Below are 72089 nucleotides of genomic sequence, written 5' to 3' on the forward strand. Positions count from 1 at the left end.
TCTTCCCAAACCTAGCTATCAAAGCTAGTTTCACACATTCATAGTCCTTCTTATCCTCCTCCCCCATCTCCATTACCACATCAGTTGCAACAGGGGGAAGCCTAGAGAACAACCAGGTGAGTAAGTCATTTCCTGTGATGTTCTGGAGCCCATGATTATATTCAAACAGAGACAACCAATCCAACACATCCAACTTAGGCTCATACATACCAACCAATTCTTTAGGCATCCGGGGTCTTTTAGGACTGGAACTTCTAGAGGAGCCAGAGAGAGAAGCATTCTCAACAGATAATTTCTTCATTTCTAGCTCATACTTGAGCTCCATTTCCCTTAGCCTTAGTTCCTTGTCAGTTTGAGCATTCAGTTTCTTATACTCCAATTCTAGTTTCATTTTCTCCAGTTCAAAGTACTGAGGACTAAATGTGGGACCTGGTAAAGGCCCAGTAGGTACAGCAGGTAGAGCAGGCAGAGGCCTAGGGGGGACAGTCACAACAGCCTCACCCTCCTCTTCTGACTCTTCCTCAGAATCATCAACATTTTGCTCCATGTTAATTTCAATACTGTCATCTACAGTTGCTGGAGTGGTAGGTTCCTCTGAACCCTCACCCAGACTTTGGTTGGCTACCAATCTTTCAATCAGCTCCATTTTCTTGCCCTTAGTCAGGAGGTCCTTATGTTTACAGAGCACTCTTAAACAATCAGCAGTTTTGGCTGCAAGGGACTCTTGACTATAGCTTTCTATAACTGACATGTTAGAGGTTTACTTTTATAGTGCTAAGCTTTGTGGTTAGTTGCACTAAGGTATCTAAAGCACACTAAAATGTATACTTAATACAAATCCCACCGCTGTACACCAGTGTTAGGCAGAAACCTGTGCAGTTCCCTTGGGGACCACTGCAAAAGATTTAAGACTACAGGTATAGCAGTAAACCCACTTGGTAGCAGTCTGCACCACCCAGATTTACCTGGTAGCTGTGGCTTAGCAGTCAGACTTCCCTCAAGAAGAGTTAGGCAGTATGCAAAGTATACACAATATGTACTCAGGCACAATAGCACAAGCAAACACTGACCAGAGCTTGGTTCCAAAAGTATATAGTTATTTATTTATCAAACACACATAAGTTGAAATCACTCTAGCAAAATATAGTAAAAACACTTCAAACACAGTTATAATGAAAGCAGATTCAACCCTTACTCCTATCTAGACAACTCTAGGTTAACACCACATAATTAAAACAGAGGTGAGCGCTTAACGTTAGATGACACTCTAGTAGGTTAAAGAAGGGAGGGAAAAAGAGCAGAATTAGGATAAACACACCACTCTAAGGTCAAGAACACTTTTGGTAAGCTCAAAGAAGCACAAAGTCACAGGTGAGCAAAAGTCACTAAGCAGGGCCCCCTCTTAGAGCAGACAGAGCAAAAACGTGCCCAAGATCACACAGTTGGTAGGGATTCAGAGTCTTGCAAAAGAGTTCGGAAAAGAGTTAGAGAGGCTCAGAAAGTTTAGCCAAAGTGTCCCAGGCAATCCCAGGATCGAAAGCCGAGGGCTAAAACTACCTCGTACAGTCGGTGGCAAGGGAAGCCAGGCGGAACACGGTACCTTAAGCGGAAAGGATCCTCCAGCGGTGGCAGTTGTTCCAGGCAGTGGCAGCAAGGCTCGACGTCGGTCAGGGGAGAAGAAGATCTCGCTGAAGAGCAGAAGAAGAAGGTCGTTGCACTGCCCGGGAAGAAACCAGCCACGGAGTCCTCCGGTTAAAGGGTTGTACCGACTTTCGCGGTTGGGGTAAAAGTGGTGGGGTTCCGGTTGCCGGGGTGCTTGGCACTGGCAAGGCGGCCACGGGATACCTCGAAGAACGGAAAGAAGGTGAAAACTGGTTGTCCCCACCAGTCAAGGGAAGGAGCCACTCCGTTAAGAGTTCTCCTCGGTCGTTGGAAAAAGTGGTGAGACGGTTCAGCAGGGCTCCACCGGGTGGTGTCGTCGAAGCAGGTCGGCTCAGCTCTTCCCTCGTCGGATTCTTGGTCCTGTGGCGACTTCTGAAGTTCCAGTCCCCAAAGCCCTGCTTTTATGCAGCAAACCCCCATTCACCCAGCCTAGCTGTCACTCAAACATGCTAAGTGGTGAGCCAGCCGGCTCACCACTTGGGCCAATCAGGACGGAGTGCGACTTGAGTTACCAAGGTAACTCAGTCCAGGGTGCCTAAATCCCCCTCCACCCCTCCTAAGTACCCCAGACAGAGTGGCACCACTTTGGAGGGCTTCTGTGGAGAAGCCCGCCAAAAGTGGAACAAAGGGCTCCACTTTGGGTCAGAGTTACAGAGGCGAACGCCAACGCCATTTTAGAATCAAGTTTTGGCAAAAAGTCCCAACCGGAGTTATAATAATAAATATATAAACCGGCGGTATGTTTAAGGCTACCGTAAATAAATAATTAAATGTGTTAGCCTAAAACAATGGGAAATCCCATAGGGAAATATTCGCGGTCGAATATAAAAAGTAGTTTCCACTGCCACCAGCCAAAACTCGATCAGGGGGGACGGAGACGTGCCCCCTCGACTAACAGACCCTGGGGCAATCGAATTGCCCCAGCCAGTACGTCCACAATATGATGGTTTGTACTGGTTCTGTTCAGGATTCAAGACTAGCAAAGTCTTTGGTGACTTTACATGCCCTGGGAGACAGTAGTCAGTCCCAGGGTATGGAGTCTATGTTGGGGAGTCCCTAGGACACCCCTGGGTCACGGCACAGAGGGTGCTGTGTAACCCACATCACAAAAATACATGAGGCCCTATGGAGTAAAAGACCCCATAGCCCATTCAACACAAGGTTTAACCAAGAAAACACACTTCAACATGCCCAAGAGTGAGGGTAAAAGGAGTCTCACTCTTGGCAGGAGAAAAAAAGAAACCCCAGAAATCCAGCAAAGCTGCTGGGGGACTCACTAGGTAGGGAAATTCAGCCTAAACAGAGAATTCTCCCTAACAACCATCAACGTCCCTGTGGTTCAGAAGTAATCGTCAATCAGTGATTGGCGTACAGCACGGCCATCTTGTGCATCACAAACTGCCAGGGGTGCTGCTTCTCTTCCATCATCATCCTGATCATCCTCACACAGTGCATGCATGTCAATATCTGGTGGCAGTGGTACGTTTCTCCGGATGCACATGTTGTGCAGCATGACACAGACCATGGTGATCTTTGCCACCTTCTCAGGCCCATAAAGGAATGTTCCACCAGACCTGCTTAGGCACCACAACACGGGTACGGGTATGAACCCGATTCTTCTTCTCTTCATGCCTGTTCTGCGGGTTCCGAACAGGGGTAAGTAGCCACGGCTTCAAGGGATAGCCACCATCACCTGCATGGGAGCCCAAAGAGGTATATGTGAGTCAATATCTAACCTGACACCTTTAGGATTCAAAGCCATGGCTTCAGCTATTTGGTGTTGACATACACATGTCCAATTGATGCCTTGTGTACTGTACTATGGTCTGCTTGTGTGGATTGTGCTGTACAGATGATGCAGGGTGTTCACTTGCATGCTGATGCGGATGTACTGTGGATGTGGAACGATGTCTTGCCACCCATAATTGCGGTGTATGGTACTCTGTACCTATTCACACTAGCCGCATTGCCACATGTGTAATCATGTTTAGTCATCCACCGCTTGACATACCCATGGTGGCCTGCTTGTGCGTCTGGCATGTTGTCATTGATATGCAGCATTGGTCTTATGTAGGCCACTGATGTGTCATGTTCAGGTTGGGATGTTCAGGGTAACAGTGTTTAGATGTAAGTGTATTGTTCACTCACCGCCCAATACCACCCAGGTGGAGTATGCATCCCCCCCAATCCCACCCAGGTGGAGTATGCATCCCCCCCTAATCCCACCGAGGTGGTGTATGCACCCCCCCATCTCACAACTCCACTGCACTGCCATGGCCCAGTCAGGCAAATTACCAAGCAGCCAGGCACGTCGTCCAGCATGTCGCTCCATGTAGCAGGGTAGTGTGGAGTTACGCAGCACCACGGCATCATGTGTAGATCCGGGATATCGGGCGCAACAATGTGTGATGATCTTGCTGGAGTCAAATATCATCTGCACATTGATGGAGTGGAATTGCTTGCGATTGCGGTACACCGCCTCATTGGCATGTGGGCCACCAATTCTACATGGGTGCAGTCGAGGGCACCGACGCAATTGGGCATGCCTGCCAGTGCATGGAAGCCTACTTTTGTGTCAGCGAGCTCCTGGCCAGTCCGCGGCAGGGAAATGTGGATGCTTGCATGCTTCAGGAGGGCATCAAGCACTTGGGTCAGCATGCGAGAAAAGAGTGGTTGTGATATGCCATGCAGCTGGCCCACTGTGTGCTGGTAGGTGCCTGTGGCCAGGAAGTGGAGCACAGACACCACCTTTAGTAGAAGGGGGATGGCAGTGCGGATTTCTATCAGGCTGACGATGTTGTCGTGTATCATGTCCACTATGGTGGTGATGGTGTCCCGGTCCAACCGGTACAGGGTGTGGATCTGCTCAGGGGTTAGATTGAACAGACTGGGTCTGATGCAAGGAATTAGTGGCTGCCTACGTGGTACCATTGGCTGCACTGGTGGGACTTGCTGGGCCTGTCTCACCCTCCTTCTCCTCCTGCGTCTCCTCTGTGCTGCCTGTTGGTGTAGTTGTTGTTGTTGCTGGTGTAGCAGTACAGGCATGTCCTCCAGCCCCAGGATTGCAATAGCTAGTGGGATCATTTTGGTGTAGGAAGGGGTGTGGTGTAGTTGCCAACACTGCAGGTTGCTATTTACGGGTGGTCCGCGATGCCTGTATTGCCGCCATCGTGCAGGACCTAATTACCGCCTTCGGGATGCCGGTAAGTGCTTGCCCGCGTAACTTGTGATGTCCTCCTATTTGCGGCATCCCGGTATTTACACCGTGAAGGGGCGCGTGTGCGCGTATGCCGGTAAGAAGGGGCGCGGTATGGGCGGTGGCGGTATTGCCGGGTTGTTGGCTCGTAATGGCCCAGACCTGTTAACGATGCCAGTAATACCATCTCGCCTTCCTTTTGTCATTACCTCCATGCTCGTAATGAGGCCCTTTGTTTTTCCTGTATGACCCCTGTCTGTTTTGGAAATAAAGGACAGTTCTAACTTGCCCTTGGTTGTGTCCTCCATCATTGCCAGAGGGAGGGTTAGTTGGTCCATGGGCACTCTGACGAATTGTGACTTTGTAGCACAAACCCTGGTCCTCTGGCATACCCGTTACAGATTGTTTTTCAGTTCTTAAAAATGATGTTGCTTTTTTGTCTGTTTCAGTTAAGGCATTTACCACTAATTTAAATGTAGTCGTATGTCTACTCAGGGACCATCATCAGATGTTTGGCTCTCACATAAAGGAAAACTTTCCCAATCCTGCTGGCTCTACTGATAGCAGCGCTAGCATGCGTTGCACCGTATCAGTGTTGCCCAAAGCATCCCATGGTATTCCTGCTCTGTTACCAACACCAAATCATACTCCTTTAGGCACGCAGGCAGTAAGAGACCATATACCCTTGTATGATTCACAACTATTTTCCCCACCTTTATGGTGGGCTGATAACCAAAAGGGGAGGTAATCATGAGCCAGTTAACCAGCCTCATGACATCTCGGGCTCCTGTACTGAAAGTACCAGGCCAGCCGATTTTATTTTTGACCTGACCCATGTACCCAAACTCTCTTCACTGAACCAAGAAAATAGTGCCACTCTTAAGAAAGACATACTGATGTTCGGAGACACCCTGACAAAATAGATCCTGCATGTGATTTTATCAAAATAACTGCTAATATGCAAGAGGTTATCTGAGGGCCTATTGTTTATAGAATTACGTTGTTTACACTCTGGGGGTGCAAATATTTAAATTCTAGAATATCCTCCTACTATTAACCCCCTGCATAGGGAGGTTGCTGAGGCAATCTCTCCATTCTATCTATAGAGTGTTGGAACATACGACCAGCTAATATCCAACCTTTACCTCAGTAGGTGGGTAGGGAAACCATTTGACAACAGCTGCCCTTACCTGTCCATGATTTGGTTACCATGCCAGCTGGTATCCTCCTGCCAGTAAAAATGGTACACATGCAGCCCGCAAATAACGCTCTCTTGTGTTCATGGAATTTTCAAGGCAGTCATAAGAAATTGGGCGATCCAGAGTGCATTGAGTTTCTATGTTACCACAATATCATTGGTTTACAGGAAACTTGCGCCCCAAATGAGGCAATTGTCCCTGGTTTTGACACCTATGGCATCACAGCAACTAAGGGCACCAGTGGTGGGCTTGATATCTGGGTTAATCACTCTTTAAAAGCGAAATGCCGAAGTTCACAATAGCTAACCCCGATATGCAGGCTCTGAGGATCACTCTTCCTGGTAAATTGACACTGTTTTTTATTAATATTTATCTCCGCCCTGACCGTCTTACAATTGCATGCCTAGAGAGTGATTTTCACTGATTGACAACATGACCAAGACCAGTATTCCTGTCTGCCACAACCTGAATTACAGTCAGCACCAGAAGTTATCATTTAGTCTGTTGGGTAATAAGATTGAGACGGTAGAAACGTCTGATTACGTGGGTGTAAGTTGCCCGCGTATCCGATAGAGGACAAGCAGTGTGTACATTCTCAAAAAACTGTGAGGATAGGTTCATATCTAGTGCTCTCAGGGTTCATAATATGCAAGCTGTTTCAGCGGTGACATATGGCTGGGAGCTCCGGGGTACGTTGACACTTCCCAAAATCAAACTATGGAGAATACAATTGTCAAACGTGTATTGTTGTATAGTGCCCAGTCAATTCCGACTTTGCTTGAAGTAGTCCTAAGGATCATTCCTTATCAAATTAAACTAAGGCCTTTGCTATATTCGGGAGAAATTATGTACACATTTTTTACTTAAAGATTATCTGATGTTTTTATCCGATCTCCTAAACCATTCAGATTCATCCATGTTACTGTGGTTACAATATGTGAAAGGTATGTTTTACAAATGATGTATTCTGGATTTCTGGTCCCACCCGCAAAATTTGGGCCTCACAATCGGTTTTAATTAAGGTGTTTGAGCTCTGGGTCACCAGTGAGACTTGTTATTAGCGGCCATGAGTAGTTTGGCCAGGGATTATTTATGGATGAAAGAATCTATTGGTTTTGAGCTTTACCTTGATATGTGGGATGCCAGGAATCGTATGTTCCTTTTGAAATTACGATCGGGCATCCTTACCGGTTGAGCGCTTTTCTTCCAAATGGAGACAAAATACTGCTAAACTCTGTCATTTTTGCAAAAATGGCTGACAAACTGTTCAAACCTTCCTTTTTGTCTGCCCTTTATATGCAAACCTTAGGGCCCACTGGTTGAAGCCAATATTGATACAGGAAGGTGTACGGAACGTTAATCGTGCATTAGAGTAAGGCAGGCAACTGAATGATCATTTCAAAGAAAGTCAGTTTCTCACCTATATGGGAGGTGCATGGAAAAAGCGAACTGCATATATGTTGGCCAATGTGTAATACACCATCTTTTAGTCCGCTAATTGTATATTTTATCTGCAGGGTTATTGAAATTGGCTGTTTGCAGTCCTATTGTGACCCTAGTGGAATTGAATTCCGCCAAGTCACTGTTGCTTATGTTCCTGTCACAGACATTTTTGTGAATAGGTGATGTACACGGAGAATGGCCCTCTGGCGTGATATTCGTATGTTTTGCTCTGCATTTAATGTTTTTGCTTTTTTAATGTCAATTAGATTGATGCCTGAATCTGAGAACCTTTGAGCACTATGCACTTTATTGTAATACATGTTTTCACATGTTTTACATAGCTGCTCAATATTTTAGGGTGTGCTCTATCCCAATTGGACTGATGCTGGAATTTCACAATTCCTGACTCTTATGCACACGCACTTTAATGTATTACTCAATCTTCGAGATGTGTGGCACTTTAATGGTTCTAATGTTTTAAGTGAATTGATTGTTAATTGCATATTCCTACAGTTATTGAAATGTCTTGTAGGTTTTAGGACAAGAGTCGAAATGCACTTTAATGATGTTATTAAAGTAATGATAGCAGAATTTCTAGGGTTTAAATAAAGCTTTTTTTACTTAAACTTTTTTTATTGCAGAATCCAGCTAAATGGAAAACCTTTGCTTTTCTTGAATGGTGCTTTTCGCCTTATTGAGAGAAAACGTTTTGAAGTTGTTGTTTTTTTTTTTTTATCAGCAGCAAATTGGACAGTTTGTGTGGGTGGACTGGTGTCCTCTATTATTTGGGTGGAATGAACTGTCACCAGCATTTCACAAAAAGATGTGTCTGCAGCGGGTACATTAAGACTTATTGTGCCCTTGGGAATCTGGATGCTTCTGTCAGTGCATTCGTTTATCACATGCTTCTCTTTAATTATTTGCGTTGCATTTCCTGTTTGTTGGTTCATTCTAACAATGGAGCTGCCCATTACTGCCCGTGTGCTTGGTCATTTCAATTCATGCCAAAGTACTCACATCCAGCCATTAGTGTTCACGGTCCCACTGGAACTGGCTGGGCCGGGGTATCTGCAGTGCAAAGCTTTGACCTGGGAAGACACAGGTACGAGGGGCATCGCCGAGCTTCCAGTGGGGCGCCTCAGCCTGTTTACTCTGCCAAGTAAGAGGTGACCGTTGGACGATAGGCAGGGAATGCTTTGTTATTAATTGAAAAATGATGTGTTATTTATAAAGCACTTTCCTCAAAGCTTTACATAGAACATTTTACATGCAATTATCAAGCAACCGATATTAAAATAGCAATTAGGGCCTATTTTTAAATCTGTCCAGAGCCGTAAATACGGCATACAAAACATGCGTGAAACGGTTATGCCTGGTTTAACGCCTTCTCCACCACGCCAGTGCACATTTGTTGCATTTGTCGTGGGAATTATACAGCCCTGCCACCACTGTCCTCCCTGCTTCACAAATAAGGGAATATATAGTCTGCCCGATATATAGTCTGCCCTTTTGGTGCCGCCAGAGATGCCCTGGATTTCTGTGGATGGCAGCCTTCACAGTAAGTAATGCACATGCCTCCCACCATGCGCGCACATGCGGGAGGAATTTACGACTGCTTGTATTAGGAGGTGTAAAAATGTCCGAAAACATGCAACCCCCAGGAGCTTCTTGCATTGCTCAAACCTCATATTGCATACAATCAAAAATGGCGCGCAGAGGACTGCGTGCACGGAAACACGCACTTTTGTAGCCCCTAGTGAGCAGTGTGCAGGGACTTTAAAAATCAGCCCCTTGTGCTCTGATAGTGCCTAGTTAGAGCTCGTCCGTGAGGTGTAGACGTACGTAACAAGCTGTGCTAACATAAGGCAAAGTAAGTAACACTCTTGCCAACAGGCGGAAAGGCTTCAAAGAAATGGGATCCGAGGACAGGCACATTCATATAAATTCGCAGCCTGCAAACATGTGTCTAGTCCTACTAGCTTCATTTCATGTCTGTGGGCTATATACGCCGTTGAACTCTTACTGTCCCTTTCCAGATGGCAGTAGCAACTACATTTTGTCTTCTCTTTTCAAGTTCATGTGCTGCGAAAACAGAAGATCTATTTTTACTCTTGATCCGGTGACGCCGATTAACCATGTCCTCTCATCCAACAGCTTTGCAACATTTTTTTTTCCTTGAATGCTCTTTTCTTTTCCCGACGGTTAATGCAAACATTGACGACTGTTATTAAAAAAAAAAAAAAAATCTACTGCACATCATTCCTTTTGTTAAGGCAGGAAGGATCGTTTGATTTAGCAGTGACCCCACTAGTCCTAATATTATACAAAGGGAAGCAGCCATTACTTTGTACTCCGTTCAATCAATAACACCTAATACATTCAGGCGAGTTACTGCACATCTTTCCTGGTAAACAATAAAGAAAATACATTTTATTTTATTACTGGCGAGCTAAGTCTTGGTGGATGAGGAAAGAAAAGAAAACATGGTAACATTTATATATGGAGTTGTTATCCAAGCTAACAAACTTTTTTTTTGACACAAGACGGTGGAGGTCTGCCCAGACTTTATCCCGAGACTATTTTATTTTTCACAAAATAAACACTACTCCTACTCATTTGAAGGAAGAGGAGACCAACTGTTGGACCTTCAAACTCTATCAATGTTTCATGTTCTTCACTGTAGAGTGGAGTTAATAGTAGGCACACCTTTGTCATTAAACCTTACAAAGGTGTTTGCAAACTCCAGTCATGCCTTCTCGTTTTCACAACAAAAACCTGTCAAGCCCCCCCCCCCCAAACCCTCTAACCCTGTGCCCACGTTTTCTACAGCTTCTCACCAGCCACGGGCGCACTTTATAAATCCATACACATGCATAAAGTCAGACTTTGCTCCTGGTAGCCTCTTAGCTAATTGGCACGTGTCTTGAAATGTACAGTATGAGTGGCAAGGTGTCTGTGCACACATGAGCAGAGACTTTTTCCTCCCATCAGTAAGTCTTCCAAACGCTGCCATTGTTGATGGATTACGAAACATGCACATTACAAACTATGCCATTTTTGTGCACAGAGCAGGCTGGCTGAGAGTTAGAAAAGCCTCCCCCCCCCGCCGCCGTCTCCCCATCTGCTCTGTGAACAAGATGCCCATACATCTCGGTCTGCAATGTTTTTCAGGTGGAGAAGCTTGAATTGTAATGGGATTCTGGGAAGAGCCCATTGAGATGTATGATTGTTTTCACTTTTTTAGAAAATATCGCCATAGAATCCTAGGTCCCAACATTTTTTTTGTAAATGAATAAATGGCAGGTGCCAAATATTTCCTAACACATTATACAAAACATCTGTGCCAATTTGAGGCAGCAGCTCACCGCCCAGTGCTACTACTATCAACTCGATCAACATATTTAGTGTTGTAGTTGCAACGCCAACTGGCAAATTCTATGTCAAGACCGGAGGGGAGCATTATGTTTAACTTCTTTAATAATGCTTCCAACAGCTTTTTAAATCTTAACTTTTCCATTTTCTTTTATTTTTTATCAGCTTGAGGCTGTGAAACAAAGAAAACAGTATATAAACAAATAGTAAAGGAGAGAAAACCACACATCCAGTGAGACTTTTCTGAATGACAGTCCTGAGCCTCTGCTTCAATACCACAATCAGGGCTCGATACTCTCTACAAATCCCTTCAACCACACGTCCTTTACTCTTCGTTTTGCCGCTGTTCCGACAAGTGAGATTTCTATTAATCGGCATTAGGCTTTCTGGCATTGCGTACATGTAATTTCAAGTGATTATTAATGTAAAAGGTAGTGGGTTTACCTTTAATAATGTTGCGCTGTATCCCTCAGCAGAGTTTATCCCTCAATTGCGCACAATCGTCAAACAAAGTTGTTTTTCCTGAGAGGCAGACTGGGCCCACGGGCTAACTCGCTCGCTTCAGGGCTCCGGTCTGCATTTCCGCTGCAAGCCACTTTCGGTTTATGTATTTAGAGCCCGCCTTCCCTATCATCTTTCGATTATAACGAGCCGTATGTGGGGACATCACATGATCGCGGGAGCGTGTTCTCGCGAGATCTCGCGAAACGGGATCTCGCGAGCCCACGCTCCGCGGGAAAACGTTCCCGCTTCAGAGTTGGCGCTCGGCCAGCTGAAGCAGTCACACAGGAGCGCTGCTCCTGATTACAGGGTAAGAGACAGTGAGTGAAAGAACTCACACCACAGCTTCTAGGGCGTAACACCACAGCCACAGGAGGCTTCATGGGGGCCCTAGAAGTCTACAGCGTGCCACCGGTGAGCACGACCTTTCCACAGTGAATCAACTGGGAAAGCACAGGACTTGATCGCAATGAACTGTAAGTAAGCCCCCTGAATCACCAGGCCACCTTAGAGCCTTTCTCCCTGTTGTCAGTCAATAAAGACTGTTAGAAACCCTACAGCGTCCTGTCATCTATTTAGGCCACAACACAACTGGTGACGAGGATACCAGAAGTCCCACGGACCCACCATGCAAGGCGCCACACCACCCCCTGCATTTCTCCCCTTGCCAGGGACACCGGCAATTCCTTGGATGCAATGGGAACCCCTTTTTTCCACCTACTTGGAAGCAGTGGGCGGCACGCGATATGCCCCCATCAGGAAGAGGGCGATGCTGTTAAATGCGTTAGGGGTTGAAGGTCAGCGCATCTTTGCCGGCCTTAAAGAAATACCTGCGGCCGACGATGACGTCGAAGACGACGATGTTTACAAAAAAGCGACTCGTCGCATCATGAAGAGATTCACTAATAAGGAGAACATTGTACTGCACAGGCTGAGATTCTACACTCGCAAACAGGAAGGGAGCGAACCCGTGGATGACTACATCACCAGGATGAGGGAACTCGCTTCTCTTTGCGCCTTTGGAGAAAATGCAGAACAGGTTATCTGCAACATGCTCGTTGTCCACACCAACTCTAGGAAAGTACAAGACAAACTCATCCAAGAAAAGGAGGTCACCCTCGATAATGCCATCCAGATTGCCAGGGTAGAGGAAGAAACCTCCAGCAGACGCAAGGAGGCGGGAAGTCACCTGCCTGTGCCCGAAATGGCGGCGCTACAATGGAGAGGTCGCAGAGACAAGCATTCCCGCGACGGCCCCAAAGACAAAAGTCCCAGGAAAAAGGAGGCACCAAAATGTTACAGATGCGCCAGCTCCAAGCACATGGTGAACGACCGCGACTGCCCCGCCAGGAATAAGGAGTGCTCCATGTGCGGACGCATTGGCCACGTGGCTCCGGCATGCATGTGGCGGGAGAAAACTGTTTCCCGTGTTGACGGTGACTGCACCTCAACTGACGATGATGAACTACAGGACAGACCCATGGTTTTCATGGTCAATGCCCCCCATGCCAAAAGAGAAAAGCCCCACTGCACCATTAAAGTGGACGGAATGGAAACGCGCGTCATGGCTGATTCGGGATCTGACCTCACCATTCTGCCCATCAACACGTACAAGGAGATGATGGGACAAGAAAAAGTGGAGATTAGATCAACCAAGCAAAAACCAACCGTGTTTGGAGGGGCAACGGTCGACCTGTTGGGCTACATCAAGGCCTGGATCGATTTTAAAGGAGGTCTACCACCACCAAAGTGTATTTTTCACCCAAAGGTCCAGCCGTGCTGGGTGGGATGACCAACACAAACTCAGCATGAAACTAGTTCCCAGCACTCCGGAACAGGTGCTCATGATCTCATCAGGAGCAGCGCAAAACTACAAGGAGATCTTTCCAAACCTGTTTTCCGAGAATCCGGGAAAAGTCAAAAACTTTGTCCACAAGATTCGGCTGAAACCCAACGCCACCCCAGTCAAGCACAAAGTAAGGGCAGTACCTGCCACCGCAAGACCAGCTTTGGACGCCCACCTGAGGAAGATGGTCAAAGAAGGAACCATTGAAACCGTAGAATCCTCAGAGTGGCTGAGTCCGGTAGTATTAGTAAAGAAAAAGTCCAGCAACGACCTCAGGATCTGCATCGACCTGAGAAGCCTGAACTTGGAGGTGATCCCGGATAGCTTCCCACTCCCCAGCATCAATGAGATTGTCCTCATGATGAAGGAGGCGGCCATTTTCTCGAAGCTGGACATGCGTGATGCCTATCACCAGATTCCTCTACACAAGTCCTCCCGCACCCTGACGGCGTTCATCACTCTTTTTGGCACCTTCCAATACACCCGCATGCCTTTCGGGTTATCGTCCGCAGCATCCGCATTCCAGAGGATGATGAACTCCCTGCTTAAAGGCCTCACCAATGTCTCATTCTTCCAGGATGACATCCTGGTGTACGCCAAAGACAATGAGACCCATGACAAGGCACTCAAGTCAGTCCTGAGCAGACTTCAGGAGGAAGGCATTCACCTACGCCTTGAAAAGTGTGTCTTTGGGGTGAACAAGGTAGAATATCTTGGGTACTGCATCTCGAGTGATGGGGTAAGCCCCAAGAAGAATCTCATGGAGGCCATTACAGAAGCACTGGCACCGATGTCCAAAGAGGAACTACGCTCATTCTTGGGCCTAGCCGAGTACTATGCCAAATTCGTCCCCAGGTTCTCTGAGACCACGTCTCCCATGAGGGAGCTCCTGAAGAAGGGGGCAGCGTACTCTTGGGGCCCAGAACAGGATGAGGCTTTCGGCAAAATCAAGAAAAGGATTCTAAACGCGCCGTGTCTTAAACCATACAACCCTGAATGGGACACCTACATCACCACTGACGCCAGTGCATTCCTGCCTAGGGGCCACCTTGACCCAGAAGAAGGGCGACACTGAGAACATTGTGGCGTTTGCATCCAAGGCACTATCCTCATCCGAGAAGAATTACTCCACGGTAGAGAAAGAGATGTTGGCATGCGCCTGGGCCGTCGACTATTTCAGATCATACGTATGGGGGACAAGATTCAAGTTGATCACTGATCACAAACCCCTAATTCACATGTTGAGCCAGGGCGGCACCAAGACGGCCACCCCCAGACTGGCCAGGATCGCCGCAAAGCTCCAAGAGTACACATATGAGATACAACACATTGCGGGCTGGAAAAACGCACAAGCGGACTGCATGTCCAGGCTCCTGAACCAAAGCGCCCCCGGCACCACATTCCTGGAAGACGAATGTGTCGTTGCTTCCATCGGCGACTTGAGGAACGTCGAGTACATGGAAATGAGCGAGCGCCACTGGCAGGAAGAGTTCGAGCAGGACTACGCCCTAAGGCACGTAAACACCTGGGTTCGAAATGGATGGCCCAACGAGAGAGCGATCCCCGAAGGCCTTCGTCCCTACTGGAAGGTGAACGAGGAAATCACCGCCATGAACGGTCTCATTCTCAGAGGTGATCAAGTCATCCCACCCAGCGGAATCCGCAAAGTCATACTGTGCAGAGCACACTCGGGCCATTTAGGGTGCAACATGACCAGACGAAGGATACGCGACGCATACTGGTGGCCAGGCATGGACCAGGACGTACGGCAGATGGTCGATAGGTGCCATGAATGCTCAAACAGCGACAAGCGCCTAGCCGTGAGGCAAGCCCCCATGCTGCCCACCGAAGTCCCCAAAGGGGTGTGGCGAAAACTGGGGCTGGATTTCATAGGGCCGCTGGACAACATGCCCCCAGAGCACAGGTACGGGATAGTCATGGTCGACTATTTTTCCAAATGGGTGGAAGCTGACTTCACCCCAGACATCACACAGGAACAGTCATTGAAACACTCACCGCCATATTCCAGCGGGAGGGCCTACCCGAAGAACTCGTCACGGACAACAGAGTCCAGCTAGTCTCCAGAGAAATGGAAAAATTTCTCAAGCTCAACAACATCAAACAGCGAAAAGCAAGTCTATACCACCCACAGGCAAATGGCCTAGTCGAGCGGGCAAACCGCTTCATCAAGGGGGCGCTACAACTGGCTCACGCCTCGGGCCTGGACCCATACAAGACAGTCAAAGAAGCCGTAGCGGCCCACCGTCTCACCCCCAACGCTGTCACAGGTGTTTCACCTTTCCATCTGCTGAGGGGGAGAAGGGCAGCATCCTCACTGGTACCACCATGGCTCCAGCAAGTGAGGGCCGACGAAGACGTTGACATGGATGACATAACGTGCCGCATGCAGCGCAACAAAGAAGCAATGAAAGCACAGGGGGATTTGCGCCGAGCCGCTCGACACACACAAGTCAACAAAGGGGATCTGGTGAAGATATGACTTCCCCACAAGGACACCTCCACTGGTTCCAGATACAGCAGTCCCATACAAGTCATGGAGAGAGGGGCAAACCACATCTGCACCAGCGATGGCAGGAGATGGAATCTAGAAAGGGTAGCCATGTACCGCAGGAAAGAAGACACTGTACACTCGCAAGGAGATACTGGAGGAGATCAAGTCTGCCAAGAGTCATACGAGAACCATCACCTCCTGAGTAGAGATACCATAGAGCCGCACCATCACAACGACTTCGCAAGCCCCATTCCCCCAACAACACCCAGGGAATCACAGCAAAGAGCTGGACAAAGAGAACCTGAATCACCAGCATCCTCCCAAAGACACTTCATCGATCCAGCCCCATACCCCGATCCTGGCAGGCCCCAGAGAGAGAGAAGGAAACCCAGGAAATATGCGGACTTCATCATGGAGTGACCACCCATCCTTTTTCCCAGCAAAGGAGGTGTGTGGGGACATCACATGATCGCAGGAGTGTGTTCTCGCGAGATCTCGCGAGACGGGATCTCACGAGCCCACGCTCCGCGGGAAAACGTTCCCGCTTCAGAGTTGGCGCTCGGCCAGCTGAAGCGGTCACACAGGAGCGCTGCTCCTGATTACAGGGTAAGAGGCAGTGAGTGACAGAACTCACACCACAGCTTCTAGGGCGTAACACCACAGCCACAGGAGGCTTCATGGGGGCCCTAGAAGTCTACAGCGTGCCACTGGTGAGCACAACCTTTCCACAGTGAATCAACTGGGAAAGCACAGGACTTGATCGCAATGAACTGTAAGCGCCCTGAAACACCAGGCCACCTTAGAGCCTTTCTCCCTGTTGTCAGTCAATATAGACTGTTAAAAACCCTACAGCGTCCTGTCATCTATTTAGGCCACAACACCGTATTACAGCCACGTTCCAGCCTTTTCTCTCACGTGAATTGTGCATGACTCGCTATGAGCTCAATGTGCATGCACGCTCTTTCGCATTGGAAAAATTGATGAAAAACGAACGTTTCAATCCGGTCTCCCGCCTGACAAGCACTTTCCTATAAAGCTGGTAGCGCATTCGCACAGCGGTGGGACAGGTGCCTGGGGGTTGATTATTCACTAAATAAAAAAGAAAAAGAAGTGAAAGCTTTATATCCCGTTCCTGTGACACAGGGTACAAGCAGGGATACCTTAAAGAGAAAGACTCTCCTTTATTGGTCACGGCCTGCAATACATTGCCAAGCAGGTAAAGATGGCATGTGATACAGGGGATTACGCCTGGAGTGAAGAGAGTGAGCAGGACATGGCAGAGAAGGAGGCAGACCTCTCCCAGACCTTCGAGAAAGTATTAGTAGACTCATCAGTGAGAGCAGTCACCCAGGGATTGAAGCCTGTGCAGGAATGACTATAGGTCCTGGAAGACATGTTGGGCAAGAGAGCTGGGGACCTAGAAGATCCAGGTGAGGGAACCTCCACAGAGCAGCCGCTAAGAGAGGGCGAAAAGGGGAGCAAGACAGCCTGGAAGAGAAAAGCCTCTTCTACTGACCCCGGGCACGTTGATGGGGATGAAAAGGAAGCCCCAGGAAGCGGCGGAACCCTTTAATAGGCTGAAGAATGCATTTCTATCGAAATCATCCATGCCCAGCCTCCCATCCCCTAACCCAAGGGGTGAAAAATACAGGGGAAGCTCAGTCATCGGCAGATGAGTGCGATCAGTTCGAAGAGGAAGAGGATGACAATATGAGCATTGACAGGCAGAGCAGACCTATCTGCGAGCCAGATGACAGCACAGTGGAGGATGTAACTCAAGAGGAGGATGACATATCTGACATGTTTGAACCTGACTTTATCAGACATCCCAGGTCTACTGACTGGGTCCCGTCACAGAGAGTGGCACTGTATATGGCACAGAAGATGCGCAAGCCGCTAGAGAAGGAAACCAGGTTTCGCTTAAAGGCAGAATGTCCAAGACCAGAGCTCGAAGGAAAGGTGGCAGACACGCCTGAGCTTGACCCAAAAATGCTCACCTTTGTGACCAAAGTGGGTAAGGATGCCAGAAAAAGGCATGGATCGAGCTGTAGATCTTGCCAGGACAAGCTCCTGGATCTAGCCGGACTGATAGCAAAGATTAGGGATCTTGCTGAGAGGGCAAAGGATACAGGTGAACCAGTCGATCCACAAGTCCTAGCAGGTTGGGCGCATTGAGCACTATGTTTGCTAGGAAACACAAAATAGGCAGTATCCTTCAAGAGACGCAGAACCATGCCACTGAAGATAGATTATATATTGGGAGATATAGCCTCGTATGAGGCAGGAGAAGGAGCCCGGGGATTACTCTTTGGCAAGGCCTTTGTAAAAGAAATGAATACATTTGTGGGGACCCTCACAGCTTTGGAGAAAACGCAAGCCTCTATCCAGAAAGTTTTTCCCGTGAGAGTTTTTGCAGGTACTGGCGGACACAGGTTCTGTTCAACTGGCCACTTCAATTTGCAAAGAAGGCCCCAAGGTCCTAGAGCCCAGTATTGGGAGTCGAGGCAGCAAGATGCCTTCTTCCCCAACAGAGGTCGAGGTTATAGAGGCCGCAGAGGCAGAGGAAATATCAGACAGCAAGGAAGTACCAAAGGTGAGAGCATGCAGCACACAATACCTCCCCAGTGGGAGGGAGAACACTGCGTTTTGTACACAATTGGCTCAAGCTGTCTTTCGACGCGTTGGTCTTGCAGGCTGTAGAGGGGTTCAGAATAGACTTTCTGGAGGTTTCCAAACAATCTTGTCCTCCCCAGCGCTTGCAGATCTCGCAAGTACAGAGCGTGCTATTAGACATAGAGATGCAGCTGCTAGTAAAGAAAGAGGCTATAGAAAGGGCGGACTCACGCTCAACGCTTTTCCTCAGCAACATGTTCTTGGTTCACCAGAAAAGGCAAAGTGCTCCCAGTAATACATTTGAAAGAGCTGAACAGTTGGCTAGTGTACAGACATTTCAATATGGAAGCGATCCATCTGTTAGGGGACATGCTCAGGAGAGACGACTGATTAACCCGTCTAGACCTGAAAGATACGTACCTTACAATACCCATAGCAGCAGAGCACCGTCCTTATTCGAGGTTCCATTGGAGGAGGCAGACTTGGCAATTCAAGAGTCTTCCATTCGGGCTAACCTCAGCCCCCTGGGCCTTTACCAAACTAATGAGGCCGATAGCGGCAGCCTTTTAGAGAGCAAGGTATAAGGATGAACATCTACTTAGACGACATCCTTTTCGTGGCAAGCGGCAGAGAGAGGTTCATCAAGCAGGTGCAGTGGGCAATATCGAGGATAGCGGAGCTAGGCTTCCTGATAAACAAAGAGAAATTACTCTAACACCAAGCAGGAGAACATAATTATTAGGTTTCACGATAGACACCCAAAAGGCGACCTTGGAACTACCCACGCCAAAGATGAGGGCGATAAAGAAAGATCTGACAGTAGCTCTCAGGAATCAGGTTATATCGCTTCAGAATCTAGCCAGAGTAGTGGGCCTACTTGCGGCATCTATTCAAGTTATCTTTCCCAGACCGCTTCACTATCGAGCCCTTCAGAGTTTGAAGATCAGGTATCTTCAGAAGGGTTTGCGGCATCATAAGTTGGTACTGCTGGACGAGGACAGCAAGGTCAAACTACGCTGCCGGCTTCACAATATGGAAGTGTGGAACGGCAGGGCCATTTTCAGAGACGTTCCTGAACTCATCATATAGTCCGACAACAGTAAGGTCAGGCTGGGGCACCAGGTGTGGTCAGAGAGAGACAGGAGGAACATGGTCACAAGAAGAACTCCCTGGAGCTGCTAGCAGGCTCTTTTGCAGTGAAAGCTTTTACCAAAGACAAAGCGCAGTGTTCTATAAATCTGCGGATGCACAACATCTCAGCAGTGAGGTACATAAATAAGCTGGGAGGAACAAAATCGAAGATGTTAGCAGAACTAGGAAAGGATTTCTGGCATTTTTGCCTGGAGAAGAAAGTATCAGTCACAGTGGCGTATCTACCAGGAGTTCAGAACACAATCACAGACTGGAACTCCTGATATCTCCTAGACTGAAGTGACTGGAAGCTTCACAGGTCCGTCTTCGAGAGGCTTCAACAAATGTGCGGTCTGTTTTATTCGGATCTTTTCGCTTCGAGGCTCAACACCCAGCTGATGAAATATTTCAGTTGGAGACTAGATCCGGACGCCCTGGGGATGGATGCCTTCCTACACAATTGGAAGGGGCAGATCTATTATGCATTTCCCTCATTCATGATGCTTGCGAGGGTACTAGCAAAGGTGTGCCGGGACAGAGCAGAATTAGTAATAGTGGCACCACAATGGAAATAGCAAGCCTGGTTTCCAGTTCTGATGGAACTTTCTCTGGATTTCCCTCAGAGGATTCTGCAGAGAGCGAATCACCTAACAGATCCATTGGGGGCTCAGCACCCGCTATTTCAGATCAGACACTAACCTTATTGGCATGCAGAATTTCAGGCGTAGATAGCCAGGTCTTTCAGAGGAGGCTACAGAGCTCATGGGAGTATCATGGGCACCTTCCAGCATTCGGAGCTATAGTTCCGTTTGGCAGGCCTGGGAGTTATGGTGCAGGGGGAGGGCTGTTTCTTCCATTTCAGCCCCTATAGTACAGATGATACATTTCCTAGCGAGCCTACCCAGACAAGGAAGAGCTTTTCGAACCATAGGAGTATATAGGTCTGCCATCGTGGTCAGACGTTAGTTTATAGATGGAGCGCCAGTGAGTGAGCACCCAGCAGTAGCCAGATTATTAAAAGGAGTTAAAGTGAGCAAACCTTCACAGCCGAAATATTCAACCTTGTGGGTTGTAAACAGGGTACTGAATTTATTGGAAACAATGGCCAGAGAACAGATCTCTGTCAGGGAAGCAGCTACCAGGGAAGCTAGCCATGTTTCTTTGCCTAGTGGCCTGTAGAAGGGTTTCAAATGTAAGGGCATTGGAGAGAGATAGAAAGGTTTTTTTTATCCTGAAGTGGCTTTTAATCCTGCGCAGCATAAAACGTGGCCTCCTCAGTAATTTCATACCCATACTTTTCTGATAATAGCAAATTATGTGTAGCACAATGCTGCGACAGCGCCAATAAGGCCGCAGAATGTTAAGCAGTTATTGATAGCGCTTGGGAAACCTTATCATGCAGTGGCTTCGGCTACTATAGCAAGATCGGTGAAGGAAATAATGTAATTCGCAGGAATTGATATTTCTTTGTTTGGAGTGCATTCAGCCAGGCTTTTGCAACAGGAGTGTCGCTGCAAGACATCATGAAGACAGCGGATTGATCTAGTGACTCTGTGTTAAGAACATTCTACTTCAAGCTGGTTTCCGACATTGCCACGGCTGTTGTAGAGAGCTTTGAACAAGCATAATGCTTGCCTCCAGTCTTGACATAGTATGAAGATTGCCCAAGCGCTCAGCGCAGGTAGTCTTGATTCTATTAAAGACACAAAGGTGAGCATTATCCCTCCCAACGAATACGCTTTATTATGATTTCACTGCACATGGGATTGTGATGGCAGTTGCACCATATTCCCCTCTCTAACAGCATTGTCTCTATTTTCATGCAGGAGAGGATCAGAAGAACATTTGAGATTAAGCACCCGCAGGTTCTGCAGGGAGGATAAGCAGTTGTCAGCTACTACAAAGTGGTAAGGAGCAGAGTTTTTCCAGGAGACTCAGAGGAGGTTATAGGTTCTTGTTTTCTAGACTTTTATGCACAGTTTCAGTGGAAGGACCTAAAAAGAAGAGGAAAGGACCTGGGGTTGCAGAGATTTGGCGAGAGTGTTGAGCCCTGATTGGTGGATTGAAGCAGAGGCTCAGGACCGTCATTCAGAGAAGACTCATGGGATTTGTGGTTTTCTATCCTTTATTGTTTGTTTACATACTGTTCTTCTTTGTTCACAGCCTCAAAGCTGATAAAAAAAGAAAAGAAAGGAAAAGTTAAGATTTAAAAAGCTGTTGGAAGTAGCATTAAAGAAGTTAAAGCATAATGCTCGCCTCCATGTCTTTAATAGAATCAAGATTACCTGCGCTAAGTGCTTGGGCAGTCTTCATTGTGGGTGATGATGGACTACCCATGGCAGATCTGCAAGTTACTAATACCAACGAACATAGCATAAAATAACACAGGTTACTGCATCTTTAAACACATCATCCCCCTTATTTTATTCTGCTCCTATAGGTAGCAAGTGGAACATGTTGACTTTATAGCCACAGAAAATAGAGTGAAATCAACACTGAACTGATGCACTTGCCTGTCAAACAATACAGAAAAATCTTCATGGTTAGTACTGTATTCAGCCCGGAGGGATTTCAGTGGCTTTTTCCCTGGCCTGCCCTTGTTGTTGTGCTCCTGACATATGACTGTCCTGTTACCCTGTGTGCAAGGTGCCTCTTGTAATAGTGCAAGATCCTTGAGGCAGCAGGTGCAGTTTAAACAAGTTCCTTTATTAGGCTTCATCATGCTACTTCAATTCAGGATAGGAACAGGACAGGAGCTGGAGGGGAGCCCGCTGGCTCCCACCACCCACGCTACATAACTCCAACTGCCTGGGCTGGAACACACACTCAGACACTAACATTCCAGACACTCACCCAACTGTCTGTTCTCTCCATGACATCACCCAGTCCATGCAGGCAGAAAGGCATGTTACAACACACTTCCTCTCCCTTAACATTCACAAAGGCAACACATGCACCAGCACCATACAGCACCACTGTTCCCCGTTAATTGCTCTGGCAACTGTGCAGAAACGACCACAGTGAAGTGTTAGGTGTTTTTAAGACTCGGTGAGTCAATGGCTTTGAAATCGCCTGTGTTTTTCGGCACCCACTTGCTGACTGCTTAGCAGAAGACAAAGGAGCAGTGCCCAGCTTGACAAGACACTGCACATACAATCTGAATGTCCCTGCCTGCGGAGGCAGAGCTAGAAGTGTGCGTGCTATGCATCAACCACTCAACTAACACTGGCACATATGTATGTGCATGACCTACTGACTGGAGAACTAGTTTGTTGTCTCCTGTAGAGCCGCTAAGCTTTCCCAGCACCACATGCACAAGCCACCCACCCTGCTGTAGCAGTGATGCTGTTTATTACAGTATCAGCAGGGCACCAATATTATCCAGGCTGCGTGGCATAGAGTGTGTGTATTGCCAGTGCAAGCACCCAGCACTGTCACTGATTGGTTCAATGTTAGTTATGAAAATGAATGACTTGCACAGTAGTGCTGGAGTGGCTTATCTGGCTCATGAATTGCAAGGAGCCGGCCAGGGACACAGAGACAGGTTGCTTGTGCACATTGTTGCTGCATGTTGTGTTACTACGACTGACAGTGAAAATCAAGTTATCAAAGCATGACATCATAATCCAACTAAGTCTGAGACCATAAGTGTCAGTGTTCAGAAATAATTACTGGGGCTCAGCCTGGAAACCAACCCCACAAACTGCTGGGTGCAGCTTGATCTTTGTGCTGGATTAAAACCCACGCATAATACAAATCAGAATTGCTCAGAGAGGACTGATTACATGAATCGGTCCTCTGTGTGTGTCTCTGTGCAATTTATTCTTTTTATTATCATTGTTGTTAAAATTACAGTTTTTCTTTGCAGAGTCCACAAGGTCATTAATAGCCGCACAAACAAGACACTGGTGAACCTGTAACATATATAACTCTGCAACATACTCAATGCTTTGCAGTGATCCTCACACCGACTAGACACATTCCTTAAATGTATGCATGGCTTGTGTTGCTTAGAATCTCTCCAGTTTGGCATCTTTGCTACATATTTTAATGGGGGTTTGCTCTACATAGGTCCTAAATACTTTGAATTAAGGACTGGATTCTCGTTTGATGTGCAATGTGCTATCAATACCGATATGTTACCTGCCACGATATGTTACCTGCCACGTTGCTGAGCCTCCATCCTGCAGTAATTTGATTTTCCTATGTTGCACCCATCTAAAATGTAAGACAACAGCATGTCCGCACTCACCCACAGAGTGTTGCTCATTTAAGATCACACTGCGCATGTCAGCTACTGTCACCAATCATAAAATGGTTCCTCTTTTCCATTCCCAATATTATGGGAGGTTGCTACTGTCAACTAATTGCTCCCACTTCCGAATGTCAACACACGCACGTGCTGCTGGGGCTCGCGTTTGCCTCCCTTTTTACCGCCCTTTTATCGTACTGCAAATGTGCAAGTACACATGTACTACACCATGCAATCTACAGTATTTGTGAACATTTCTCCACAAACTGACTATCTATTGTATGTGTCTTCAGTTATAGTCTCTGACCTTGCAAGGTGTAGTCTCAATAAGCATCGAGAAGTCCTTGGGCCAAGGAGATACATGCATACCATGTGTAGCTTTGGGGAATTGCTTGTGTATGGCACATGCACACTCCCCGTTTCGTCAGCAGTCTCGTGTAAACAAGTATTGTAACAGCAACGCTGTTGTTTATTCTGGATACTCTTGGATGGTGGTACTCTGTTGTTGATCACAGAGGCAGGGGACAATGCCTGAATGGACGGTGCCCTCGTTAATCCTGCACAAGAACCCAAGTACTCACATATCTCTGTAATGAACTCGCTTTCTACCCAACTTGAACACACAATGGCATCTCCCTGCCAAGACAGACTACACTCACTGTGGCAATGCAATGTCATGTCAAAGGCACATGAGATAACCCAGCCTACTGTCTGTCTGTGATTTTTGTGAATAAAACGTTGATCTTTGACATTTCTCGCAGCTGTATTTGAGTTTCAAATATGTTATATTCTGTCTAGTCTGTTGCCTTGGCTGTCATATCTCATGTTCTGACATATCTGGTGCGAGCATCTCATCTTGTGGAAGGCCTCATTTATTTCTTATGATAGTCAGAATCCTGTTTTTTATGTCTCTTCTACGATTCCTAGATTTTAAAAATTATGAAGCAAAAAGTACGGCATAGGTAAAGTAGGAAACACATTTTGTGCTTGAAAATTCACCTCCTATTGTATTCGTCGGCAGTACGCAATCACGTAGTCGAGACCTGCTTCTCGGGATGGCAGGCGGGCTGTTCTTGATATAATCTACTTTGTAAATAGACTTGTGTGTTGCTATACAGGACCTCTAGGACTTTGCGGCATGAATCTGAACATTTTGTGACATAAGTAAGCACATTTTGTGGCATGACATTTTATTTATTGTGGCATTTTTGCAGCATTTATTGCCCTGGGAGTGTGAGATTAGCAGGTTGAAAGACAGAGACAGTGCGCGAGGCATGGCCATTCTGCCCTCCTGCTCTACTCCTCAGCCAACACACATATTACATATTGCACTTAGACACCCCCATTAACACGCGCGCGCACACACACACACACACACACACTGCACTTACTAACTCTCACTGACACACGCACACATTCACACATGCACACCCCCACACACAGCCTCCCCCGCATGCACACACATAAATACATACTGCACTCAAATGCACACATTCACACATGCACACATGCACATTCAAAGACACCCGATAATCTCATGTATACAAACATACATACATACACAAAGTTTGCCTTTTTCTTCACTTACCAGACCCACACTGTGAACACACTGATCTTGATGACCTCTCTGCCTCTGCAAGCTGAATATGTCTCTGGGGCTTTCCTCTTCATCATCATGGAGGGGTATAATGACGGTTCTTCCCAGATGCACTCCAGAAGTCCATGCCTTTGGCTCTCTTACCGATGGCTTTGTCGATTTAATATGTGTTATAAATTAACATTTCAAAATGAAAATATGTGATCCTTAGGCGGGCTGCATTCATGTGCGTATGTTGCAGTGAATCTGTGTGCTTAAACAGGATTAACAGTGCATGACTTTGAAAAGCAGTTTGAATACATGATTTGTGGTAAGGTGGTGTTTCTACACTGAATATGAATATGCTATTAGCTGTTCTCTGGTGGTGATTAATAGTTACGAGCTGTGACTGTGGAGGCAGAGAGCAGGGGTTATGAACGCGTTATTGAGCTGAACCCGGACAACAGGTCCTTTAAGACGAGGTAACAGTATCTGAGATGGATGGGGATGCAGATCTTACTCTAACATCAATAATCAGACTGACTCAGGAAGTTGGCAAAAGGGAAAGCTGTTTTAATAACAAGTCTTTAAAACAGGGAGTAGTACAACAGACATCAACGAACGCCGCACAGACTTATCTCGATACAATTCATAAAAAACATTGCCTTTATACTAAAATATTCATTGCGAGTGACGCCAGGCTACGTGGCAAACTACAAAAACCTATGGGGGTTGTAATTGGGCACCATAGAACATCATCATATACTTTCTATGGGATACAGGGACGTGATTGGATCCCTAAGGTCAGGCGGGCAGTTAGGCCCATCCCAAGTGCAAGTCATCTTTTGTGTCATGAAAATATATGACATACTATTGGCTTATCAAACTATAGGGCTCTTTGTTACTTGGCCCTCTATAATTGGTTGGCACACTTGTTCACGTCTGGAAGATTCCACATGCTAGCAGCACGCACTGGGACTCCAGGTGCTGAGGGGTTTGGCCTGGTCATGCCTCCCGACCCAATTAGTCCAACATCCATCATCACTCCTGCAGTCTGCCATTCAATTAAAACCTTTGAATTTGACCTTGCAGAGGCTCGCTGCGCCTGGGAATAAAAGGGAGTGAAGCGTGGTCTTATTTTATAGTCTCGTGTAGCTCGACCCAAAGTCTGTTCTCATCTGATAATATGACTGAAGATCACATTTTTAACCTCTTTGTTCTATTTTAATACCATTAAATGAAGAAATCTTGGCACCCTCGAAGGTTTTCATTACACCTCAAACAGGAGCTGAGTTCACTTCTCATGTTTTTGAATCTTCTTGAGTACATGGCAAGGCTCTCTATGGCCCGACTTTTGACTCTGTGCCAGGCAAGTCTTTCTCAAACCTTCCTTCATCGTCAGCTATTATTTTGGTGCACCACACTTCCAATTCTTCCATTCACGGGGTCCAAGTTTGCTAAAGTGCATTTGTGGAACATCCAGATTCCATATATTCTTTGTATATACATTGGCGCATCGTTGCAATGTATTCACTATGTAGCCAGCCATATGATTACTTTGCCTACTTGCGTGACTGCGTCTTTACATTTGTAAAATGGTTTTGCATTTTCTTTGGTGCCTCTCCGCACATGCAATCTTCATTTCAGGGGCAAAATGTTACATACTTCATTACTTTGTCACCAGGTTCTATAGGTTCATATTCTTACTTCATTTATATCTCTCCTGTGTGCGTCGCCTCAACTTCATGTGACATCACCAGTTCTTTCTTTATTTCATTCATTTTCACACCTCTTCTGGAACTTCCTTCAGAAGAACATAATTTCTTTGTGGATACATATAGGGTTTTCTCAATGGATACCTTGTTTCAAGGACTTTTTGTGATTTTGGCACTCTCACTGGTATTGCACATGTCGCAATCTCTGGCTGCCACCATATAGGTAAAATAGGGTTGGAACCTCAGGTAGAGGTACTTGGCTCCTCCTCTACACTCCCCCCTCTGGGAGAGTCATCGACCACTCTCCCATCAGCCTTCACATATAGACATCCTCATCTGAAGAAATGTTTCTTTGGAGTTCATATCTTTATTACTCCTTTCAGGCATCCTGCTGACTTTAGAATGCTCATCAATATTCCAGGTCAGAAGACTGCACTATCCATTGGGACTGCAGTAAATCCATCTTCCCACATACTTCTTGTGGTTTCTTGGATACTGTAGTTTTGTTCCCTCAGGTCTGTGAATACTAGCCTTTACATAGTCTCTGATTTCTTCATCTGTCAGCTTTTTGGGTTTTAACGCACATTCAACATCAATCATGATCTTCATTCCTGTCACTTTCTTTGCAGTCTTTTTGAACTGTGCGATTATAATCCTAACCACACAGAATCCAAACATGATTATCACTAACAGGGCTCCAAGGAACTTTAAAATGTTCACCATGCATTATGGAACCCATGAGAAGATTGACGCAAACCAGCTGTCATCAGCAATGTCTTCTACTTCATCTTCCATCTTGACATGCAAGTTTGACAACACCGTTATGGCCTCTGTCAAGGTGCCGTTATTGTCATTATGAGAAAGTATGAATGTGCAACATGATTCTCCGATTTTGGCACAAACAACTCCATAGATAGCTGTAATTATGTCAAGAACATATCTATTCTGAAGAGTCATAAGTCATATGGCTCTCAGCTCTTCCTTGAAAGCATTTTATCCCTTTATCGTAGTATTGATTGTCTGCAAAAGCTCCCATCTGCTTATTGGTAACCACTTGGCATTTGCCATCGTCTAAATCCCAGGCATAAAGATAACTGTAAAAACTGAAGCAGTCTTGCTGATTAGTCTATGTTCATATGGGATGGCATCAACAGCTTCTATTGACTTAGCTGAGAAGTAATTTTCCCTCTTCATTCGATAAAGGAGTTCAACAGATCTCTTCTTTCTCAGGTGAACATCTGCACTACTGTCCCATCCTTCATTCCTGGAAAATCAAAGATTCGACCGCATTGCTGATTCTCTCCAACTTTTCTTGCGCCATTATTTCTGAAGCATATTTCTGCACTAGCCAAAGGCAATATCTGCAACGTGCCTGCTCTGTCTTGACCCACATCAGCAACTTTGCAAGCCTTGGCCAGAGAGGTTTTCATCCTTTTTTCCACACGTTTTAAAACTGGTATATGATGTCCATTTACTGCCACAGTTCTGCATTCAACTATGCCTTCTTCGCAGCCATCTGGAGAAAGTACTGTTCCCCAGATCTGCATCTGCCCTCTTTCCCTGCATCTTCATATTTCTTCATCAGTCTTTCCTTGGCAATTGAGCTTTTTATTTATTTCCTAGCAGATTCCTGCTCCTTTTATGCCTGGCTGTTCATAACTTATCACATGATCTCTGGTGTGTGGTCTTTCTCTTGTCTTTAAATCTTGAACATAGTCGTCTTCTTCAGGCGCTGTCCATTCAGACCCCAGACTAAAGATGCTGTTTCACACTGGAATTGACCTCTTGTATGGCAGAGTGCAAGGTGAGTTAAGCAATGTGATGTTTGGTAATGTATCTCCATAGCTATGAATATCTTAGACTTTCTCATAGTATAAGGTAGGAGAGCACAAACATAACAATCCTCCCTAGGGGTTCTCTTTCCTACTTTTTTCATATGTTGATACCACATGTTGTTCCCCAAATGTGCTGTGCTGTCTAAGTAACTATTTAACTCATAATCATCATCTCCCGTACTTCTCTTAGCTCTTTTTCTTGCCAAGTGAGCTCTTATGATCATATCATTAAATACATCAACATACATTCTTCCTACAGGGGGAATCATAGGAACACTTGTCAGTGAAATAGCTGACCTTGCATGTGTCACTGGTGTAGGAACGATCACATATGGCCTTGGCTTCCTTGCAACCTATAACTCTGCAAAGGTCACTGGAATTGAGAAAATCAAAGGGACTTCTATCATTTTAGACCCAACAAGATATGCAGCATGAATCACCAAAAATAGAAAGACAATAACAGATTCTGTGCATATATAAATTATGCACCATTACATAAAGCCCCACCATTGACGTCTCTCCATGCGTCGTTGAGTTTGCTCACTCTCTGGAACCGCATCATATTCAATAAATCTCTGTGCTTATGTTTTAAGGAAGGAAAATCAGGCAGCCTTGTTAAATGCTCAGGTAGCTGCCCAATCTGCTTGATTATTGCTGCCAATAATCTTCTAATCGCAGGGTCGTTTTTAGGATCTGTTGGGTGTCCTGACCCACGTTTGGACTATTATGCTGCAACACTTAAAAAATGGTACATAGATAAATGGGTATTTGGATCAGAAATAGATTTGTGTGCAATTTGACAAGGGGAGGATCCTCTGACCATAAACCTACCTCATCATTCTGACTCACTGTTCCCTTCTCAAATCAGGTCAAAGAGAAATCCTTGACCTATCAAATCGTGAGTGGGTTGGGCAAAGAAAGTTAGCATCCACACCCATTTTCAAAAGACATAAAAAGAGCCACTGGAACCCAGGTGGGGACATTCACTTTCCACTTTCTTGCGGGACGCTTTGCCGGGAGACTCCAGACTTCAAATCCATCAATCTCCAGAGACCAGAACTTTGAATCCAGACTCCAGAACTTATAGCAGAGAGGCCTGAATCCACAAGCTGAATCCTTTTTCAGCAGGCCTCAAAATCATTTGCAAATTATTCAAACAGCCAGGATGAGCTGTCGGATTCTGGCCTAGAACCCTGTGCCAGAAACACCCAGAAAGCAGAGCTGTATCCAGAACCGCAGACCGGACCCAGACCAGATCGCTGTGAGCAGAACCAGAGATCCTGACCAGACCAGAATCAGAGATCTGAAACAAGAGAACCAGTACCAGAAACCGCCCAGAAGTCCAGTCCAACCTGTTGACCAGATCCGTGACGAAGTCGCATTCCTGTCCAAAATATAGTGTGAGTACTCAGCCAGAACTGTGCAAAACCAATCTCTTAGTTTAAAATAATCTAATTCAAACTATTTTAACCTATTGAGAAATGCATCATAGAAATTGTGTCCCTCCTGTTGATTCAAAGCTGCAAAATTGTCATCTGTTATTCTGAGCTTTACTTTCATTTATGAAAAACCACCTTCATAAAATCGTCCGTATCTCTTGAACCGTTTGTGCTAGAAGTGAGATTTAACTTTAATTTTAAAGCTAACATTCTAGACTTTCCAACGAATCCAGACTCGACTTTCTATTCCTTATACTTTATGCATAATTGCACTCAACGCACTCAGAACAAGTGCCACGATTTGCGATTTGGCTCAAATTTCTTCACTTGTTAAATAGCAGCTTCTTGCTTTCCTTTGCTGAAATTCGTTTGAAACCTGACAATCATTCATAGAACATTGCTAAAGGGATCCTGAACACATTTGAAGTAGCTATCACCCACCCTGAATCTCTTATAGGGAATTAAAATCATTTTTAGCATATTTTTCCCTTCTTTGCATACCACCTTTAAAGTACTTTGCCTGTGTTTAAAATCATCCCTGTTTCTCTAAGCTTGCTAGGGGGGGGACTGAATTCGTATTGTACATTTGATTGTATTCCTGAGAACTGTGTGCTCTCCCTTCAATCTTCTATTGCATAGGGGGGGGTGAATTGTTAAAAGGAAAAGTGATCACATTATCTCTTGTTGAAATCATATCAAATTATGTCTGTGTTGCATTCTGTCCCACCTTGCATTTCCTTGAACCATATAAAGCATTCTCGGCTACTTTAGTCCTCTGTTCTTATTCGTAAGTAACCAAGAACTGTGCTACTGTAGGATTACCTATTGCTGATTACTGCTCATATTCACATGTGTGCTACCAATTATCAATTTATTTATAAAAGTGTGATATATATCTATTGTTTAATTTTCAATAAATCTTATAATTTGCAAAACAAACCTACTTCTTGGCTCATTGAGGTCAGGGGGATTCTAAGAGAGGGGCTTTATACAAGGGTTCATCATCCAGATTATAACTTGTCATAAAAATATATAAATAAGGGCTTCCCTTGAGCAATCCCAGACCAGGCACTGACTTAGTGGGAATTCTTGATTGGAGTCATTAACAGAGTGGGGGCTCGTAGCCGGGGATTCTGGATTAGACCTATCACTTGTGCAGATTAATACAGTGTGCTAATTGACAGAATATATAAATTCTGTTGGATCACCACGCCGTGTTACACTGTAAAAACACCCCTCAAAGGAACGCTCTAAGGAAACGGTCTGTTTTGCAAAATAAAATACAAACTTCTGTAAGTCAGGAAGGAAATCAAGTTCCAGAATGACGACCTTGGTAGATATCAAAATAGCCAGAGAACACCTCTTACATAAGCTATTTGTGAGAGGTGAGTGGGCTCATCAGGACCAGGCGGTCTGGTTGCAGGCAATCGCACCCCAGATCACTGAAACAGGGTCAGATATATGCAGAGATCAGGGTCCCTTACATGTGGCCCTGAGTGAACTATATATGGCCCCTAAGGCCAAGGATGAGCACAACAAGATTGCCAGGGTAGCGGCATATTTATATTTACATATGGGAGCCATACAGGACAAATGTGCTGAAGGCCAAGATCTGGCAAATAGGCAACTGATGGCATTAGAGAAGGCCCAATCCGACCTGGTCTCTTCTGAGCAGAGGCTGCAGAGGAGCCAGGAGTCAGAAAATGATAGAAGGCAGTATATTAGTAAAATAAAGGAGGATATGGATATCCTGCAACAGGAAAAGACTGACCAGGATACCAGATTTCTGGCCTTGCAGAAGGAGTACCAAGAAGGTTTGGACTCCCTACTGCAGAGCCAGAAAAAGCTGGAGCAACAACTAGACTTTAACAGGGCATGCACAGAGCAGGTAGCCACCCTGCAAATCCGGCTAGACAGAGAGAAAGAGGAAAGCAATACACTGATTTTGAAAGACCTGGATACCCAGGCAGAGTTTGATCAAGAACGCCAGAAAGCGGGTGCCTTTCAAAGGCAGAGGGACGACCTGGCGGCACAGATGCAGGGTCTTAGTCAGGAAAGGGACACTGTCAGGTGTATTGACCCACGTATGAGTCATTAAGCTGCAACATTTGGTGCTGTGGGCTTAGAAAATCCAAGAGGGACAAAAAGCCCACATGTGCGCCAGAATCCAGGAGAACCGCGCAGTTTGTGCGCACACCGAAATGGTCGCCTAACCTTCCACCCACCAGTGTGAGCGTGATGGGTCAGGGGTGCCATGAGTGGAATGTGTGCCAAAGGAAAAACAGCAGTGCCTGTTAGCTTAAAAATCCCTTTGAAATCATCTTGGTTTCTCTGAATGCAAGCTTTCAAACATTGCAAGATATTCAAAAATCTCACTGAACACCAGCAGACATTTGGCAGAATGAAGTTTTGTGTGCATACAAAATCTGGAAAGAAAAAGAGCCCAAAACCATGTTCATAACAAAACTGGCTGAGCTGTGGAGGTCAGCAGCTTAAGTTAAACTGAACTGAAAACCACTAAAATCGAAATGTTTAAATTAAATGAGGGACCTACTGTTGAGTGTCACATAGTTTGTAACTGTTGAAATGTCATAGTTTTGAACGTAGAATCAGCACTCTAGCTGCATGTGTAAAAATTGTCAGTTTGATTTGAATGTAGAAAACTGGGAACAAAAAGTGACATTTAGCTGAAACCTGGCTTAATGAAACTGGATTCTGCCTGACAACTACCCCCGACAGGAGTTGAAACTGGATCAACAGCTGTGTTCCCAGGCCTGGCTGCATTCTGCTGCCCCACAAAAAGGAGGTCACATGGCCCTGTTGATTGAAAGGGGAGTGGCAGCTGGGGACTGCAGGAAACTGAACAATGGGCCTTCTTTGGCTCAGGCAAATGTTATATTGGGGGGGCCGTAAAGTGGCTTCCTCTTGGGGGAAACTGGGAGGGGCAGTGCCTCTGCTAGCAGCTGAGCTTGGGGGAAGTGGATAAACCAGTTATTCCACCCAGTGATGTGGGAAGCCACACCCCTTTTTGACCAGAGCATAATTTTAAAAATATAGATAACGCAAAGTGCGGACTGGTCAAAATTATATAATTAAAATCATTGTTCTTGTGATTTTTCTGTGCACGTTTTAAGAGGCGTTAGGACCCTGTGGTGTATTCTGGGGGGTTGCTAGCAGAAAATAGGGTCTCACTCCAAATGTATGCATGTTAAAAATCTGACACTTTATCATCTGAAACCCATCTACCTGGTGCACATTTGTGTAAAATCTGGAAAGGTGTAGAGGTCGTTATCTGGATGAAAAGGGGAGAATTCTGTCATCAGTGGACACGACATCGTACAAAGACAGGGATCGGATGGTTTGGTGCTACAGAAAATATGTAAACTGGACCTATAATATGAGAAAAATGGTACATAGATAAATATGTATTTGGATCAGAAATAGATTTGTGTGCAATTTGACAAGGGGAGGTTCCTCTGACCATAAAACCTACAGCATCACTCTGACACTCCATTTCTTCCCCCCAATCAAGGGAGAGAGGAAAGCTTGGCCAATGATAAGTGAGAGGGGCAGGCTTAGGGATGCTAGACTCTCCACCCACTTTCCATAACACATAAAAAGAGACTGCTGGGACAGGTAGAGACATTCAATTCCATTTTCTGCGGGACGCTCTGCCGGGAGACTCCAGACTTCACATCCATCAATCTCCAAAGACCAGAACTTTACTTCAGAACTTAAAGCAATGGCCTAAACCCACAAACTGAGAACTCTTCAGAGCAGGCCTCAGCATCCTTAAAATCATTTGCAAACTATTCCACAGCCGGGCGAGCTCTTTGAATTCTTTGCCAAGAACAATTGCCAGAGACCAGACCAGAGATCCAGAGAGACCCAGATCGCTGTGAGCAGAACCGGTGCCTGATTGACCCGCCGAGTAGAGAGAACCGAAGTCCAGTCCAGTTGACCAGATCCGTAATGAGGCTGTCACCTGTCATTTTGAGTTTTACTTTAAATCCGAAAATGTACCTTTATTAAATCATCCGTATCTCCGGAACCGTTTGTGCTAGGAACGAGATTTAGGCTTTCCAACGAACCTAGAACCGACTTCCTACTCCCTATATTTTTTCCGTAATCGCGAGAAACGCACTCGCGCAGTTTACCGCGATTTGCGATTTGGCCCGATTTCTTCATTTGTAGAAATCAGCAGCTTTTTGCTTCTCTTTGCTAAAATTTGTTTGCAATCTGCTAATCATTCATAGAGTATTGTTAAAGTGAGCCTGAACTAATATAAAGTAGCCATCACCTACCCTGAACCTCTAGAGGGAATTAAAAGCAATTTTAGCACCTTTTCACTTCCTTGCAAACCACATTAAAGTAATTCGCCTGTGTTTAAAACTCATCCCTGTTTTCCCTAAGCTTGCTGGGGGAACTGGAACTGTGTATTGCATTATAAAGTGTGATTTGTTGGGATTCTTGAAGACTGTGTGCTCTTCTTCCATTTCTTGTATTGCATAGGGGGGGAGTGAATTGTCAAAAGAAAAAGTGATCATATTACCTTATGCTAAAATCATAAGTTATTTCTGTACTGCATTTTATTCCACCGTGCTTTTCCTTGAACCATATAAAGCATTCTTTCCCACCTTATTCTTCTGTTCCTATTCATAAGTTACCTCTTGCTGACTGCTGCTCATATTCACAAGTGTAATATCCATTATCAATTTATTTATAGAAGTGTGATATATATATATATTGTTTAAATTTTCAAATAAACCTTTTAATTTGCAAAACAAACCTACTTCTTGGCTCAGTGGGGTCAGGGGGATTCTAAGAGGAGGGTGTTATACAAGGGTTGTCATCCAGAGTACTGAACTGGATATAAAAATACATCAATAAGGGTTTTCCTCAGCATCCCAGACTAGGCATTGACTTAGCTGTAGTGTTGATTGAATATCGCTTACAAAAGTGGGGGCTCGGAGCCGGGACATTCTGGGTTAGATTTACCACTTGTGCAAATTAATACAGTGTGCCAACTGACCAGATACACATATCCGGTTAGATCACCACGCTGTTTTACACTGTGAAAGCATCCCTCAAAGGAACGCTCTAAGGAAACGGTCTGTTTTGCAAAATAAAATACAAACCTCTGTAAGTCAGGAAGGAACTCAAATTCCAGAATGACGACCTTGGTAGATATGAAAATAGCCAGAGAGCACTTCTTACATAAGCTATTTGTGAGAGGTGAGTGGACTCATCAGGACCAAACGGTCTGGTTGCAGGCAATCGTGCAACAGGTCACTGAAACAGGGTCAGATATATGGAGAGATCAGGGTCCATTACATGTGGCCCTGAGTGAATTATACATGGCTCCTAAAGTTAAAGATGAACACGACAAGATGGTTAGGATAGCGGCATATTTGTATCTATATATGGGAGCCATGCAGGACAAATGTGCTGAAGGCCAAGATCTGGCAAATAGGCAACAGATGGCGTTAGAAAAGGCCCAATCTGACCTGGTCTCTTCTGAGCAGAGGAGCCAGGAGTCAGAAAATGATAGTAGGCAGTATATCATTAAAATAAAAGAGGACATGGATATACTGCAACAGGAAAAGACAGACCAGGATACCAGAATTCTGGCTTTGCAGAAGGAGCACCAAGACAGTTTGGACTCCTTACTGCAGAGCCAGAAAAAGCTGGAGCAACAGATCAATTTCAACAGGGCATGCACAGAGCAGGTAGCCACCCTGCAAATCCAACTAGACAGAGAGAAAGAGGAAAGCAATAAATTGATTTTGAAAGACCTGGATACCCAGGCAGAGTTTGATGAAGAACGCCAGAAAGCTGGTGCCTTTCAAAGGCAGAGGGACGACCTGGCGTCACAAATGCAGGCTCTTGGTCAGGAAAGGGATACCTTAGGCCAGGAAGTCTGCCATTTAAAAAGAAAAATTAAAGAAAATCATGTGGCCCTCCAGGGGCTGGGTGACCTCCAAAAAGAGCATCAGGGCTTGCTAGATCACACCAGGAGGGTGGAGGAGGCTCTGGCAAAAAAGGAGCAGGCCAGTAGGGATGGGACTGAGGAGGTAACCCTCCTGCAGCAGAGACTGGCCCAGTACTCCAGGACCAATCAGGAGGCACAGAGAGAAAATGAGGCTCTCTGTCAGCACAATGATAGGCTCCAGCAACAGGTAGCCATGCAGGAGAGACTGATAGAGTCTAGTAAGGCCTTAACTGAGGAACTGAAAGCGCAGGCTCTTGCATTGCAACAGGAAGCAGGGCGGATAGAGATGAGGTTCGCTGGGAAAGAGAAACTCCTGAGCATAACCTCAGGAGCCCTAGTACCAGAGGCCTTCATCTCTCCCAGTCCCTGGACTCTGCCACCCCCATGCCCCCTCGCGCACATGAGTCCAGGGCCACGGGGATGGCAGATTACTATCCAGCTAGAAGTATGGGGCTCATAGGCCAGTACCTCCCAGGAATGGATGGGCAGGCATCCGGGTATGGGCACCCAAGCACAGTACAATTTAGTGGGGAACCCCAGGAGAGTAGGCCCACTAAGGGCATCCTGAAAACCTCTGCCCAGTTAGGTCAGTGGGGGGGGATACCCAGCAAAACCTGGTAGCAAGGAGGGATCTGAAGATTCCTCTGAGCATCACAAGACACAGGAGACCAGGTCCCCACATTCTGCCAGCCATTCCCAGGCTCGCAGAATCCAGGAAAACCTGGAAGATCAGACGGGCACCTCTAGGAGCAGCGCTTCTGAGTCAGAGGATGAATGGACCAGGGTTACCCGAACCAAAAAGGCCAATAAGGCAAAAAGGGCCTTGCTTAAGGACCCATTGAAACAAATAAAGGCAATAAGGAGTGTCATCACGCCTTATCATAAGAACGCCAAGTATTCTGTTTGGGAACACCTGGAGCTCTATGAGCAAATGATGGAGACTTTCCATTTGAAGGACAGCCAAAGCGGTATTCAATATGTAAAGTGGACCTTCTCACCAGAATACTCCAGTTTCTTTGAGGGGCTGGAGGATCAAAACCATTCAAGGTGGTCCACATACAGGGCGGCCATCTTGAAACATTTTTCTGTGCACAGAAATCCTCAAGAGGCTTGCAAGGCAGCCTACAATTTGCAATGTAGGGAGGATCAGGCCCCACAAGAGTTTGTGCAAGAATTAAAGCGTGCTTTTTCGCAGACCACCAGAAGGGTGCGCACGGATAGCAGAGAATTTATCAGTACTTTTTTCCATGACTTACCCAAATACATAATGACCCAGCTCGTGAGAGATTTTCATGAGAAAAGATCTTTAGACTGGGTCATTGAACAGGCTACCCGGATCTATGAGGTGCAGAAGCCCATCGAAAATAAAAATAATGTGCCGAAAAACCCCAAAACCAACAGCACCCCTGCTGCTGCCAAGGTGGCAGAGGTAAAGGCTGCCCCTGTTTTAGATTTGGAGATGGGAGTGCCTAAAAACCTGCCTGCACCAAATAATTCACAGCCCAGAAGGCCCTCGGGCCAGTCACAGACATGGAGTCGAGGAGGTAGTCCCACAAATGGGGTCCCCCGCTCCCCTTGACTGTGTAAGTCCCCGCTACAAGGGAAACCGACCAATCCTGGGTTATGTGTGGACTCCTCCAGCCCAAGGGGAGGATCCAGCCAAGCACCTGACCCGGGGAACTTCCCTCCTAACTTCCCAGAGGAGGGCAGAAATTCACCAAATCCTGGGCAGAACTTTTTCCCCAGGTATCCACCCAATTTCCAGCCCCAAAATCATCCATCCTTCTTTCCCCAATTCCCTGAGCCCAGACAACCCAATCCAGGAGAGGGGAGGCCAAGGGTGGAGGGGTACCAAAATCTTCCCAGCCAGGTGTACTACCAGAGAAGGGATAGCTACCCTTCCCGGGATCAGCCCAGGGGAGAAAATAGAGCCCCTTATCAGCCTGAGCGGGTTTCACAACTTGAGCGCCAGGTCCAAAATATGGCACGGGATCTGGGTCACATATTGAAGGCTCAACAGAACCCTCAGATGAGCATGCCACAGCAGAATGCCCCAAACTCTGGACCTGGTGCTCCAGAACAATGATGGGGCAGCACCCCGATAACCCACCGGTTCCCGGGGAGGAGGCACAAGGGGAAGGTGGGTGTAAAGCCTTGGAGGAAGCTTCCTTCCCAACTTGTAAACAGTCCCTGTAAAACCAGGAACCGGAAACAAAATCCCCTGCCCCTGAAAGCCTGCCTCCCAAGGAGCAGAGGGGGGGTAGGAGAAACAAAGGACCCAAACAGACCCACTTTGTGGAGGAGGTACAGGTCTTCCAATTTGAGGGAGAGGGATCCTCAGAAGATCCTGGGAAAATGATCTTCTCCTTCAGAGATGGGGGAACTCCTCCCAAGGAAAAATGGGTCCCAAGGGATGTCAATTCAGACTGGGGAGATGTGTAGACTGAGCTACCGCCGCCCATCATCTCATCCCAGAACCGACAATACCAAAATCCCCTGGTTCAAACCCATCCTGGTGACTGCCTCCAAAAAGGGGTGGGCGGCCCAGAACCGGAACCAGGGGAACCCACAATGGCTCTGATCTCCAGTTGCCAACTTTTTCTTTCAGATTCCCAAGGCTCTCCACAGAATTCTGCCCAAATCTCTTTGCTAGCAATGTCCAAAACCAGAAAGTTAGCCCACCAGTTGTCCAAAAATGTGCATTATCTGTGCCCCCTTGAGAAGAAGGAGGGAAGATACTATGCCCCGGTACAAGTACAGGGGCAGGGTACAATTTTGGCACTGGTGGACACTGGATCCCAAGCTACCCTTCTGTCCAAAAGGGCCTTTGATGAACTAAATGCAGGAAGGGGAGAGAATTACCATATTCCTCTCACCTCTCTTCCTGGACAACTCCAGAACTTTGACGGGAAGGAAATTCCTGTGGAGGGGACTGCAGATTTTTACATCAAAATTGGGCGACACAAGGTGAAACACCCGGTCATAGTAGTGACTCCAGAGGGCACCCCTTGTTTACTAGGGAATGACCTCCTGAGAAGGTTGTCACCCCTAATAGATTGCGTAAACAAGGTCCTCTGGACCCAGTCTAGCCGATCAATAAAATTAAAACAGAGTGTCAACCATGTTAGTTTAAATGGCACCTGCCACATGGTTGAACAAAAATCTGACCAAGTAGAATTTCACTTCCAGAACAACCAAATTCCAGACGTGACAGTAATAGCAGTAGGACAACGGGCTGGTGATGGGGGGGTCCTCTCTATTTCTGAAAATCAACCTTCCTTCCAGTTTAAGGTGGTATTCCACACTGGAAGGAAACACTCTGAAATTCTTTACCAATCCACAATCAGACACTCCCACTCCTATAGTCCAGAAAGAGGTGAAATCAGCTCAGAGCCTGGCTGATATTCAGCAAATTGGAGAGCAGTTGTTCATCCCCGTTCAGTTAAATGATGGGAAGGACTCTGTTCTCGCTCAAGTGTGTGTGAACAACGGTAAGAGCTTCATCAGCAAAGCCATGTTCCGCCAACTCCCAAAAGATCCAGCCATTCCCACATTCAAACTGATAGACAAATGGGAAATGGATCTGGAAACACCCTATTCCAAACATCTCCTGCCAAGCAGGTGTATGCTCAAAATCTCCATTGGCAACAAGAGCATAATCCATAATTGTTGGGTCGTTCGAGACGTCACTGCCGCCTTTTACTTAGGCAGTGACATTCTCAATCGCTTTGCCATTAGTTTGGACCTAATAAACTTCAAAGCTTGGTCCCGATTAGCGGATAATCCCATGGGCTTTGATGATCCGGAAAAAGCATTTAGGTCAGCTCAATTGCTACCTTATGCAGTTGAAATTCAGATTAAAAGGAAGTCACCATCCCAGAAAGGACCCAACAATTCTCCCTGGAAGTGAAAGTTAAAAGAGGACAAAAATGGAAAAACCCTGATGATTATCATCTAAATGCTTCTCTCTAACAGCAAGGGTTAGGGGTAAACCCAACACCATTAGTCAACATAGAACATGACACCATTCCAATAGAGGTGGATAACAGCGACTTAAAGAGTATTACTCTAGCCGCAGGCACCATTATTGGAATGACGGTTGATGACCGACATTTTTCCATTGATCTAGGAAATGAACTGTTAGGACCAATCCCCAAGGACTGTTTTGACAGTGACAGTGAGGACAATACAACACCAGACAGGATCTTCACCCGGCATGGGGGGAACGTCCTGGTGTACACTTCCTGCCCTTATGGTAAGGAAGATGTGACTTGTGACTTCAGGAGGGATGAGGTGATTTTCCAGGTCCATGAGGGCTGCCTTTCCCACCTGAAGCCCCCAGTCCAAATCAGCACTCTGACCAGGGACTTCTCCACCCAGCTGGAGGAGGCCGCTGAGATAGCCAAACCAGAAGTCTTTCCAGGCATCAGGCAGATGGTGGAAGAGAGAGTCAACCTAGCGGAAGCCTGTGTGACTCTGGAACAGAAGCAAAAGTTGAAACAAGTTTTCTTGGATTTCCAAGATCTCTTTGCGGGAGACTCATATGACTGTGGTCCCACCGACATCCACACCACAACAATTCCCACGGACTCTGGAATGACTCCAGTGTTTGTGAAGCAATATCGTTTGCCTCTCGCATCCATGGAGTTCCTTACTGAAATAATTAAGAACCTTGAGTCCCGGGGAATAATTCGTCCAGTACACAGCACCTTCAATAATCCGGTGCTGGGAATATTGAAGCCAAACGGCCAGTGGAGACTCTGCACCGACCTTAGGGAGCTCAACAAATGGGTCCAAACTTCCCGATGGCCTCTGCCCTACATTGACCAAGGGCTGGCCCAGATTCAAGGGTCACAAGTATTCACTGCAATAGACCTGACCAATGGATACTGGACCATGCCTGTCAGTAGGGAGGACCAATACAAACTGGCTTTTACCTTTGGGGGCCAGCAGTACACTGTCATGATGCCTACCTCCAAGGAGCCAGGTCCGACCCAGCGACCCCAGAGGCAGGCATCATTTCCCCCAGGGGAGTGCCAGCGGGCCCAAGCTGGGGCCCTTTGTACGCAGTCCTGGCGCCTTAGGCGCCAGGCTCATGTTGGACCTCTGTCCTGGCGCCTTAGGCGCCAGGCTCATAAAGCTAGACATGTGTTCAAGTGTTTTCATGTGCACTTACCTGATGCAGACCATGCTGCCACATCCAGGCCCTCTTGAGGCCTGAATGGAACTACTTTACCTGTGGGACTACTTTCCACCCGGGTGTGGTCGGGGAAGGATACATACCTGATCAGAGGAAGGATACACACTTGGGACTTCTTCCAAAGCTATTTAAACCACACCCGATCAGCAACTCACGCTTCGCGTTGTTCTGCTCCTTTGCAGCTGGACGCTCACCATGTCAGCTCCTGCATCTGGACTTCAGCCACGCCTGTCAGCATCCTGGGTCACCTGCAAAGGGAGACAAGAGACCTTACCAGCTAAATCTGCACCACGGAGACATCACCGACGATCCTGAAAGGGAAGACATTATTTTTAAAAGCATTTCGTTACGATCGCTCCAGCGCTGCATTTCACTCACCTTTCCTGGGTTCCTCCATCTTCAGCAGCGATCATCCGGATACACAGCCACTTCCCAGAGCCTAGAGAAAAAGACAAGAATAAGAGGTGAGAGAAGGAAGGGAATAAGACTTACCTCATTTAATTTCGGGTTTTGCCGCTTCCAGGCATTTTCCGGACCCCGGCCCCTATGGGGAAAAAAGACAAAGACATTGAATGAGCATATGCAAAGTCAGTTCCCGAGCGCTCATCCAGAACTAACCTGCCATTTACTGGAACTGGAACTACACGTTTCACTTCGGGTCGGTGCCATATCTCCGGCATTCCGAACCCCGGCCCCTAAGGGGAAAAAAGACATAAATATTAGCGCTTGCTGCAAAAAGACAATGAACATTATTATTAAGCTTGGACTTTTGAACTTGCAACAGAACTTTTACAGAGCCTTACCTGAATAGTCAAGCTTACCTGAACTCCCATCAATCCTCAATCCAGTGAAGTAACTGGGTTTCAACGCGCCCCTGCATCAGAAGCAGGATGGAGAGCTCATTCTTCCTGACCTTATGGTGAGACTTCACGGGGATTCGTGGAGGGTTGGAAGAGAGTGGGAGGCTTGATCATAACTCAGTCAGTAGGTAATACTCCTTTTTCACGCACAGGGGAATATTCCTGCGAGCCGGAGAAGCCAGAGTAGAGGGCCCTTCCTGTCCATCTTCAGAGTCCAGCGCTTCACCATTGAAGAAGCATCAGCACTCAAAGCCAGACCTGCGCCTCTGTGGATACTGGAGCGTGCCTGTCAGTAGGGTGGACCAACGCAAACTGCCTTTTACCTTTGGGGGCCAGCAGTATACCTGGACCCGGACTCCCTTCGGATACCTCAACTCCGGCAATGAATTCAAAATTTTCTTACATAAGGCCATGCCCGACCTGGGTGCGAGGGGTAACCTGGCTTATGTAGATGATATCCTCATCAAAAGTTCATCTGTGGAGGAACACATAGCGGAGATCCGTTATGTTCAGACACAGTTGAGGGCCGCTGGAGCAAAACTTTCCTTTCAGAAAGCACAGTGGTGTAGAACCCGTGTTAATTTCTTAGCGCATGAGATTACTCCTCAGGGTCTCTGTCCCCAAGAAAAGAAAGTGGAAGCACTCCAGAAACTGAAGGATCCCACAACTCTGCGGGAACTAAGGAGCCTCCTTGGACTGACTAATTACAGCAGAAAGTTCATTGAGGGCTACGCAGAGATCACTAGACCCCTGATTCATCTCCTGAAGGGGGGGTCAAGTGGGAATGGGGTCCAGAACAATCCGAGGCAGTAAGACAACTCAAAAGAAGCCTCTCACAAGTGCCTTGCCTAGCTTACCCTGTCAGAAACAAGGAGTTCTTCCTGGAGACAGGGTTCTCTAATACGTGCTTGACGGCAGTATTATACCAAAAGCATGACAAGGTCAATAAAGTAATCTCCTATGCGAGCAAAACTTTATCCTCTGTGGAGGAAAAATTCAACGATTGTGAGAAGGCACTCCTGGCTACGGTGTGGGCATTGAAGAATTACTGCCCGTTTATCCAGGGGGAACACATCATAGTAGAGACTCCACACCAGCCTCTGCAATATCTCCAAAGTGACAGAATCCGGGCCAGAAATGTGAGTAATTCCCGGATTACTTCCTGGATTCTGTTAATGCAAGGCTTTACTGTGGAGGTAAGATATGGCCAAAACAAGAAGAGTCCCCTCGCGCAAGGTCTGGCTGACTTGCATGATTGTGCCAGAGAAAACTGTCTCGAGGACGAAAGTCTAAAAATCAAGGACAACATGGAGGCATACCTTAATTCCCCACACAAAGTCTTTGAAGAAGACAAGTGTGAGGGAATGCCCACTGTCTATGTGGATGGATGCCCGTACCATGTTGACGACAACAGGGAGAAAGAACTGGTGGCCGGCATAGGGAATGCATGGGTGAATGAGTCACCAGAACCCACCGCTGGATACAAAATTGGTCCCCGAAGTAGTCAGGTGGCAGAATTGATGGCTGTGCATCAGGCCATCCTCACTGCTGTCCAACATCAACTCCACGAACTGTTCATAATCACAGATTCGGATTATGTACGGAACGGTTTCGTGGAGCACCTGGTTAATTGGAAAACCAGAGGCATGTTATGTGCTAATAACAAACCCTTGAAACATGGGAAGTTAATTCAAAACATTGATGATCTGGTCACATCGAATGGGATGACCATCTACTGGAAAAAGATCAAGGGTCATTCCAAAGTAGAGGGACCAGACAAAATTGGAAATGACTTAGCTGATCAGCTGGCCAAAACCGGGGCCATCCAAGGGGATCTAATAGAAATAGAGTCCCTATTGGGGGAAATCCAGGTCACTGCTATCACTAGGTCCCAGACAAATGCTCACAATGATCTTTCAACTGCACAATGGAGTAAGGAGACCCCTGATGCTGATTTGATTACAGCTCAGAAGGGGGATCCAATAATTGGTAAGTTTTACCAACACATTGAGGACCCTGAGAACTTTCCCGTGACGGATACCGATTACATTGGGAAAGAGGACCTAAGAGTGTTGATGAAATGTCCAAAAAGGTTCCGAATCCAAGACGGTTTGTTGGTAACGAAATCCCAAGCTGGCCATGATCAGTGGGTAGTCCCTACCTCATTCCGAAGCCTGATGTTAAGTCACGCCCATGATGCGGCCACCGCAGGTCATAGGGGGTTTCACACAACACTGGAAATCTTAAGAGAGGTTGCATACTGGCCACACATGGGGCAGGACCTCGACCAATACTTGAAGGGTGGTCTTGTGTTTGCACAATTTCAGCCATCATCCCTCACACACCGTGCGCCTCTCCAAAAGAGGGGGATGATACTGCCATGGTCAGATTTGCAAATCGACTTTGTAGGCCCTGTAATTTCCTCGTCTAGAGGAAACAAGTACATGTTGACTGTTACATGCTTGTTTACCAAGTGGGTGGAATGTCTCCCAGCCCCAAACTGCAAGGCAGAAACAGCAGCTGCCCTGATGATTAACCACATCTTTTCCCGTTTTGGTCTACCTCAAAGGATTGAGTCAGACAGGGGTAGCCACTTCACCAGTGAAGTAATGACAAAGATGTGGGAGATACTGGGGGTCAAAAGGAAGCTACATATTGCTTACAGACCAGCTTCTTCTGGAGCAGTGGAGAGATACAACCGAACCATTGTGAGCATATTAAAAAAGTTTGTGGCAGATTCTGGGCCAAGTTGGGATATCCGATTACCTCTGGTCCTAATGGCCATCAGATCTACCCCTTCATCTGCAACCAAAATGTCACCATTTGAGTTGATGACCAGACGCAAGATGGTGCTTCCCCAGCATCTGCTCTACAGGACCCAAGAGCAGACACTAATAAATGCCTTCACAACTCACGAGTATGTGGAGAATTTAAGGAAACACCTTCAGCATGCTTTTGCCTATGCTCAGCGGAATCTAGAAAGAACAGATGATAGCATGAAAACCCATTACGACCTGAAGACCACCAGGAAGGAATATACTGTGGGGGACCGGGTCTATCTATACAATTCTCAAAGGAACCAGGCCAAACAGCGAACATTTTTGCCTACATGGAAGGGACCGTTTGAAATTATAGACAAGATCTCCCCTGTAGCGTACAAGATCCGCATCCCCAAAGGCAGTTCGGCAGAGGGGGAAGACAAGTGGGTCCATATAAATCAGCTAAAGTGTTGCCATCCCAGGCACACTCTGCAACAACTGGAGGAGTCCTCTGCAATACCAGAGGGGACTGCTCCAGAGTAATTCAATTCCAACCCTAAAATATCCCACATATAGTCTCTAAAATATTATGATTTGGGGAAAAAAAAAATGTCTTATAATTGTATCTTGTTTTTTTGTTAAAATAAGAACGCAAATGTTTTGACTATAAAATGTATATGCCACCCCACTATATCAATGGTGGGGAAGAAATGTCTACGAATAGGTATTGCCGCTTTCCTTTGTCGACCTAGGAGAAAGAAAACCTGGAGACTGACCAAGGAGGACGACCGGGGACCGGGAGCAGAGACCCGAGGGGTCCGGGGTACCGCCCAATATTCCCATTAGGACCGGCGAGGAGAACCGATCGATCCAACCGGATGGAGGAAAAGAGGCTGAACTGTGCCATTTGCGGAATTGGAAGAAGATGATGCGGACATACCAGTGCATGGGTCAAAACATTCTTCGCACCCGACTCCCCCTCGACTCAAATTCAAAGTGCAGTCAGGTGGGGGGGCTTTGTCAGGTGTATTGACCCCCGTTTGAGTCATTAACCCTTTAAGTGCCAAGGACGAGGTATCTCGTCCTTGACAGTGCACACGCAGTGCCAAGGACGAGATAGCTCGTCCTTTTCGGCACCTTGTTTTGAGCGATCCCTGCAAAGCAGGGATCGCTCAAAACTGTAATCCAACCCCCGGGCTATTTGAGGGGGAGGTCCCCCCTCACTGCCAGGGGGCTGGATTACCTTCAGTTTCACGTCGGCGTGCGTAACGCACGTCGGTGTGAAACTGAAAGTAAATTCCCCGCAGCAGCCATTTTCGGCTGCTGCGGGGAAGAGAGAAGGTAAGAGACCTTCTTTGTCCGCCTCGATCTCCGGCTGTATTTCAAGTCGGAGATCGAGGTGGGTATCGTTGGAAAGGGGAGATTCTCCCCTTTCCAACGATACCCATGGTGTGGCATTGCTGCCTGCGGATCGGGAGCAGGGCGCGCGATCCGCGGGCAGCAATGCCACCGGATCAATACAGATCCGTTTGTGACGCAGGGGAGGAGGGGCTGCTTACTAGGTAAGCGCACCCCTCCCCCGTGGCCCCAAGGCATGGGGCCACAGCGGCAGAGACCCCTGGGGACAGATGATCACTGCCCCCAGGGGTGAAATAAAAAAAAATAAAAAAAAAAAATCGAGGGATGGAGGGAGGTGGGAGGGGTTTTGGGGCACTGGGGCCCACTGGACCACCAGGGATGGAACAAAAGTGATGTCCCTGGAAAGGGGACTTTCTCCCCTTTCCAAGGACACCACATATGAGGCATTGCTGCCCCCGGATCGGGCGCAGGGCGCGCGATCCGCGGGCAGCAATGCCAGTGGATCAATGAAGATCCATTTGTGACGCAGGGGGAGGGGGGGCTGCTTACTAGGTAAGCGGCCCCCCTCCCCCAGTGGCCCCAAGGCATGGGGCCACAGCGCCAGAGACCCCTGGGGGCAGATAATCACTGCCCCCAGGGGTGAAAATAAAAAAAAAACAACATAATAAAAAATCGAGGGGAGGTGGGAGGGGGCTTGGGGCCCTGGGGCCCACTGGACCACCAGGGATGGATCAAAATGTGGTGTCCCTGGAAAGGGGACTTTCTCCCCTTTCCAAGGACACCACATATGAGGCATTGCTGCCCGCGGATCGGGCGCAGGGCGCGCGATCCGCGGGCAGCAATGCCAGTGGATCAATGAAGATCCATTTGTGACGCAGGGGGAGGGTGGGCTGCTTACTAGGTAAGCGGCCCCCCTCCCCCTGTGGCCCCAAGGCATGGGGTCACAGCGCCAGAGACTCCTGGGGGCAGATAATCACTGCCCCCAGGGGTGAAAATAAAAATAAATAAAAGCAAAAAAAAATCGAGGGGAGGTGGGAGGTGGGAGGGGGTTAGGGGCCCTGGGGCCCACTGGACCACCAGGAATTGATCAAAAAGTGGTGTCCCTGGAAAGGGGACTTTCTCCCCTTTCCAAGGACACCACATATGAGGCATTGCTGGTCACGGATCGGGCACAGGGCGCGCAATCCTAGGAAGGGGCATCTGACCCCAGGGAGGGATCCAAGAGGTGGGGCCCCCCTATCTGCCGCCAGGAAGGGGGGCCCCCAGGGAGGGTTGCATGAGGTGGGGCCCTCCATTTGGGGTGGGGGGGGGCTGAGGGCCACCCTCCGTTGCAGTACATCATTCGCTGCCAATTTTGGGTGCCCCTCAGCCCCCCCTAAAAAGCAGGCTATGAATTTGTATTTTTTTTTGTTTACCCAACTTCGCTTGGTGCAGATGGCCACATTAGTGTGGCTATCTGCCCCCAGGGTGCCCAAACCCTACTGCCCCATCTATTGGGGGTCCTGCCCCACCTTTTGGGGTGGCCCTCTCCCCCCTCACCCCAAATGGAGGTGGGGTGTACCTCACGCAGCCGTTTGGAGGAGGCCCAGGAAGGCCTGCATGAGGTGTGTCCCCCAGCCATTGGGGGTTGGGTGGGGGGGCACCCCAAAAGGTGGGGCAGGACCCCCAATAGATGGGAAAGTAGGGTTTGGGCACCCTGGGGGCAGATAGCCACACTAATGTGCCCATCTGCACCAAGCGAAGTTGGGTAAACAAAAAAAAAATATACAAAATCACAGGCTGCTTTTTAGGGGGGGCTGAGGGCCACCCTAAATTGGCAGCAAATGATGTACCGCAACGGGGGGTGGCCCTCAACCCCGTCCCCCACCCCAAATGGAGGGCCCCACCTCATGCAACCCTCCCTGGGGGCAGATATCTGCTCCTAGGAAGGGGCATCTGACCCCAGGGAGGGATGCATGAGGTGGGCCCCCCCCCTATCTGCCCCCAGGGAGGGTTGCATGAGGTGGGGCCCTCCATTTGGGGTGGGGGGCACCCCAAAAGGTGGGGCAGGACCCCCAATAAATGGGGCAGTAAGGTTTGGGCACCCCGGCGCCAGATTGGCACACCAATGTGACCCTCTGCACCAAGGGGAGTTGGGTTACCAAAGGAAAAAAATGAAAATGGTGGAACGCTTTTTAGGGGGGGGCAGAGGGGCACCCCAAATGGTCAGGGAATTTTCTAATGGGATGGGGCGTTGACCCCCTCCCCCCACCCGCAATGGAGTGGGTGCCAAGTCATGCAGCCCTTCCTGGGACCAGATATCTGCTCCTAGGAACGGACGCCTGAGCCCAGGGAGGAGTGCAGGACAGCCCCCCCCTTATCTGCCCCCAGGGAGGGCTACATTTTGCTGGTGTGACCGTAGGTAACACATGTTCTTTGTTTTGTTTACAGCTTTTTCTACCCGAGCAGCTGCAACGTTATGTGAGTACTGTTTTTTATTATTCTATGGTTAGGGCCCACTGTCAGTGGGGTGGGTGAGACTGGGGCTGGATTGTTGGTGGTGTGGGTGGGAATGGCCCTTCTGGGCAGATCACCTCCAACTGTCCTGGAGTTGCGGCTGGGCTGCATTACAGCTTTTCCCTTCGGGGAGGTATTGGCACACTGCCGAGACTCCTTGGTGGGGAGAAGCTGTAACACAGGGCAGCCAGGGCTCCAGCAAAGTCGGCGGTAATATCCCTGGCCTTGGGCACCCTTCCCCCATGTGGGTCTTTGCTGGTGGTTCTGGGTATTACATTCTGGGCCGATTTGCGTAAGTCAGACCTCTGTGGATTCCCACGGGTGTCCTCTTTTGGGAAATGCATGGGGTTCCCTGTTTTCCTTGCTGGCTTCCACACCTTAGGCCTAAATCTGTAGGTTGTCCACATGAACAAAATGGGCAGTGGCGAATGGCTTGGGGTTCTCAGTCGGTTACCCTTTTCCTTTTGCGCCCCCGGTAGGTGCACCCACACATGTGAGGTACCGTTTTCATCGGGACACGTGTGGGGACGCGGGAAGGTAGGCCACGTGTTGTTAGCGGTGTGTTTCAGTGGGTGGCCAGAGCGAAATTTCTGAGAATTGTCTTCATTTCCGGCCAATTTCAGAGACATTTCCCTGTGTCCACTCACCGAAACACGTCGCCAACAGCAGATGTCATACCTTCTCGTGTTCCCACAGGTGTCCCGACGAAAACGGTACCTCGCATGTGTGGGTGCACCTACCGGGGGCGCAAAAGGAAAAGGGTAACCCGCTGGTAACCCCAAGTCTTTCGCCACAGCACAATTTGTTCATGTGGGCAATCTACATATTTGGGCCTAGGGTGTCGAAGCCAGCAAGGAAAACAGGGAACCCCATGCATTTCCCAAAAGAGGACACCCATGGGAAAGCACAGAGGTCTGATTTGCGCGAAGCGGGCCAGAATTTATTACCCAGAACCCCAGACAAAGTGAACATTGTGTTTTTTCCCCACCAAATATCACACTTTGTCGGGGATTGTGGCTAATAAAAACTGGGGCAATTTGCGCAAGGCAGACCTCTGTGGATTCCCACGGGTGTCCTCTTTTGGGAAATGCATGGGGTTCCCTGTTTCCCTTGCTGGCTGCGACACCCTAGGCCCAAATCTGTAGGTTGCCCACATGAACAAAATGTGCAGTGGCGAATGGCTTGGGGTTCCCAGTCGGTTACCCTTTTCCTTTTGCGACCCCGGTAGGTGCACCCACGCATGTGAGGTACCGTTTTCATCGGGACACCTGTGGAAACGCGTGACGGTAGGCCATGTGTTGTTGGGGGCGTGTTTCGATGGGTGCGTCGAGCGAAATGTGCGGAAAAAGCATTTCTTTCCCCACATTTCGGACTTTGCGGGGCTGTCTGGGTAAAAAATTCTGGGGCGATGTGCGCAAATCATACCTCTGCAGATTCCCACGGGTGTCCTCTTTTCGAAAATGCATGGGGTTCCCTGTTTTCTTTGGTGGCTTGGACACCCGAGGCCCATATCTGTACGTTGTGCCGGTCGGCAGAATGTCTGAGATTTCCCTCTGAAAACAGACTTGGGGTTACTTGTGTTTTAGGCTTTCCCCTTGGCGGCCAGGTAGGTGCACCCACACATGTGAGGTACTGTTTTCATCGGGACACCTGTGGGAACGCGTGATGGTAGGCCATGTGTTGTTGGGGGCGTGTTTCGATGGGTGAGTCGAGCGAAATGTGCGGAAAAAGCGTTTTTTTCCCCACATTTCGGACTTTGCAGGGAGGTCTGGGTAAAAATTCTGGGGCGATGTGCGCAAATCATACCTCTGCGGATTCCCACGGGTGTCCTCTTTTCGAAAATGCATGGGGTTCCCTGTTTTCCTCGGTGGCTTGGACACCCGAAGGCCCATATCTGTACGTTGTGCCGGTTGGCAGAATGTCTGAGATTTCCCTCTGAAAACAGACTTGGGGTTACTTGTGTTTTAGGCTTTCCCCTTGGCAGCCAGGTACGTGCACCCACACATGTGAGGTACCGTTTTCATTGGGACACCTGTGGGAACGCGTGACGGTAGGCCATGTGTTGTTGGGGCCGTATTCCGATGGGTGCGTCGAGCGGAATGTGCGGAAAATGCGTTTTATTCCCCAAATTTCGGACTTTGCAGGGGTGTCTGGGTAATAAAATCTGGGGCGATGTGCGCAAATCATACCTCTGCAGATTCCCACGGGTGTCCTCTTTTCGGAAATGCATGGGGTTCCCTGTTTTCCTCGGTGGCTTGGACACCTGAGGCCCATATCTGTATGTTGTGCCGGTCGGCAGAATGTCTGAGATTTCCCTCTGAAAACAGACTTGGGGTTACTTGTGTTTTAGGCTTTCCCTTTGGCGGCCAGGTAGGTGCACCCACACATGTGAGGTAACGTTTTCATCAGGACACCTGTGGGAATGTGTGACGGTAGGCCATGTGTTGTTGGGGGCGTATTTTGATGGATGCGTCGAGGGAAATGTGCGGAAAAAGCGTTTTTTTCCCCACATTTCGGACTTTGTAGGGGTGTCTGGGTAAAAAATTCTGGGGCGATGTACGCAAATCATACCTCTGCGGATTCCCACGGGTGTCCTCTTTTCGAAAATGCATGGGGTTCCCTGTTTTCCTTGGTGGCTTGGACACCCGAGGCCCATATCTGTACGTTGTGCCGGTCGGCAGAATGTCTGAGATTTCCCTCTGAAAACAGACTTGGGGTTACTTGTGTTTTAGGCTTTCCCCTTGGCGGCCAGGTAGGTGCACCCACACATGTGATGTACCGTTTTCATCAGGACACCTGTGGGAACGCGTGACGGTAGGCCATGTGTTGTTGGGGGCGTGTTTCGATAGGTGCATCGAGCGAAATGTGCGGAAAATGTGTTTTTCCCCCAAATTTCGGACTTTGCAGGGGTGTCTGGGTAATAAAATCTGGGGCGATGTGCGCAAATCATACCTCTGCAGATTCCCACGGGTGTCCTCTTTTCGGAAATGCATGGGGTTCCCTGTTTTCCTTGGTGGCTTGGACACCCGAGGCCCATATCCGTACGTTGTGCCGGTCGGCAGAATGTCTGAGATTTCCCTCTGAAAACAGAATTGGGGTTACTTGTGTTTTAGGCTTTCCCCTTGGCGGCCAGGAAGGTGCACCCACACATGTGAGGTACCAGTTTCATCGGGACACCTGTGGGAACGCGTGACGGTAGGCCATGTGTTGTTGGGGCCGTGTTTCGATGGGTGCGTCGAGCGAAATGTGCGGAAAATGCGTTTTTTTTCCCCAAATTTCGGACTTTGCAGGGGTGTCTGGGTAATAAAATCTGGGGCGATGTGCGCAAATCATACCTCTGCGGATTCCCACAGGTGTCCTCTTTTCGGAAATGCATGGGGTTCCCTGTTTTCCTTGGTGGCTTGGACACACGAGGCCCATATCTGTACGTTGTGCCGGTCGGCAGAATGTCTGAGATTTCCCTCTGAAAACAGACTTGGGGTTACTTGTGTTTTAGGCTTTCCCCTTGGCGGCCAGGTAGGTGCACCCACACATGTGAGGTACCGTTTTCATCGGGACACCTGTGGGGACGCGTGACGGTAGGCCATGTGTTGTTGGGGGCGTGTTTCGATGGGTGCGTCGAGCGAAATGTGCGGAAAAAGCGTTTTTTTCCCCACATTTCGGAATTTGCAGGGGTGTCTGGGTAAAAAATTCTGGGGCGATGTGTGCAAATCATACCTCTGCGGATTCCCACCGGTGTCCTCTTTTCGGAAATGCATGGGGTTCCCTGTTTTTCTTGGTGGCTTGGACACCCGAGGCCCATATCTGTACGGTGTGCCGGTCGGCAGAATGTCTGAGATTTCCCTCTGAAAACAGACTTGGGGTTACTTGTGTTTTAGGCTTTCCCCTTGGCGGCCGGTAGGTGCACCCACACATGTGAGGTACCGTTTTCATCGGGACACCTGTGGGAACGCATGACAGTAGGCCATGTGTTGTTGGGGGCGTGTTTCGATGGGTGCGTCGAGCGAAATTTGCGGAAAAAGCGTTTTTTTCCCCACATTTCGGACTTTGCAGGGGTGTCTGGGTAAATAATTCTGGGGCGATGTGCGCAAATCATACCTCTGCGGATTCCCAAGGGTGTCCTCTTTTCGAAAATGCATGGGGTTCCCTGTTTTCCTCGGTGGCTTGGACACCTGAGGCCCATATCTGTACGTTGTGCCGGTCGGCAGAATGTCTGAGATTTCCCTCTGAAAACAGACTTGGGGTTACTTGTGTTTTAGGCTTTCCCCTTGGCGGCCAGGTAGGTGCACCCACACATGTGAGGTACCGTTTTCATTGGGACACCAGTGGGAACGCGTGACGGTAGGCCATGTGTTGTTGGGGGCGTGTTTCGATGGGTGCGTCGAGCGAAATGTGCGGAAAATACGCGTTTTTTCCCCCAAATTTCCGACTTTGCAGGGGTGTCTGGGTAATAAAATCTGGGGCGATGTGCGCAAATCATACCTCTGCAGATTCCCACGGGTGTCCTCTTTTCGGAAATGCATGGGGTTCCCTGTTTTCCTCGGTGGCTTGGACACCCGAGGCCCATATCTGTACGTTGTGCCGGGTCGGCAGAATGTCTGAGATTTCCCTCTGAAAACAGACTTGGGGTTACTTGTGCTTTAGGCTTTCCCCTTGGCGGCCAGGAAGGTGCACCCACACATGTGAGGTACCAGTTTCATCGGGACACCTGTGGGAACGCGTGACGGTAGGCCATGTGTTGTTGGGGCCGTGTTTCGATGGGTGCGTCGAGCGAAATGTGCGGAAAATGCGTTTTTTTCCCCAAATTTCGGAATTTGCAGGGGTGTCTGGGTAATAAAATCTGGGGCGATGTGCGCAAATCATACCTCTGCGGATTCCCACGGGTGTCCTCTTTTCGGAAATGCATGGGGTTCCCTGTTTTCCTTGGTGGCTTGGACACACGAGGCCCATATCTGTACGTTGTGCCCGTCGGCAGAATGTCTGAGATTTCCCTCTGAAAACAGACTTGGGGTTACTTGTGTTTTAGGCTTTCCCCTTGGCGGCCAGGTAGGTGCACCCACACATGTGAGGTACCGTTTTCATCGGGACACCTGTGGGGACGCGTGACGGTAGGCCATGTGTTGTTGGGGGCGTGTTTCGATGGGTGCTTCGAGCGAAATGTGCGGAAAAAGCGTTTTTTCCCCACATTTTGGACTTTGCAAGGGTGTCTGGGTAAAAAATTCTGGGGCGATGTGTGCAAATCATACCTCTGCGGATTCCCACCGGTGTCCTCTTTTCGGAAATGCATGGGGTTCCCTGTTTTCCTTGGTGGCTTGGACACCCGAGGCCCATATCTGTACGGTGTGCCGGTCGGCAGAATGTCTGAGATTTCCCTCTGAAAACAGACTTGGGGTTACTTGTCTTTTAGGCTTTCCCCTTGGCGGCCAGGTAGGTGCACCCACACATGTGAGGTACCATTTTCATCGGGACACCTGTGGGAACGCATGACAGTAGGCCATGCGTTGTTGGGGGCGTGTTTCGATGGGTGCGTCGAGCGAAATGTGCGGAAAAAGCGTTTTTTTCCCCACATTTCGGACTTTGCAGGGGTGTCTGGGTAAATAATTCTGGGGCGATGTGCGCAAATCATACCTCTGCGGATTCCCAAGGGTGTCCTCTTTTCGAAAATGCATGGGGTTCCCTGTTTTCCTCGGTGGCTTGGACACCTGAGGCCCATATCTGTACGTTGTGCCGGTCGGCAGAATGTCTGAGATTTCCCTCTGAAAACAGACTTGGGGTTACTTGTGTTTTAGGCTTTCCCCTTGGCGGCCAGGTACGTGCACTCACACATGTGAGGTACCGTTTTCATTGGGACACCAGTGGGAACGCGTGACGGTAGGCCATGTGTTGTTGGGGGCGTGTTTCGATGGGTGCGTCGAGCGAAATGTGCGGAAAATGCGCGTTTTTTTCCCCAAATTTCCGACTTTGCAGGGGTGTCTGGGTAATAAAATCTGGGGCGATGTGCGCAAATCATACCTCTGCAGATTCCCACGGGTGTCCTCTTTTCGGAAATGCATGGGGTTCCCTGTTTTCCTCGGTGGCTTGGACACCCGAGGCCCATATCTGTACGTTGTGCCGGGTCGGCAGAATGTCTGAGATTTCCCTCTGAAAACAGACTTGGGGTTACTTGTGCTTTAGGCTTTCCCCTTGGCGGCCAGGTAGGTGCACCCACACATGTGAGGTACCATTTTCATCGGGACACCTGTGGGAACGCGTGACAGTAGGCCATGTGTTGTTGGGGCCGTGTTTCGATGGGTGTGTCGAGCAAAATGTGCGGAAAATGCGTTTTTTTCCCCAAATTTCAGACTTTGCAGGGGTGTCTGGGTAATAAAATCTGGGGCGATGTGCGCAAATCATACCTCTGCGGATTCCCACGGGTGTCCTCTTTTCGGAAATGCATGGGGTTCCCTGTTTTCCTTGGTGGCTTGGACACCCGAGGCCCATATCTGTACGTTGTGCCGGTCGGCAGAATGTCTGAGATTTCCCTCTGAAAACAGACTTGGGGTTACTTGTGTTTTAGGCTTTCCCCTTGGCGGCCAGGTAGGTGCACCCACACATGTGAGGTACCGTTTTCATCGGGACACCTGTGGGAACGCGTGACGGTAGGCCATGTGTTGTTGGGGGCGTGTTTCGATGGGTGCGTCGAGCGAAATGTGCTGAAAAAGCATTTTTTCCCCACATTTCGGACTTTGCAGGGGTGTCTGGGTAAAAAATTCTGGGGCGATGTGCGCAAATCATACCTCTGCGGATTCCCAAGGGTGTCCTCTTTTCGAAAATGCATGGAGTTCCCTGTTTTCCTCGGTGGCTTGGACACCCAAGGCCCATATCTGTACGTTGTGCCGGTCGGCAGAATGTCTGAGATTTCCCTCTGAAAACAGACTTGGGGTTACTTGTGTTTTAGGCTTTCCCCTTGGCGGCCAGGTAGGTGCACCCACACATGTGAGGTACTGTTTTCATCGGGACACCTGTGGGAACGCATGACGGTAGGCCATGTGTTGTTGGGGGCATGTTTCGATGGGTGCGTCGAGCGAAATGTGCGGAAAAAGCATTTTTTTCCCCACATTTCGGACTTTGCAGGGGTGTCTGGGTAAAAAATTCTGGGGCGATGTGCGCAAATCATACCTCTGCGGATTCCCAAGGGTGTCCTCTTTTCGAAAATGCATGGGGTTCCCTGTTTTCCTCAGTGGCTTGGACACCCGAGGCCCATATCTGTACGTTGTGCCGGTCGGCAGAATGTCTGAGATTTCCCTCTGAAAACAGACTTGGGGTTACTTGTGTTTTAGGCTTTCCCTTTGGCGGGCAGGTAGGTGCACCCACACATGTGAGGTAACGTTTTCATCAGGACACCTGTGGGAATGTGTGACGGTAGGCCATGTGTTGTTGGGGGCGTGTTTTGATGGATGCGTCGAGGGAAATGTGCGGAAAAAGCGTTTTTTTCCCCACATTTCGGACTTTGTAGGGGTGTCTGGGTAATAAAATCTGGGGCGATGTGCGCAAATCATACCTCTGCAGATTCCCACGGGTGTCCTCTTTTCGGAAATGCATGGGGTTCCCTGTTTTCCTCAGTGGCTTGGACACCCGAGGCCCATATCTGTACGTTGTGCCGGTCGGCAGAATGTCTGAGATTTCCCTCTGAAAACAGACTTGGGGTTACTTGTGTTTTAGGCTTTCCCTTTGGCGGCCAGGTAGGTGCACCCACACATGTGAGGTACCGTTTTCATCGGGACACCTGTGGGAAAGTGTGACGGTAGGCCATGTGTTGTTGGGGGCATTTTTCGATGGGTGCGTCGAGCGAAATATGCGGAAAATGCGCGTTTTTTCCCCCAAATATCGGACTTTGCAGGGGTGTCTGGGTAATAAAATCTGGGGCGATGTGCGCAAATCATACCTCTGCAGATTCCCACGGGTGTCCTCTTTTCGGAAATGCATGGGGTTCCCTGTTTTCCTCGGTGGCTTGGACACCCGAGGCCCATATCCGTACGTTGTGCCGGTCGGCAGAATGTCTGAGATTTCCCTCTGAAAACAGACTTGGGGTTACTTGTGTTTTAGGCTTTCCCCTTGGCGGCCAGGAAGGTGCACCCACACATGTGAGGTACCAGTTTCATCGGGACACCTGTGGGAACGCGTGACGGTAGGCCATGTGTTGTTGAGGCCGTGTTTCGATGGGTGCGTCGAGCGAAATGTGCGGAAAATGCGTTTTTTTCCCCAAATTTCGGACTTTGCAGGGGTGTCTGGGTAATAAAATCTGGGGCGATGTGCGCAAATCATACCTCTGCGGATTCCCACGGGTGTCCTCTTTTCGGAAATGCATGGGGTTCCCTGTTTTCCTTGGTGGCTTGGACACCCGAGGCCCATATCTGTACGTTGTGCCGGTCGGCAGAATGTCTGAGATTTCCCTCTGAAAACAGACTTGGGGTTACTTGTGTTTTAGGCTTTCCCCTTGGCGGCCAGGTAGGTGCACCCACACATGTGAGGTACCGTTTTCATCGGGACACCTGTGGGGACGCGTGACGGTAGGCCATGTGTTGTTGGGGGCGTGTTTCGATGGGTGCGTCGAGCGAAATGTGCGGAAAAAGCGTTTTTTTCCCCACATTTCGGACTTTGCAGGGGTGTCTGGGTAAAAAAGTCTGGGGCGATGTGTGCAAATCATACCTCTGCGGATTCCCACCGGTGTCCTCTTTTCGGAAATGCATGGGGTTCCCTGTTTTCCTTGGTGGCTTGGACACCCGAGGGCCATATCTGTACGGTGTGCCGGTCGGCAGAATGTCTGAGATTTCCCTCTGAAAACAGACTTGGGGTTACTTGTGTTTTAGGCTTTCCCCTTGGCGGCCAGGTAGGTGCACCCACACATGTGAGGTACCGTTTTCATCGGGACACCTGTGGGAACGCATGACAGTAGGCCATGTGTTGTTGGGGGTGTGTTTCGATGGGTGCGTCGAGCGAAATGTGCGGAAAAAGCGTTTTTTTCCCCACATTTCGGACTTTGCAGGGGTGTCTGGGTAAATAATTCTGGGGCGATGTGCGCAAATCATACCTCTGCGGATTCCCAAGGGTGTCCTATTTTCGAAAATGCATGGGGTTCCCTGTTTTCCTCGGTGGCTTGGACACCCGAGGCCCATATCTGTACGTTGTGCCGGTCGGCAGAATGTCTGAGATTTCCCTCTGAAAACAGACTTGGGGTTACTTGTGTTTTAGGCTTTCCCCTTGGCGGCCAGGTAGGTGCACCCACACATGTGAGGTACCGTTTTCATTGGGACACCTGTGGGAACGCGTGACGGTAGGCCATGTGTTGCTGGGGGCGTGTTTCGATGGGTGCGTCGAGCGAAATGTGCGGAAAATGCGCGTTTTTTCCCCCAAATTTCCGACTTTGCAGGGGTGTCTGGGTAATAAAATCTGGGGCGATGTGCGCAAATCATACCTCTGCAGATTCCCACGGGTGTCCTCTTTTCGGAAATGCATGGGGTTCCCTGTTTTCCTTGGTGGCTTGGACACCCGAGGCCCATATCTGTACGTTGTGCCGGTCGGCAGAATGTCTGAGATTTCCCTCTGAAAACAGACTTGGGGTTAATTGTGTTTTAGGCTTTCCCCTTGGCGGCCAGGTAGGTGCACCCACACATGTGAGGTACCGTTTTCATCGGGACACCTGTGGGAACGCGTGACGGTAGGCCATGTGTTGTTGGGGGCATGTTTCGATGGGTGCGTCGAGCGAAATGTGCGGAAAAAGCGTTTTTTTCCCCACATTTCGGACTTTGCAGGGGTGTCTGGATAAATAATTCTGGGGCGATCTGCGCAAATCATACCTCTGCGGATTCCCAAGGGTGTCCTCTTTTCGAATATGCATGGGGTTCCCTGTTTTCCTGGGTGGCTTGGACACCTGAGGCCCATATCTGTACGTTGTGCCGGTCGGCAGAATGTCTGAGATTTCCCTCTGAAAACAGACTTGGGGTTACTTGTGTTTTAGGCTTTCCCCTTGGCGGCCAGGTACGTGCACTCACACATGTGAGGTACCGTTTTCATTGGGACACCAGTGGGAACGCGTGACGGTAGGCCATGTGTTGTTGGGGGCGTGTTTCGATGGGTGCGTCGAGCGAAATGTGCGGAAAATACGCGTTTTTTCCCCCAAATTTCCGACTTTGCAGGGGTGTCTGGGTAATAAAATCTGGGGCGATGTGCGCAAATCATACCTCTGCAGATTCCCACGGGTGTCCTCTTTTCGGAAATGCATGGGGTTCCCTGTTTTCCTCGGTGGCTTGGACACCCGAGGCCCATATCTGTACGTTGTGCCGGGTCGGCAGAATGTCTGAGATTTCCCTCTGAAAACAGACTTGGGGTTACTTGTGCTTTAGGCTTTCCCCTTGGCGGCCAGGTAGGTGCACCCACACATGTGAGGTACCATTTTCATCGGGACACCTGTGGGAACGCGTGACAGTAGGCCATGTGTTGTTGGGGCCGTGTTTCGATGGGTGTGTCGAGCGAAATGTGCGGAAAATGCGTTTTTTTCCCCAAATTTCGGACTTTGCAGGGGTGTCTGGGTAATAAAATCTGGGGCGATGTGCGCAAATCATACCTCTGCGGATTCCCACGGGTGTCCTCTTTTCGGAAATGCATGGGGTTCCCTGTTTTCCTTGGTGGCTTGGACACCCGAGGCCCATATCTGTACGTTGTGCCGGTCGGCAGAATGTCTGAGATTTCCCTCTGAAAACAGACTTGGGGTTACTTGTGTTTTAGGCTTTCCCCTTGGCGGCCAGGTAGGTGCACCCACACATGTGAGGTACCGTTTTCATCGGGACACCTGTGGGAACGCGTGACGGTAGGCCATGTGTTGTTGGGGGCGTGTTTCGATGGGTGCGTCGAGCGAAATGTGCGGAAAAAGCATTTTTTTCCCCACATTTCGGACTTTGCAGGGGTGTCTGGGTAAAAAATTCTGGGGCGATGTGCGCAAATCATACCTCTGCGGATTCCCAAGGGTGTCCTCTTTTCGAAAATGCATGGAGTTCCCTGTTTTCCTCGGTGGCTTGGACACCCAAGGCCCATATCTGTACGTTGTGCCGGTCGGCAGAATGTCTGAGATTTCCCTCTGAAAACAGACTTGGGGTTACTTGTGTTTTAGGCTTTCCCCTTGGCGGCCAGGTAGGTGCACCCACACATGTGAGGTACTGTTTTCATCGGGACACCTGTGGGAACGCATGACGGTAGGCCATGTGTTGTTGGGGGCATGTTTCGATGGGTGCGTCGAGCGAAATGTGCGGAAAAAGCATTTTTTTCCCCACATTTCGGACTTTGCAGGGGTGTCTGGGTAAAAAATTCTGGGGCGATGTGCGCAAATCATACCTCTGCGGATTCCCAAGGGTGTCCTCTTTTCGAAAATGCATGGGGTTCCCTGTTTTCCTCAGTGGCTTGGACACCCGAGGCCCATATCTGTACGTTGTGCCGGTCGGCAGAATGTCTGAGATTTCCCTCTGAAAACAGACTTGGGGTTACTTGTGTTTTAGGCTTTCCCCTTGGCGGCCAGGTAGGTGCACCCACACATGTGAGGTACCGTTTTCATCGGGACACCTGTGGGAAAGTGTGACGGTAGGCCATGTGTTGTTGGGGGCAATTTTCGATGGGTGCGTCGAGCGAAATATGCGGAAAATGCGCGTTTTTTCCCCCAAATATCGGACTTTGCAGGGGTGTCTGGGTAATAAAATCTGGGGCGATGTGCGCAAATCATACCTCTGCAGATTCCCACGGGTGTCCTCTTTTCGGAAATGCATGGGGTTCCCTGTTTTCCTCGGTGGCTTGGACACCCGAGGCCCATATCTGTACGTTGTGCCGGGTCGGCAGAATGTCTGAGATTTCCCTCTGAAAACAGACTTGGGGTTACTTGTGCTTTAGGCTTTCCCCTTGGCGGCCAGGTAGGTGCACCCACACATGTGAGGTACCATTTTCATCGGGACACCTGTGGGAACGCGTGACAGTAGGCCATGTGTTGTTGGGGCCGTGTTTCGATGGGTGTGTCGAGCGAAATGTGCGGAAAATGCGTTTTTTTCCCCAAATTTCGGACTTTGCAGGGGTGTCTGGGTAATAAAATCTGGGGCGATGTGCGCAAATCATACCTCTGCGGATTCCCACGGGTGTCCTCTTTTCGGAAATGCATGGGGTTCCCTGTTTTCCTTGGTGGCTTGGACACCCGAGGCCCATATCTGTACGTTGTGCCGGTCGGCAGAATGTCTGAGATTTCCCTCTGAAAACAGACTTGGGGTTACTTGTGTTTTAGGCTTTCCCCTTGGCGGCCAGGTAGGTGCACCCACACATGTGAGGTACCGTTTTCATCGGGACACCTGTGGGAACGCGTGACGGTAGGCCATGTGTTGTTGGGGGCGTGTTTCGATGGGTGCGTCGAGCGAAATGTGCGGAAAAAGCATTTTTTTCCCCACATTTCGGACTTTGCAGGGGTGTCTGGGTAAAAAATTCTGGGGCGATGTGCGCAAATCATACCTCTGCGGATTCCCAAGGGTGTCCTCTTTTCGAAAATGCATGGAGTTCCCTGTTTTCCTCGGTGGCTTGGATACCCAAGGCCCATATCTGTACGTTGTGCCGGTCGGCAGAATGTCTGAGATTTCCCTCTGAAAACAGACTTGGGGTTACTTGTGTTTTAGGCTTTCCCCTTGGCGGCCAGGTAGGTGCACCCACACATGTGAGGTACTGTTTTCATCGGGACACCTGTGGGAACGCATGACGGTAGGCCATGTGTTGTTGGGGGCATGTTTCGATGGGTGCGTCGAGCGAAATGTGCGGAAAAAGCATTTTTTTCACCACATTTCGGACTTTGCAGGGGTGTCTGGGTAAAAAATTCTGGGGCGATGTGCGCAAATCATACCTCTGCGGATTCCCAAGGGTGTCCTCTTTTCGAAAATGCATGGGGTTCCCTGTTTTCCTCAGTGGCTTGGACACCCGAGGCCCATATCTGTACGTTGTGCCGGTCGGCAGAATGTCTGAGATTTCCCTCTGAAAACAGACTTGGGGTTACTTGTGTTTTAGGCTTTCCCCTTGGCGGCCAGGTAGGTGCACCCACACATGTGAGGTACCGTTTTCATCGGGACACCTGTGGGAAAGTGTGACGGTAGGCCATGTGTTGTTGGGGGCATTTTTCGATGGGTGCGTCGAGCGAAATATGTGGAAAATGCGCGTTTTTTCCCCCAAATATCGGACTTTGCAGGGGTGTCTGGGTAATAAAATCTGGGGCGATGTGCGCAAATCATACCTCTGCAGATTCCCACGGGTGTCCTCTTTTCGGAAATGCATGGGGTTCCCTGTTTTCCTCGGTGGCTTGGACACCCGAGGCCCATATCCGTACGTTGTGCCGGTCGGCAGAATGTCTGAGATTTCCCTCTGAAAACAGACTTGGGGTTACTTGTGTTTTAGGCTTTCCCCTTGGCGGCCAGGAAGGTGCACCCACACATGTGAGGTACCAGTTTCATCGGGACACCTGTGGGAACGCGTGACAGTAGGCCATGTGTTGTTGAGGCCGTGTTTCGATGGGTGCGTCGAGCGAAATGTGCGGAAAATGCGTTTTTTTCCCCAAATTTCGGACTTTGCAGGGGTGTCTGGGTAATAAAATCTGGGGCGATGTGCGCAAATCATACCTCTGCGGATTCCCACGGGTGTCCTCTTTTCGGAAATGCATGGGGTTCCCTGTTTTCCTTGGTGGCTTGGACACCCGAGGCCCATATCTGTACGTTGTGCCGGTCGGCAGAATGTCTGAGATTTCCCTCTGAAAACAGACTTGGGGTTACTTGTGTTTTAGGCTTTCCCCTTGGCGGCCAGGTAGGTGCACCCACACATGTGAGGTACCGTTTTCATCGGGACACCTGTGGGGACGCGTGACGGTAGGCCATGTGTTGTTGGGGGCGTGTTTCGATGGGTGCGTCGAGCGAAATGTGCGGAAAAAGCGTTTTTTTCCCCACATTTCGGACTTTGCAGGGGTGTCTGGGTAAAAAAGTCTGGGGCGATGTGTGCAAATCATACCTCTGTGGATTCCCACCGGTGTCCTCTTTTCGGAAATGCATGGGGTTCCCTGTTTTCCTTGGTGGCTTGGACACCCGAGGGCCATATCTGTACGGTGTGCCGGTCGGCAGAATGTCTGAGATTTCCCTCTGAAAACAGACTTGGGGTTACTTGTGTTTTAGGCTTTCCCCTTGGCGGCCAGGTAGGTGCACCCACACATGTGAGGTAGCGTTTTCATCGGGACACCTGTGGGAACGCATGACAGTAGGCCATGTGTTGTTGGGGGTGTGTTTCGATGGGTGCGTCGAGCGAAATGTGCGGAAAAAGCGTTTTTTTCCCCACATTTCGGACTTTGCAGGGGTGTCTGGGTAAATAATTCTGGGGCGATGTGCGCAAATCATACCTCTGCGGATTCCCAAGGGTGTCCTATTTTCGAAAATGCATGGGGTTCCCTGTTTTCCTCGGTGGCTTGGACACCCGAGGCCCATATCTGTACGTTGTGCCGGTCGGCAGAATGTCTGAGATTTCCCTCTGAAAACAGACTTGGGGTTACTTGTGTTTTAGGCTTTCCCCTTGGCGGCCAGGTAGGTGCACCCACACATGTGAGGTACCGTTTTCATTGGGACACCTGTGGGAACGCGTGACGGTAGGCCATGTGTTGTTGGGGGCGTGTTTCGATGGGTGCGTCGAGCGAAATGTGCGGAAAATGCGCGTTTTTTCCCCCAAATTTCCGACTTTGCAGGGGTGTCTGGGTAATAAAATCTGGGGCGATGTGCGCAAATCATACCTCTGCAGATTCCCACGGGTGTCCTCTTTTCGGAAATGCATGGGGTTCCCTGTTTTCCTTGGTGGCTTGGACACCCGAGGCCCATATCTGTACGTTGTGCCGGTCGGCAGAATGTCTGAGATTTCCCTCTGAAAACAGACTTGGGGTTAATTGTGTTTTAGGCTTTCCCCTTGGCGGCCAGGTAGGTGCACCCACACATGTGAGGTACCGTTTTCATCGGGACACCTGTGGGAACGCGTGACGGTAGGCCATGTGTTGTTGGGGGCATGTTTCGATGGGTGCGTCGAGCGAAATGTGCGGAAAAAGCGTTTTTTTCCCCACATTTCGGACTTTGCAGGGGTGTCTGGATAAATAATTCTGGGGCGATGTGCGCAAATCATACCTCTGCGGATTCCCAAGGGTGTCCTCTTTTCGAATATGCATGGGGTTCCCTGTTTTCCTCGGTGGCTTGGACACCTGAGGCCCATATCTGTACGTTGTGCCGGTCGGCAGAATGTCTGAGATTTCCCTCTGAAAACAGACTTGGGGTTACTTGTGTTTTAGGCTTTCCCCTTGGCGGCCAGGTAGGTGCACCCACACATGTGAGGTACCGTTTTCATTGGGACACCAGTGGGAACGCGTGACGGTAGGCCATGTGTTGTTGGGGGCGTGTTTCGATGGGTGCGTCGAGCGAAATGTGCGGAAAATGCGCGTTTTTTTCCCCAAATTTCCGACTTTGCAGGGGTGTCTGGGTAATAAAATCTGGGGCGATGTGCGCAAATCATACCTCTGCAGATTCCCACGGGTGTCCTCTTTTCGGAAATGCATGGGGTTCCCTGTTTTCCTCGGTGGCTTGGACACCCGAGGCCCATATCTGTACGTTGTGCCGGGTCGGCAGAATGTCTGAGATTTCCCTCTGAAAACAGACTTGGGGTTACTTGTGCTTTAGGCTTTCCCCTTGGCGGCCAGGTAGGTGCACCCACACATGTGAGGTACCATTTTCATCGGGACACCTGTGGGAACGTGTGACGGTAGGCCATGTGTTGTTGGGGCCGTGTTTCGATGGGTGTATCGAGCGAAATGTGCGGAAAATGCGTTTTTTCCCCAAATTTCGGACTTTGCAGGGGTTTCTGGGTAATAAAATCTGGGGCAATGTGCGCAAATCATACCTCTGCAGATTCCCACGGGTGTCCTCTTTTCGGAAATGCATGGGGTTCCCTGTTTTCCTTGGTGGCTTGGACACACGAGGCCCATATCTGTACGTTGTGCCCGTCGGCAGAATGTCTGAGATTTCCCTCTGAAAACCGACTTGGGGTTACTTGTCTTTTAGGCTTTCCCCTTGGCGGCCAGGTAGGTGCACCCACACATGTGAGGTACCATTTTCATCGGGACACCTGTGGGAACGCATGACAGTAGGCCATGCGTTGTTGGGGGCGTGTTTCGATGGGTGCGTCGAGCGAAATGTGCGGAAAAAGCGTTTTTTTCCCCACATTTCGGACTTTGCAGGGGTGTCTGGGTAAATAATTCTGGGGCGATGTGCGCAAATCATACCTCTGCGGATTCTCAAGGGTGTCCTCTTTTCGAAAATGCATGGGGTTCCCTGTTTTCCTCGGTGGCTTGGACACCTGAGGCCCATATCTGTACGTTGTGCCGGTCGGCAGAATGTCTGAGATTTCCCTCTGAAAACAGACTTGGGGTTACTTGTGTTTTAGGCTTTCCCCTTGGCGGCCAGGTAGGTGCACCCACACATGTGAGGTACCGTTTTCATTGGGACACCAGTGGGAACGCGTGACGGTAGGCCATGTGTTGTTGGAGGCGTGTTTCGATGGGTGCGTCGAGCGAAATGTGCGGAAAATGCGCGTTTTTTTCCCCAAATTTCCGACTTTGCAGGGGTGTCTGGGTAATAAAATCTGGGGCGATGTGCGCAAATCATACCTCTGCAGATTCCCACGGGTGTCCTCTTTTCGGAAATGCATGGGGTTCCCTGTTTTCCTCGGTGGCTTGGACACCCGAGGCCCATATCTGTACGTTGTGCCGGGTCGGCAGAATGTCTGAGATTTCCCTCTGAAAACAGACTTGGGGTTACTTGTGCTTTAGGCTTTCCCCTTGGCGGCCAGGTAGGTGCACCCACACATGTGAGGTACCATTTTCATCGGGACACCTGTGGGAACGCGTGACGGTAGGCCATGTGTTGTTGGGGCCGTGTTTCGATGGGTGTGTCGAGCGAAATGTGCGGAAAATGCGTTTTTTTCCCCAAATTTCGGACTTTGCAGGGGTGTCTGGGTAATAAAATCTGGGGCGATGTGCGCAAATCATACCTCTGCGGATTCCCACGGGTGTCCTCTTTTCGGAAATGCATGGGGTTCCCTGTTTTCCTTGGTGGCTTGGACACCCGAGGCCCATATCTGTACGTTGTGCCGGTCGGCAGAATGTCTGAGATTTCCCTCTGAAAACAGACTTGGGGTTACTTGTGTTTTAGGCTTTCCCCTTGGCGGCCAGGTAGGTGCACCCACACATGTGAGGTACCGTTTTCATCGGGACACCTGTGGGAACGCGTGACGGTAGGCCATGTGTTGTTGGGGGCGTGTTTCGATGGGTGCGTCGAGCGAAATGTGCGGAAAAAGCGTTTTTTTCCCCACATTTCGGACTTTGCAGGGGTGTCTGGGTAAAAAATTCTGGGGCGATGTGCGCAAATCATACCTCTGCGGATTCCCAAGGGTGTCCTCTTTTCGAAAATGCATGGGGGTCCCTGTTTTCCTCAGTGGCTTGGACACCCGAGGCCCATATCTGTACGTTGTGCCGGTCGGCAGAATGTCTGAGATTTCCCTCTGAAAACAGACTTGGGGTTACTTGTGTTTTAGGCTTTCCCCTTGGCGGCCAGGTAGGTGCACCCACACATGTGAGGTACCGTTTTCATCGGGACACCTGTGGGAAAGTGTGACGGTAGGCCATGTGTTGTTGGGGGCATTTTTCGATGGGTGCGTCGAGCGAAATATGCGGAAAATGCGCGTTTTTTTCCCCAAATTTCGGACTTTGCAGGGGTGTCTGGGTAATAAAATCTGGGGCGATGTGCGCAAATCATACCTCTGCAGATTCCCACGGGTGTCCTCTTTTCGGAAATGCATGGGGTTCCCTGTTTTCCTCGGTGGCTTGGACACCCGAGGCCCATATCCGTACTTTGTGCCGGTCGGCAGAATGTCTGAGATTTCCCTCTGAAAACAGACTTGGGGTTACTTGTGTTTTAGGCTTTCCCCTTGGCGGCCAGGAAGGTGCACCCACACATGTGAGGTACCAGTTTCATCGGGACACCTGTGGGAACGCGTGACGGTAGGCCATGTGTTGTTGAGGCCGTGTTTCGATGGGTGCGTCGAGCGAAATGTGCGGAAAATGCGTTTTTTTCCCCAAATTTCGGACTTTGCAGGGGTGTCTGGGTAATAAAATCTGGGGCGATGTGCGCAAATCATACCTCTGCGGATTCCCACGGGTGTCCTCTTTTCGGAAATGCATGGGGTTCCCTGTTTTCCTTGGTGCCTTGGACACCCGAGGCCCATATCTGTACATTGTGCCGGTCGGCAGAATGTCTGAGATTTCCCTCTGAAAACAGACTTGAGGTTACTTGTGTTTTAGGCTTTCCCCTTGGCGGCCAGGTAGGTGCACCCACACATGTGAGGTACCGTTTTCATCGGGACACCTGTGGGGACGCGTGACGGTAGGCCATGTGTTGTTGGGGGCGTGTTTCGATGGGTGCGTCGAGCGAAATGTGCGGAAAAAGCGTTTTTTTCCCCACATTTCGGACTTTGCAGGGGTGTCTGGGTAAAAAATTCTGGGGCGATGTGTGCAAATCATACCTCTTTGGATTCCCACCGGTGTCCTCTTTTCGGAAATGCATGGGGTTCCCTGTTTTCCTTGGTGGCTTGGACACCCGAGGCCCATATCTGTACGGTGTGCCGGTCGGCAGAATGTCTCAGATTTCCCTCTGAAAACAGACTTGGGGTTACTTGTGTTTTAGGCTTTCCCCTTGGCGGCCAGGTAGGTGCACCCACACATGTGAGGTACCGTTTTCATCGGGACACCTGTGGGAACGCATGACAGTAGGCCATGTGTTGTTGGGGGCGTGTTTCGATGGGTGCGTCGAGCGAAATGTGCGGAAAAAGCGTTTTTTTCCCCACATTTCGGACTTTGCAGGGGTGTCTGGGTAAATAATTCTGGGGCGATGTGCGCAAATCATACCTCTGCGGATTCCCAAGGGTGTCCTCTTTTCGAAAATGCATGGGGTTCCCTGTTTTCCTCGGTGGCTTGGACACCCGAGGCCCATATCTGTACGTTGTGCCGGTCGGCAGAATGTCTGAGATTTCCCTCTGAAAACAGACTTGGGGTTACTTGTGTTTTAGGCTTTCCCCTTGGCGGCCAGGTAGGTGCACCCACACATGTGAGGTACCGTTTTCATTGGGACACCTGTGGGAACGCGTGACGGTAGGCCATGTGTTGTTGGGGGCGTGTTTCGATGGGTGCGTCGAGCGAAATGTGCGGAAAAAGCGCTTTTTTCCCCACATTTCGGACTTTGCAGGGGTGTCTGGGTAAAAAATTCTGGGGCGATGTGCGCAAATCATACCTCTGCGGATTCCCAAGGGTGTCCTCTTTTCGAAAATGCATGGGGTTCCCTGTTTTCCTCAGTGGCTTGGACACCCGAGGCCCATATCTGTACGTTGTGCCGGTCGGCAGAATGTCTGAGATTTCCCTCTGAAAACAGACTTGGGGTTACTTGTGTTTTAGGCTTTCCCCTTGGCGGCCAGGTAGGTGCACCCACACATGTGAGGTACCGTTTTCATCGGGACACCTGTGGGAAAGTGTGACGGTAGGCCATGTGTTGTTGGGGGCATTTTTCGATGGGTGCGTCGAGCGAAATATGCGGAAAATGCGTGTTTTTTTCCCCAAATTTCGGACTTTGCAGGGGTGTCTGGGTAATAAAATCTGGGGCGATGTGCGCAAATCATACCTCTGCAGATTCCCACGGGTGTCCTCTTTTCGGAAATGCATGGGGTTCCCTGTTTTCCTCGGTGGCTTGGACACCCGAGGCCCATATCCGTACGTTGTGCCGGTCGGCAGAATGTCTGAGATTTCCCTCTGAAAACAGACTTGGGGTTACTTGTGTTTTAGGCTTTCCCCTTGGTGGCCAGGAAGGTGCACCCACACATGTGAGGTACCAGTTTCATCGGGACACCTGTGGGAACGCGTTACGGTAGGCCATGTGTTGTTGAGGCCGTGTTTCGATGGGTGCGTCGAGCGAAATGTGCGGAAAATGCGTTTTTTTCCCCAAATTTCGGACTTTGCAGGGGTGTCTGGGTAATAAAATCTGGGGCGATGTGCGCAAATCATACCTCTGCGGATTCCCACGGGTGTCCTCTTTTCGGAAATGCATGGGGTTCCCTGTTTTCCTTGGTGGCTTGGACACCTGAGGCCCATATCTGTACGTTGTGCCGGTCGGCAGAATGTCTGAGATTTCCCTCTGAAAACAGACTTGGGGTTACTTGTGTTTTAGGCTTTCCCCTTGGCGGCCAGGTAGGTGCACCCACACATGTGAGGTACCGTTTTCATCGGGACACCTGTGGGGACGCGTGACGGTAGGCCATGTGTTGTTGGGGGCGTGTTTCGATGGGTGCGTCGAGCGAAATGTGCGGAAAAAGCGTTTTTTTCCCCACATTTCGGACTTTGCAGGGGTGTCTGGGTAAAAAATTCTGGGGCGATGTGTGCAAATCATACCTCTGCGGATTCCCACCGGTGTCCTCTTTTCGGAAATGCATGGGGTTCCCTGTTTTCCTTGGTGGCTTGGACACCCGAGGCCCATATCTGTACGGTGTGCGGGTCGGCAGAATGTCTGAGATTTCCCTCTGAAAACAGACTTGGGGTTACTTGTGTTTTAGGCTTTCCCCTTGGCGGCCAGGTAGGTGCACCCACACATGTGAGGTACCGTTTTCATCGGGACACCTGTGGGAACGCATGACAGTAGGCCATGTGTTGTTGGGGGCGTGTTTCGATGGGTGCGTCGAGCGAAATATGTGGAAAATGCGCGTTTTTTTCCCCAAATTTCGGACTTTGCAGGGGTGTCTGGGTAATAAAATCTGGGGCGATGTGCGCAAATCATACCTCTGCAGATTCCCACGGGTGTCCTCTTTTCGGAAATGCATGGGGTTCCCTGTTTTCCTCAGTGGCTTGGACACCCGAGGCCCATATCTGTACGTTGAGCCGGTCGGCAGAATGTCTGAGATTTCCCTCTGAAAACAGACTTGGGGTTACTTGTGTTTTAGGATTTCCCCTTGGCGGCCAGGTAGGTGCACCCACACATGTGAGGTACTGTTTTCATCGGGACACCTGTGGGAATGCGTGATGGTAGGCCATGTGTTGTTGGGGGCGTGTTTCGATGGGTGCGTCGAGCGAAATGTGCGGAAAATGCGTGTTTTTTTCCCCAAATTTCGGACTTTGTCTGGGTAATAAAATCTGGGGCGATGTGCGCAAATCATACCTCTGCAGATTCCCACGGGTGTCCTCTTTTCGGAAATGCATGGGGTTCCCTGTTTTCCTCGGTGGCTTGGACACCCGAGGCCCATATCTGTACGTTGTGCCGGTCGGCAGAATGTCTGAGATTTCCCTCTGAAAACAGACTTGGGGTTACTTGTGTTTTAGGCTTTCCCCTTGGCGGCCAGGTAGGTGCACCCACACATGTGAGGTACCATTTTCATTGGGACACCTGTGGGAATGCGTGACGGTAGGCCATGTTTTGTTGGGGGCGTGTTTCGATGGGTGCGTCGAGCGAAATGTGCGGAAAATGCGTTTTTTTCCCCAAATTTCGGACTTTGCAGGGGTGTCTGGGTAATAAAATCTGGGGCGATGTGCGCAAATCATACCTCTGCAGATTCCCACGGGTGTCCTCTTTTTGGAAATGCATGGGGCCCCTGTTTTCCTCGGTGGCTTGGACACCCGAGGCCCATATCTGTACGTTGTGCCGGTCGGCAGAATGTCTGAGATTTCCCTCTGAAAACACACTTGGGGTTACTTGTGTTTTAGGCTTTCCCCTTGGCGGCCAGGTAGGTGCACCCACACATGTGAGGTACCATTTTCATCGGGACACCTGTGGGAACGCGGGACAGTAGGCCATGTGTTGTTGGGGGCGTGTTTCGATGGGTGCGTCGAGCGAAATGTGCGGAAAATGCGTTTTTTTCCCCAAATTTCAGACTTTGCAGGGGTGTCTGGGTAATAAAATCTGGGGCGATGTGCGCAAATCATACCTCTGCGGATTCCCACGGGTGTCCTCTTTTTGGAAATGCATGGGGTTCCCTCTTTTCCTCGGTGGCTTGGACACCCGAGGCCCATATCTGTACGTTGTGCCGGTCGGCAGAATGTCTGAGATTTCCCTCTGAAAACAGACTTGGGGTTACTTGTGTTTTAGGCTTTCCCCTTGGCGGCCAGGTAGGTGCACCCACACATGTGAGGTACCGTTTTCATCGGGACACCTGTGGGAACGCGTGACGGTAGGCCATGTGTTGTTGGGGGCGTGTTTCGATGGGTGCGTCGAGCGAAATGTGCGGAAAAAGCGTTTTTTTCCCCACATTTCGGACTTTGCAGGGGTGTCTGGGTAAAAAATTCTGGGGCGAGGTGTGCAAATCATACCTCTGCGGATTCCCACGGGTGTCCTCTTTTCGGAAATGCATGGGGTTCCCTGTTTTCCTTGGTGGCTTGGACACCCGAGGCCGATATCTGTACGTTGTGCCGGTCGGCAGAATGTCTGAGATTTCCCTCTGAAAACAGACTTGGGGTTACTTGTGTTTTAGGCTTTCCCCTTGGCGGCCAGGTAGGTGCACCCACACATGTGAGGTACCGTTTTCATCGGGACACCTGTGGGAACGCGTGACGGTAGGCCATGTGTTGTTGGGGGCGTGTTTCGTTGGGTGCGTCGAGCGAAATGTGCGGAAAATGCGTTTTTTTCCCCAAATTTCAGACTTTGCAGGGGTGTCTGGGTAATAAAATCTGGGGCGATGTGCGCAAATCATACCTCTGCAGATTCCCACGGGTGTGCTCTTTTCGGAAATGCATGGGGCCCCTGTTTTCCTCGGTGGCTTGGACACCCGAGGCCCATATCTGTACGTTGTGCCGGTCGGCAGAATGTCTGAGATTTCCCTCTGAAAACAGACTTGGGGTTACTTGTGTTTTAGGCTTTCCCCTTGGCGGCCAGGTAGGTGCACCCACACATGTGAGGTACCGTTTTCATTGGGACACCTGTGGGAACGCGGGACGGTAGGCCATGTGTTGTGTTTGTGTGGTTTTCATAACGTTTTGACCCATTTG

The sequence above is a fragment of the Ambystoma mexicanum genome, chromosome 9, assembly GCF_040938575.1.
Source record: "Ambystoma mexicanum isolate Mex_15411 chromosome 9, UKY_AmexF1_1, whole genome shotgun sequence".
NCBI classification, from domain to species: Eukaryota; Metazoa; Chordata; class Amphibia; order Caudata; family Ambystomatidae; genus Ambystoma; species Ambystoma mexicanum.